This window comes from Lissotriton helveticus, chromosome 7 (assembly GCF_964261635.1).
Source record: "Lissotriton helveticus chromosome 7, aLisHel1.1, whole genome shotgun sequence".
Taxonomy (NCBI): domain Eukaryota; kingdom Metazoa; phylum Chordata; class Amphibia; order Caudata; family Salamandridae; genus Lissotriton; species Lissotriton helveticus.
This window is the reverse complement of record NC_136068.1, coordinates 1,423,355,262-1,423,427,350: the sequence shown is the minus strand read 5'-3', so window position 1 is coordinate 1,423,427,350 and position 72,089 is coordinate 1,423,355,262.

Genomic DNA, 72,089 nt, shown 5'->3' with positions numbered 1-72,089 from the left:
CCAATTTACATTTAATTAGGGTAGGTGCTGGACACTGAACATATTTAATTTACTATTCCAACTCCAATCTACATTTAATTAGGGTAGGTGCTGGACCCTGAACCTATTTAATTTACTATTCCAGCTCCAAACTACATTTAATTAGGGTAGGTGCTGGACACTGAACCTATTTATTTTACCATTCCAACACCAATCTACATTTAATTAGGGTAGGTGCTGGACACTGAACCTATTTAATTTACTATTCCAACTCCAACCTACATTTAATTAGGGTAGGTGCTGGACACTGAACCTATTTAATTTACTATTCCAACTCCAATCTACATTTAATTAGGTTAGGTGCTGGACACTGAACCTATTTAATTTACTATTCCAACTCCAATCTACATTTAATTAGTGTAGGTGCTGGACACTAAACCTATTTATTTACTATTCCTACTCCAATCTACATTTAATTAGGGTAGGTGCTGGACACTGAACCTATTTAATTAACTATTCCAACTCCAATCTACATTTAGATAGGGTAGGTGCTGGACACTTAACATATTTAATTTACTATACCAACTCCAATCTACATTTAATTAGAGTAGGTGCTGGACACTGAACCTATTTAATTTACTATTCCAACTCCAAACTACATTTAATTAGGGTAGGTGCTGGACACTGAACCTATTTATTTTACTATTCCAACTCCAATCTACATTTAATTAGGGTAGGTGCTGGACACTGAACCTATTTAATTTACTATTCCAACTCCAACCTACATTTAATTAGGGTAGGTGCTGGACACTGAACCTATTTAATTTACTATTCCAACTCCAATCTACATTTAGTTAGAGTAGGTGCTGGACACTGAACCTATTTAATTTACTATTCCAACTCCAATCTACATTTAGTTTGGGTAGGTGCTGGACACCGTACCTATTTAATTTACTATTCCAACTCCAATCTACATTTAATTAGGGTAGGTGCTGGACACTGAACCTATTTAATTTACTATTCCAACTCCAATATACATTTAATTAGGGTAGGTGCTGGACAATGAACCTATTTAATTAACTATTCCAACTCCAATCTACATTTAATTAGGGTAGGTGCTGGACACTGAACCTATTTAATTTACTATTCCAACTCCAATTTACATTTAATTAGAGTAGGTGCTGGGCACTGAACCTATTTAATTTACTATTCCAACTCCAATCTACATTTAATTAGGGTTGGTGCTGGACACTGTACCTATTTAATGTACTATTCCAACTCCAATCTACATTCAATTAGGATAGGTGCTGGACACTGAACCTATTTAATTTACTATTCAAACTCCAATCTACATTTAATTAGGGTAGGTGCTGGACACTGAACCTATTTAATTTACTATTCCAACTTCAATCTTCATTTAATTTGGGTAGGTCCTGGACACTGAACCTATTTAATTTACTATTCCTACTCCAATCTACATTTAATTAGGTATGGTGCTGGACACAGAACCGATTTAATTAACTATTCCAACTCCAATCTACATTTAATTATGGTAGGTGATGGACACTGAACCTATTTAATTTACTATTCCAACTCCAATCTACATTTAATTAGGGTAGGTGCTGGACACTGAACCTATTTAATTTACTATTCCAACTCCAATCTACATTTTATTAGGGTAGGTGCTGGACACTGAACCTATTTAATTAACTATTCCAAATCAAATTTATATTTAATTAGGGTAGGTGCTGGACACTGAACCTATTTAATTTACTATTCCAACACCAATCTACATTTAATTTGGGTAGGTGCTGGACACTGAACCTATATAATTTACTATTCCAACTCCAATCTACATTTAATTAGGGTAGGTGCTGGACACTGAACCTATTTAATTAACTATTCCAACTCCAATCTATATTTAATTAGGGTAGGTGCTGGACACTGAACCTATTTAATTTACTATTCCAACTCCAAACTACATTTAATTAGGGTAGGTGCTGGACACTGAACCTGTTTAATTTACTATTCCTACTCCAATCTACATTTAATTAGGGTAGGTGCTGGACACTGAACCTATTTAATTAACTATTCCAACTCCAATCTACATTTAATTAGGGTAGGTGCTGGACACTGAACATATTTAATTTACTATTCCAACTCCAATCTACATTTAATTAGGGTAGGTGCTGGACACTGAAACTATTTAATTTACTATTCCAACTCCAAACTACATTTAATTAGGGTAGGTGCTGGACACTGAACCCATTTAATTTACTATTCCAACTCCAATCTACATTTAATTAGGGTAGGTGCTGGACACTGAACCTATTCATTTTACTATTCCAACTCCAATCTATATTTAATTAGGGTAGGTGCTGGACACTGAACCTATTTAATTTACTATTTCAACTCCAATCTACATTTAATTAGGGTAGGTGCTGGACACTGAACGTATTTAATTTACTATTCCAACTCCAATCTACATTTAATTAGGGTAGGTGCTGGACACTGAACCTATTTAATTTACTATTCCAACTCCAATCTACATTTAATTTGGTTAGGTGCTGGACACTGAACCTATATAATTTACTATTCCAACTCCAATCTACATTTAATTAGGGTAGGTGCTGGACACTGTACCTATTTAATTAGCTATTCCAACTCCAACCTATATTTAATTAGGGTAGGTGCTGGACACTAAACCTATTTAATTTACTATTCCAACTCCAAACTACATTTAATTAGGGTAGGTGCTGGACACTGAACATATTTAATGTACTATTCCTACTCCAATCTACATTTAATTAGGGTAGGTGTTGGACACTGAACCTATGTAATCAACTATTCCAACTCCAATCTACATTTAATTAGGGTAGGTGCTGGACACTGAACATATTTAATTTACTATTCCAACTCCAATCTACATTTAATTAGGGTAGGTGCTGGACACTGAACCTATTTAATTTACTATTCCAGCTCCAAACTACATTTAATTAGGGTAGGTGCTGGACACTGAACCTATTTATTTTACTATTCCACCTCCAATCTACATTTAATTAGGGTAGGTGCTGGACACTGAACCTATTTAATTTACTATTCCAACTCCAATCTACATTTAATTAGGTTAGGTGCTGGACACTGAACCTATTTAATTTACTATTCCAACTCCAATCTACATTTAATTTGGGTAGGTGCTGGACACTGAACCTATATAATTTACTATTCCAACTCAAATCTACATTTAATTAGGGTAGGTGCTGGACACTGAACCTATTTAATTAACTATTCCAACTCCAAATTAGATTTAATTAGGGTAGGTGCTGGACACTGAACCTATTTAATTTACTATTCCAACTCCAAACTACATTTAATTAGTGTAGGTGCTGGACACTGAACCTATTTATTTACTATTCCTACTCAATCTACATTTAATTAGGGTAGGTGCTGGACACTGAACCTATTTAATTAACTATTCCAACTCCAATCTATATTTAGATAGGGTAGGTGCTGGACACTTAACATATTTAATTTACTATACCAACTCCAATCTACATTTAATTAGAGTTGGTGCTGGACACTGAACCTATTTAATTTACTATTCCAACTCCAAACTACATTTAATTAGGGTAGGTGCTGGACACTGAACCTATTTATTTTACTATTCCAACTCCAATCTACATTTAATTAGGGTAGGTGCTGGACACTGAACCTATTTAATTTTCTATTCTAACTCCAACCTACATTTAATTAGGGTAGGTGCTGGACACTGAACCTATTTAATTTACTATTCCAACTCCAATCTACATTTAATTAGGTTAGGTGCTGGACACTGAACCTATTTAATTAACTATTCCAACTCCAATCTACATTTAATTATGGTAGGTGCTGGACACTGAACCTATTTAATTTACTATTCCAACTCCAATCTACATTTAGTTAGAGTAGGTGCTGGACACTGAACCTATTTAATGTACTATTCCAACTCCAATCTACATTTAGTTTGGGTAGGTGCTGGACACCGTACCTATTTAATTTACTATTCCAACTCCAATCTACATTTAATTAGGGTAGGTGCTGGACACTGAACCTATTTAATTTACTATTCCAACTCCAATCTACATTTAATAAGGGTAGGTGCTGGACAATGAACCTATTTAATTAACTATTCCAACTCCAATCTACATTTAATTAGGGTAGGTGCTGGACAATGAACCTATTTAATTAACTATTCCAACTCCAATCTACATTTAATTAGAGTAGGTGCTGGGCACTGAACCTATTTAATTTACTATTCCAACTCCAATCTACATTTAATTAGGGTTGGTGCTGGACACTGTACCTATTTAATGTACTATTCCAACTCCAATCTACATTCAATTAGGATAGGTGCTGGACACTGAACCTATTTAATTTACTATTCCAACTCCAATCTATATTTAATTAGGGTAGGTGCTGGACACTGAACCTATTTAATTTACTATTCCAACTCCAATCTACATTTAATTAGGGTAGGTGCTGGACACTGAACCTATTTAATTTACTATTCCAACTCCAATCTACATTTAATTAGGGTAGGTGCTGGACACTGAACCTATTTAATTTACTATTCCAACTCCAATCTACATTTTATTAGGGTAGGTGCTGGACACTGAACCTATTTAATTAACTATTCCAAATCAAATTTATATTTAATTAGGGTAGCTGCTGGACACTGAACCTATTTAATTTACTATTCCTACCCCAATCTACATTTAATTTGGGTAGGTGCTGGACACTGAACCTATATAATTTACTATTCCAACTCCAATCTACATTTAGTTTGGGTAGGTGCTGGACACCGTACCTATTTAATTTACTATTCCAACTCCAATCTACATTTAATTAGGGTAGGTGCTGGACACTGAACCTATTTAATTTACTATTCCAACTCCAATATACATTTAATTAGGGTAGGTGCTGGACAATGAACCTATTTAATTAACTATTCCAACTCCAATCTACATTTAATTAGGGTAGGTGCTGGACACTGAACCTACTTAATTTACTATTCCAACTCCAATTTACATTTAATTAGAGTAGGTGCTGGGCACTGAACCTATTTAATTTACTATTCCAACTCCAATCTACATTTAATTAGGGTTGGTGCTGGACACTGTACCTATTTAATGTACTATTCCAACTCCAATCTACATTCAATTAGGATAGGTGCTGGACACTGAACCTATTTAATTTACTATTCCAACTCCAATCTACATTTAATTAGGGTAGGTGCTGGACACTGAACCTATTTAATTTACTATTCCAACTCCAATCTTCATTTAATTTGGGTAGGTCCTGGACACTGAACCTATTTAATTTACTATTCCTACTCCAATCTACATTTAATTAGGTATGGTGCTGGACACAGAACCGATTTAATTAACTATTCCAACTCCAATCTACATTTAATTATGGTAGGTGATGGACACTTAACCTATTTATTTACTATTCCAACTCCAATCTACATTTAATTAGGGTAGGTGCTGGACACTGAACCTATTTAATTTACTATTCCAACTCCAATCTACATTTTATTAGGGTAGGTGCTGGACACTGAACCTATTTAATTAACTATTCCAAATCAAATGTATATTTAATTAGGGTAGGTGCTGGACACTGAACCTATTTAATTTACTATTCCAACTCCAATCTACATTTAATTAGGGTAGGTGCTGGACACTGAACCTATTTAATTTACTATTCCAACTCCAACCTATATTTAATTAGGGTAGGTGCTGGACACTAAACCTATTTAATTTACTATTCCAACTCCAAACTACATTTAATTAGGGTAGGTGCTGGACACTGAACATATTTAATGTAATATTCCTACTCCAATCTATATTTAATTAGGGTAGGTGTTGGACACTGAACCTATGTAATCAACTATTCCAACTCCAATCTACATTTAATTAGGGTAGGTGCTGGACACTGAACATATTTAATTTACTATTCCAACTCCAATCTACATTTAATTAGGGTAGGTGCTGGACACTGAACCTATTTAGTTTACTATTCCAACTCCAATCTACATTTAATTAGGGTAGGTGCTGGACGCTGAACCTATTTATTTTACTATTCCAACTCCAATCTATATTTAATTAGGGTAGGTGCTGGACACTGAACCTATTTAATTTACTATTTCAACTCCAATCTACATTTAATTAGGGTAGGTGCTGGACACTGAACCTATTTAATTTACTATTCCAACTCCAATCTATATTTAATTAGGGTAGGTGCTGGACACTGAACGTATTTAATTTACTATTCCAACTCCAATCTACATTTAATTAGGGTAGGTGCTGGACACTGAACCTATTTAATTTACTATTCCAACTCCAATCTACATTTAATTTGGGTAGGTGCTGGACACTGAACCTATATAATTTACTATTCCAACTCCAATCTACATTTAATTAGGGTAGGTGCTGGACACTGAACCTATTTAATTAACTATTCCAACTCCAATCTATATTTAATTAGGGTAGGTGCTGGACACTAAACCTATTTAATTTACTATTCCAACTCCAAACTACATTTAATTAGGGTAGGTGCTGGAGACTGAACATATTTAATGTACTATTCCCACTCCAATCTACATTTAATTTGGGTAGGTGTTGGACACTGAACCTATGTAATCAACTATTCCAACTCCAATTTACATTTAATTAGGGTAGGTGCTGGACACTGAACATATTTAATTTACTATTCCAACTCCAATCTACATTTAATTAGGGTAGGTGCTGGACACTGAACCTATTTAATTTACTATTCCAGCTCCAAACTACATTTAATTAGGGTAGGTGCTGGACACTGAACCTATTTATTTTACCATTACAACACCAATCTACATTTAATTAGGGTAGGTGCTGGACACTGAACCTATTTAATTTACTATTCCAACTCCAACCTACATTTAATTAGGGTAGGTGCTGGACACTGAACCTATTTAATTTACTATTCCAACTCCAATCTACATTTAATTAGGTTAGGTGCTGGACACTGAACCTATTTAATTTACTATTCCAACTCCAATCTACATTTAATTAGTGTAGGTGCTGGACACTGAACCTATTTATTTACTATTCCTACTCCAATCTACATTTAATTAGGGTAGGTGCTGGACACTGAACCTATTTAATTAACTATTCCAACTCCAATCTACATTTAGATAGGGTAGGTGCTGGACACTTAACATATTTAATTTACTATACCAACTCCAATCTACATTTAATTAGAGTAGGTGCTGGACACTGAACCTATTTAATTTACTATTCCAACTCCAAACTACATTTAATTAGGGTAGGTGCTGGACACTGAACCTATTTATTTTACTATTCCAACTCCAATCTACATTTAATTAGGGTAGGTGCTGGACACTGAACCTATTTAATGTACTATTCCAACTCCAACCTACATTTAATTAGGGTAGGTGCTGGACACTGAACCTATTTAATTTACTATTCCAACTCCAATCTACATTTAGTTAGAGTAGGTGCTGGACACTGAACCTATTTAATTTACTATTCCAACTCCAATCTACATTTAGTTTGGGTAGGTGCTGGACCCCGTACCTATTTAATTTACTATTCCAACTCCAATCTACATTTAATTAGGGTAGGTGCTGGACACTGAACCTATTTAATTTACTATTCCAACTCCAATATACATTTAATTAGGGTAGGTGCTGGACAACGAACCTATTTAATTAACTATTCCAACTCCAATCTACATTTAATTAGGGTAGGTGCTGGACACTGAACCTATTTAATTTACTATTCCAACTCCAATTTACATTTAATTAGAGTAGGTGCTGGGCACTGAACCTATTTAATTTACTATTCCAACTTCAATCTACATTTAATTAGGGTTGGTGCTGGACACTGTACCTATTTAATGTACTATTCCAACTCCAATCTACATTCAATTAGGATAGGTGCTGGACACTGAACCTATTTAATTTACTATTCAAACTCCAATCTACATTTAATTAGGGTAGGTGCTGGACACTGAACCTATTTAATTTACTATTCCAACTCCAATCTTCATTTAATTTGGGTAGGTCCTGGACACTGAACCTATTTAATTTACTATTCCTACTCCAATCTACATTTAATTAGGTATGGTGCTGGACACAGAACCGATTTAATTAACTATTCCAACTCCAATCTACATTTAATTATGGTAGGTGATGGACACTGAACCTATTTAATTTACTATTCCAACTCCAATCTACATTTAATTAGGGTAGGTGCTGGACACTGAACCTATTTAATTTACTATTCCAACTCCAATCTACATTTTATTAGGGTAGGTGCTGGACACTGAACCTATTTAATTAACTATTCCAAATCAAATTTATATTTAATTAGGGTAGGTGCTGGACACTGAACCTATTTAATTTACTATTCCAACACCAATCTACATTTAATTTGGGTAGGTGCTGGACACTGAACCTATATAATTTACTATTCCAACTCCAATCTACATTTAATTAGGGTAGGTGCTGGACACTGAACCTATTTAATTAACTATTCCAACTCCAATCTATATTTAATTAGGGTAGGTGCTGGACACTGAACCTATTTAATTTACTATTCCAACTCCAAACTACATTTAATTAGGGTAGGTGCTGGACACTGAACCTGTTTAATTTACTATTCCTACTCCAATCTACATTTAATTAGGGTAGGTGCTGGACACTGAACCTATTTAATTAACTATTCCAACTCCAATCTACATTTAATTAGGGTAGGTGCTGGACACTGAACATATTTAATTTACTATTCCAACTCCAATCTACATTTAATTAGGGTAGGTGCTGGACACTGAAACTATTTAATTTACTATTCCAACTCCAAACTACATTTAATTAGGGTAGGTGCTGGACACTGAACCCATTTAATTTACTATTCCAACTCCAATCTACATTTAATTAGGGTAGGTGCTGGACACTGAACCTATTTATTTTACTATTCCAACTCCAATCTATATTTAATTAGGGTAGGTGCTGGACACTGAACCTATTTAATTTACTATTTCAACTCCAATCTACATTTAATTAGGGTAGGTGCTGGACACTGAACGTATTTAATTTACTATTCCAACTCCAATCTACATTTAATTAGGGTAGGTGCTGGACACTGAACCTATTTAATTTACTATTCCAACTCCAATCTACATTTAATTTGGTTAGGTGCTGGACACTGAACCTATATAATATACTATTCCAACTCCAATCTACATTTAATTAGGGTAGGTGCTGGACACTGTACCTATTTAATTAGCTATTCCAACTCCAACCTATATTTAATTAGGGTAGGTGCTGGACACTAAACCTATTTAATTTACTATTCCAACTCCAAACTACATTTAATTAGGGTAGGTGCTGGACACTGAACATATTTAATGTACTATTCCTACTCCAATCTACATTTAATTAGGGTAGGTGTTGGACACTGAACCTATGTAATCAACTATTCCAACTCCAATCTACATTTAATTAGGGTAGGTGCTGGACACTGAACATATTTAATTTACTATTCCAACTCCAATCTACATTTAATTAGGGTAGGTGCTGGACACTGAACCTATTTAATTTACTATTCCAGCTCCAAACTACATTTAATTAGGGTAGGTGCTGGACACTGAACCTATTTATTTTACTATTCCAACTCCAATCTACATTTAATTAGGGTAGGTGCTGGACACTGAACCTATTTAATTTACTATTCCAACTCCAATCTACATTTAATTAGGTTAGGTGCTGGACACTGAACCTATTTAATTTACTATTCCAACTCCAATCTACATTTAATTTGGGTAGGTGCTGGACACTGAACCTATATAATTTACTATTCCAACTCAAATCTACATTTAATTAGGGTAGGTGCTGGACACTGAACCTATTTAATTAACTATTCCAACTCCAAATTAGATTTAATTAGGGTAGGTGCTGGACACTGAACCTATTTAATTTACTATTCCAACTCCAAACTACATTTAATTAGTGTAGGTGCTGGACACTGAACCTATTTATTTACTATTCCTACTCAATCTACATTTAATTAGGGTAGGTGCTGGACACTGAACCTATTTAATTAACTATTCCAACTCCAATCTACATTTAGATAGGGTAGGTGCTGGACACTTAACATATTTAATTTACTATACCAACTCCAATCTACATTTAATTAGAGTAGGTGCTGGACACTGAACCTATTTAATTTACTATTCCAACTCCAAACTACATTTAATTAGGGTAGGTGCTGGACACTGAACCTATTTATTTTACTATTCCAACTCCAATCTACATTTAATTAGGGTAGGTGCTGGACACTGAACCTATTTAATTTTCTATTCCAACTCCAACCTACATTTAATTAGGGTAGGTGCTGGACACTGAACCTATTTAATTTACTATTCCAACTCCAATCTACATTTAATTAGGTTAGGTGCTGGACACTGAACCTATTTAATTAACTATTCCAACTCCAATCTACATTTAATTATGGTAGGTGCTGGACACTGAACCTATTTAATTTACTATTCCAACTCCAATCTACATTTAGTTAGAGTAGGTGCTGGACACTGAACCTATTTAATGTACTATTCCAACTCCAATCTACATTTAGTTTGGGTAGGTGCTGGACACCGTACCTATTTAATTTACTATTCCAACTCCAATCTACATTTAATTAGGGTAGGTGCTGGACACTGAACCTATTTAATTTACTATTCCAACTCCAATCTACATTTAATAAGAGTAGGTGCTGGACAATGAACCTATTTAATTAACTATTCCAACTCCATTCTACATTTAATTAGGGTAAATGCTGGACACTGAACCTATTTAATTTACTATTCCAACTCCAATCTACATTTAATTAGGGTTGGTGCTGGACACTGTACCTATTTAATGTACTATTCCAACTCCAATCTACATTCAATTAGGATAGGTGCTGGACACTGAACCTATTTAATTTACTATTCCAACTCCAATCTATATTTAATTAGGGTAGGTGCTGGACACTGAACCTATTTAATTTACTATTCCAACTCCAATCTACATTTAATTAGGGTAGGTGCTGGACACTGAACCTATTTAATTTACTATTCCAACTCCAATCTACATTTAATTTGGTTAGGTGCTGGACACTGAACCTATATAATTTACTATTCCAACTCCAATCTACATTTAATTAGGGTAGGTGCTGGACACTGTACCTATTTAATTAGCTATTCCAACTCCAACCTATATTTAATTAGGGTAGGTGCTGGACACTAAACCTATTTAATTTACTATTCCAACTCCAAACTACATTTAATTAGGGTAGGTGCTGGACACTGAACATATTTAATGTACTATTCCTACTCCAATCTACATTTAATTAGGGTAGGTGTTGGACACTGAACCTATGTAATCAACTATTCCAACTCCAATCTACATTTAATTAGGGTAGGTGCTGGACACTGAACATATTTAATTTACTATTCCAACTCCAATCTACATTTAATTAGGGTAGGTGCTGGACACTGAACCTATTTAATTTACTATTCCAGCTCCAAACTACATTTAATTAGGGTAGGTGCTGGACACTGAACCTATTTATTTTACTATTCCACCTCCAATCTACATTTAATTAGGGTAGGTGCTGGACACTGAACCTATTTAATTTACTATTCCAACTCCAATCTACATTTAATTAGGTTAGGTGCTGGACACTGAACCTATTTAATTTACTATTCCAACTCCAATCTACATTTAATTTGGGTAGGTGCTGGACACTGAACCTATATAATTTACTATTCCAACTCAAATCTACATTTAATTAGGGTAGGTGCTGGACACTGAACCTATTTAATTAACTATTCCAACTCCAAATTAGATTTAATTAGGGTAGGTGCTGGACACTGAACCTATTTAATTTACTATTCCAACTCCAAACTACATTTAATTAGTGTAGGTGCTGGACACTGAACCTATTTATTTACTATTCCTACTCAATCTACATTTAATTAGGGTAGGTGCTGGACACTGAACCTATTTAATTAACTATTCCAACTCCAATCTATATTTAGATAGGGTAGGTGCTGGACACTTAACATATTTAATTTACTATACCAACTCCAATCTACATTTAATTAGAGTTGGTGCTGGACACTGAACCTATTTAATTTACTATTCCAACTCCAAACTACATTTAATTAGGGTAGGTGCTGGACACTGAACCTATTTATTTTACTATTCCAACTCCAATCTACATTTAATTAGGGTAGGTGCTGGACACTGAACCTATTTAATTTTCTATTCTAACTCCAACCTACATTTAATTAGGGTAGGTGCTGGACACTGAACCTATTTAATTTACTATTCCAACTCCAATCTACATTTAATTAGGTTAGGTGCTGGACACTGAACCTATTTAATTAACTATTCCAACTCCAATCTACATTTAATTATGGTAGGTGCTGGACACTGAACCTATTTAATTTACTATTCCAACTCCAATCTACATTTAGTTAGAGTAGGTGCTGGACACTGAACCTATTTAATGTACTATTCCAACTCCAATCTACATTTAGTTTGGGTAGGTGCTGGACACCGTACCTATTTAATTTACTATTCCAACTCCAATCTACATTTAATTAGGGTAGGTGCTGGACACTGAACCTATTTAATTTACTATTCCAACTCCAATCTACATTTAATAAGGGTAGGTGCTGGACAATGAACCTATTTAATTAACTATTCCAACTCCAATCTACATTTAATTAGGGTAGGTGCTGGACAATGAACCTATTTAATTAACTATTCCAACTCCAATCTACATTTAATTAGAGTAGGTGCTGGGCACTGAACCTATTTAATTTACTATTCCAACTCCAATCTACATTTAATTAGGGTTGGTGCTGGACACTGTACCTATTTAATGTACTATTCCAACTCCAATCTACATTCAATTAGGATAGATGCTGGACACTGAACCTATTTAATTTACTATTCCAACTCCAATCTATATTTAATTAGGGTAGGTGCTGGACACTGAACCTATTTAATTTACTATTCCAACTCCAATCTACATTTAATTAGGGTAGGTGCTGGACACTGAACCTATTTAATTTACTATTCCAACTCCAATCTACATTTAATTAGGGTAGGTGCTGGACACTGAACCTATTTAATTTACTATTCCAACTCCAATCTACATTTTATTAGGGTAGGTGCTGGACACTGAACCTATTTATTTAACTATTCCAAATCAAATTTATATTTAATTAGGGTAGCTGCTGGACACTGAACCTATTTAATTTACTATTCCTACCCCAATCTACATTTAATTTGGGTAGGTGCTGGACACTGAACCTATATAATTTACTATTCCAACTCCAATCTACATTTAGTTTGGGTAGGTGCTGGACACCGTACCTATTTAATTTACTATTCCAACTCCAATCTACATTTAATTAGGGTAGGTGCTGGACACTGAACCTATTTAATTTACTATTCCAACTCCAATATACATTTAATTAGGGTAGGTGCTGGACAATGAACCTATTTAATTAACTATTCCAACTCCAATCTACATTTAATTAGGGTAGGTGCTGGACACTGAACCTACTTAATTTACTATTCCAACTCCAATTTACATTTAATTAGAGTAGGTGCTGGGCACTGAACCTATTTAATTTACTATTCCAACTCCAATCTACATTTAATTAGGGTTGGTGCTGGACACTGTACCTATTTAATGTACTATTCCAACTCCAATCTACATTCAATTAGGATAGGTGCTGGACACTGAACCTATTTAATTTACTATTCCAACTCCAATCTACATTTAATTAGGGTAGGTGCTGGACACTGAACCTATTTAATTTACTATTCCAACTCCAATCTTCATTTAATTTGGGTAGGTCCTGGACACTGAACCTATTTAATTTACTATTCCTACTCCAATCTACATTTAATTAGGTATGGTGCTGGACACAGAACCGATTTAATTAACTATTCCAACTCCAATCTACATTTAATTATGGTAGGTGATGGACACTGAACCTATTTATTTACTATTCCAACTCCAATCTACATTTAATTAGGGTAGGTGCTGGACACTGAACCTATTTAATTTACTATTCCAACTCCAATCTACATTTTATTAGGGTAGGTGCTGGACACTGAACCTATTTAATTAACTATTCCAAATCAAATGTATATTTAATTAGGGTAGGTGCTGGACACTGAACCTATTTAATTTACTATTCCAACTCCAATCTACATTTAATTAGGGTAGGTGCTGGACACTGAACCTATTTAATTTACTATTCCAACTCCAACCTATATTTAATTAGGGTAGGTGCTGGACACTAAACCTATTTAATTTACTATTCCAACTCCAAACTACATTTAATTAGGGTAGGTGCTGGACACTGAACATATTTAATGTAATATTCCTACTCCAATCTACATTTAATTAGGGTAGGTGTTGGACACTGAACCTATGTAATCAACTATTCCAACTCCAATCTACATTTAATTAGGGTAGGTGCTGGACACTGAACATATTTAATTTACTATTCCAACTCCAATCTACATTTAATTAGGGTAGGTGCTGGACACTGAACCTATTTAATTTACTATTCCAACTCCAATCTACATTTAATTAGGGTAGGTGCTAGACGCTGAACCTATTTATTTTACTATTCCAACTCCAATCTATATTTAATTAGGGTAGGTGCTGGACACTGAACCTATTTAATTTACTATTTCAACTCCAATCTACATTTAATTAGGGTAGGTGCTGGACACTGAACCTATTTAATTTACTATTCCAACTCCAATCTATATTTAATTAGGGTAGGTGCTGGACACTGAACGTATTTAATTTACTATTCCAACTCCAATCTACATTTAATTAGGGTAGGTGCTGGACACTGAACCTATTTAATTTACTATTCCAACTCCAATCTACATTTAATTTGGGTAGGTGCTGGACACTGAACCTATATAATTTACTATTCCAACTCCAATCTACATTTAATTAGGGTAGGTGCTGGACACTGAACCTATTTAATTAACTATTCCAACTCCAATCTATATTTAATTAGGGTAGGTGCTGGACACTAAACCTATTTAATTTACTATTCCAACTCCAAACTACATTTAATTAGGGTAGGTGCTGGAGACTGAACATATTTAATGTACTATTCCCACTCCAATCTACATTTAATTTGGGTAGGTGTTGGACACTGAACCTATGTAATCAACTATTCCAACTCCAATTTACATTTAATTAGGGTAGGTGCTGGACACTGAACATATTTAATTTACTATTCCAACTCCAATCTACATTTAATTAGGGTAGGTGCTGGACACTGAACCTATTTAATTTACTATTCCAGCTCCAAACTACATTTAATTAGGGTAGGTGCTGGACACTGAACCTATTTATTTTACCATTACAACACCAATCTACATTTAATTAGGGTAGGTGCTGGACACTGAACCTATTTAATTTACTATTCCAACTCCAACCTACATTTAATTAGGGTAGGTGCTGGACACTGAACCTATTTAATTTACTATTCCAACTCCAATCTACATTTAATTAGGTTAGGTGCTGGACACTGAACCTATTTAATTTACTATTCCAACTCCAATCTACATTTAATTAGTGTAGGTGCTGGACACTGAACCTATTTATTTACTATTCCTACTCCAATCTACATTTAATTAGGGTAGGTGCTGGACACTGAACCTATTTAATTAACTATTCCAACTCCAATCTACATTTAGATAGGGTAGGTGCTGGACACTTAACATATTTAATTTACTATACCAACTCCAATCTACATTTAATTAGAGTAGGTGCTGGACACTGAACCTATTTAATTTACTATTCCAACTCCAAACTACATTTAATTAGGGTAGGTGCTGGACACTGAACCTATTTATTTTACTATTCCAACTCCAATCTACATTTAATTAGGGTAGGTGCTGGACACTGAACCTATTTAATTTACTATTCCAACTCCAACCTACATTTAATTAGGGTAGGTGCTGGACACTGAACCTATTTAATTTACTATTCCAACTCCAATCTACATTTAGTTAGAGTAGGTGCTGGACACTGAACCTATTTAATTTACTATTCCAACTCCAATCTACATTTAGTTTGGGTAGGTGCTGGACCCCGTACCTATTTAATTTACTATTCCAACTCCAATCTACATTTAATTAGGGTAGGTGCTGGACACTGAACCTATTTAATTTACTATTCCAACTCCAATATACATTTAATTAGGGTAGGTGCTGGACACTGAACCTATTTAATTTACTATTCCAACTCCAATCTACATTTAATTAGGGTAGGTGCTAGACGCTGAACCTATTTATTTTACTATTCCAACTCCAATCTACATTTATTTAGGGTAGGTGCTGGACACTGAACCTATTTAATTTACTATTCCAACTCCAATCTACATTTAATTAGGGTAGGTGCTGGACACTGAACCTATTTAATTTACTATTCCAACTCCAATCTACATTTAATTAGGGTAGGTGCTAGACGCTGAACCTATTTATTTTACTATTCCAACTCCAATCTATATTTAATTAGGGTAGGTGCTGGACACTGAACCTATTTAATTTACTATTTCAACTCCAATCTACATTTAATTAGGGTAGGTGCTGGACACTGAACCTATTTAATTTACTATTCCAACTCCAATCTATATTTAATTAGGGTAGGTGCTGGACACTGAACGTATTTAATTTACTATTCCAACTCCAATCTACATTTAATTAGGGTAGGTGCTGGACACTGAACCTATTTAATTTACTATTCCAACTCCAATCTACATTTAATTTGGGTAGGTGCTGGACACTGAACCTATATAATTTACTATTCCAACTCCAATCTACATTTAATTAGGGTAGGTGCTGGACACTGAACCTATTTAATTAACTATTCCAACTCCAATCTATATTTAATTAGGGTAGGTGCTGGACACTAAACCTATTTAATTTACTATTCCAACCCCAAACTACATTTAATTAGGGTAGGTGCTGGAGACTGAACATATTTAATGTACTATTCCCACTCCAATCTACATTTAATTTGGGTAGGTGTTGGACACTGAACCTATGTAATCAACTATTCCAACTCCAATTTACATTTAATTAGGGTAGGTGCTGGACACTGAACATATTTAATTTACTATTCCAACTCCAATCTACATTTAATTAGGGTAGGTGCTGGACACTGAACCTATTTAATTTACTATTCCAGCTCCAAACTACATTTAATTAGGGTAGGTGCTGGACACTGAACCTATTTATTTTACCATTACAACACCAATCTACATTTAATTAGGGTAGGTGCTGGACACTGAACCTATTTAATTTACTATTCCAACTCCAACCTACATTTAATTAGGGTAGGTGCTGGACACTGAACCTATTTAATTTACTATTCCAACTCCAATCTACATTTAATTAGGTTAGGTGCTGGACACTGAACCTATTTAATTTACTATTCCAACTCCAATCTACATTTAATTAGTGTAGGTGCTGGACACTGAACCTATTTATTTACTATTCCTACTCCAATCTACATTTAATTAGGGTAGGTGCTGGACACTGAACCTATTTAATTAACTATTCCAACTCCAATCTACATTTAGATAGGGTAGGTGCTGGACACTTAACATATTTAATTTACTATACCAACTCCAATCTACATTTAATTAGAGTAGGTGCTGGACACTGAACCTATTTAATTTACTATTCCAACTCCAAACTACATTTAATTAGGGTAGGTGCTGGACACTGAACCTATTTATTTTACTATTCCAACTCCAATCTACATTTAATTAGGGTAGGTGCTGGACACTGAACCTATTTAATTTACTATTCCAACTCCAACCTACATTTAATTAGGGTAGGTGCTGGACACTGAACCTATTTAATTTACTATTCCAACTCCAATCTACATTTAGTTAGAGTAGGTGCTGGACACTGAACCTATTTAATTTACTATTCCAACTCCAATCTACATTTAGTTTGGGTAGGTGCTGGACCCCGTACCTATTTAATTTACTATTCCAACTCCAATCTACATTTAATTAGGGTAGGTGCTGGACACTGAACCTATTTAATTTACTATTCCAACTCCAATATACATTTAATTAGGGTAGGTGCTGGACAACGAACCTATTTAATTAACTATTCCAACTCCAATCTACATTTAATTAGGGTAGGTGCTGGACACTGAACCTATTTAATTTACTATTCCAACTCCAATTTACATTTAATTAGAGTAGGTGCTGGGCACTGAACCTATTTAATTTACTATTCCAACTCCAATCTACATTTAATTAGGGTTGGTGCTGGACACTGTACCTATTTAATGTACTATTCCAACTCCAATCTACATTCAATTAGGATAGGTGCTGGACACTGAACCTATTTAATTTACTATTCAAACTCTAATCTACATTTAATTAGGGTAGGTGCTGGACACTGAACCTATTTAATTTACTATTCCAACTCCAATCTTCATTTAATTTGGGTAGGTCCTGGACACTGAACCTATTTAATTTACTATTCCTACTCCAATCTACATTTAATTAGGTATGGTGCTGGACACAGAACCGATTTAATTAACTATTCCAACTCCAATCTACATTTAATTATGGTAGGTGATGGACACTGAACCTATTTAATTTACTATTCCAACTCCAATCTACATTTAATTAGGGTAGGTGCTGGACACTGAACCTATTTAATTTACTATTCCAACTCCAATCTACATTTTATTAGGGTAGGTGCTGGACACTGAACCTATTTAATTAACTATTCCAAATCAAATTTATATTTAATTAGGGTAGGTGCTGGACACTGAACCTATTTAATTTACTATTCCAACACCAATCTACATTTAATTTGGGTAGGTGCTGGACACTGAACCTATATAATTTACTATTCCAACTCCAATCTACATTTAATTAGGGTAGGTGCTGGACACTGAACCTATTTAATTAACTATTCCAACTCCAATCTATATTTAATTAGGGTAGGTGCTGGACACTGAACCTATTTAATTTACTATTCCAACTCCAAACTACATTTAATTAGGGTAGGTGCTGGACACTGAACCTGTTTAATTTACTATTCCTACTCCAATCTACATTTAATTAGGGTAGGTGCTGGACACTGAACCTATTTAATTAACTATTCCAACTCCAATCTACATTTAATTAGGGTAGGTGCTGGACACTGAACATATTTAATTTACTATTCCAACTCCAATCTACATTTAATTAGGGTAGGTGCTGGACACTGAAACTATTTAATTTACTATTCCAACTCCAAACTACATTTAATTAGGGTAGGTGCTGGACACTGAACCCATTTAATTTACTATTCCAACTCCAATCTACATTTAATTAGGGTAGGTGCTGGACACTGAACCTATTTATTTTACTATTCCAACTCCAATCTATATTTAATTAGGGTAGGTGCTGGACACTGAACCTATTTAATTTACTATTTCAACTCCAATCTACATTTAATTAGGGTAGGTGCTGGACACTGAACGTATTTAATTTACTATTCCAACTCCAATCTACATTTAATTAGGGTAGGTGCTGGACACTGAACCTATTTAATTTACTATTCCAACTCCAATCTACATTTAATTTGGTTAGGTGCTGGACACTGAACCTATATAATTTACTATTCCAACTCCAATCTACATTTAATTAGGGTAGGTGCTGGACACTGTACCTATTTAATTAGCTATTCCAACTCCAACCTATATTTAATTAGGGTAGGTGCTGGACACTAAACCTATTTAATTTACTATTCCAACTCCAAACTACATTTAATTAGGGTAGGTGCTGGACACTGAACATATTTAATGTACTATTCCTACTCCAATCTACATTTAATTAGGGTAGGTGTTGGACACTGAACCTATGTAATCAACTATTCCAACTCCAATCTACATTTAATTAGGGTAGGTGCTGGACACTGAACATATTTAATTTACTATTCCAACTCCAATCTACATTTAATTAGGGTAGGTGCTGGACACTGAACCTATTTAATTTACTATTCCAGCTCCAAACTACATTTAATTAGGGTAGGTGCTGGACACTGAACCTATTTATTTTACTATTCCAACTCCAATCTACATTTAATTAGGGTAGGTGCTGGACACTGAACCTATTTAATTTACTATTCCAACTCCAATCTACATTTAATTAGGTTAGGTGCTGGACACTGAACCTATTTAATTTACTATTCCAACTCCAATCTACATTTAATTTGGGTAGGTGCTGGACACTGAACCTATATAATTTACTATTCCAACTCAAATCTACATTTAATTAGGGTAGGTGCTGGACACTGAACCTATTTAATTTACTATTCCAACTCCAAACTACATTTAATTAGTGTAGGTGCTGGACACTGAACCTATTTATTTACTATTCCTACTCAATCTACATTTAATTAGGGTAGGTGCTGGACACTGAACCTATTTAATTAACTATTCCAACTCCAATCTACATTTAGATAGGGTAGGTGCTGGACACTTAACATATTTAATTTACTATACCAACTCCAATCTACATTTAATTAGAGTAGGTGCTGGACACTGAACCTATTTAATTTACTATTCCAACTCCAAACTACATTTAATTAGGGTAGGTGCTGGACACTGAACCTATTTATTTTACTATTCCAACTCCAATCTACATTTAATTAGGGTAGGTGCTGGACACTGAACCTATTTAATTTTCTATTCCAACTCCAACCTACATTTAATTAGGGTAGGTGCTGGACACTGAACCTATTTAATTTACTATTCCAACTCCAATCTACATTTAATTAGGTTAGGTGCTGGACACTGAACCTATTTAATTAACTATTCCAACTCCAATCTACATTTAATTATGGTAGGTGCTGGACACTGAACCTATTTAATTTACTATTCCAACTCCAATCTACATTTAGTTAGAGTAGGTGCTGGACACTGAACCTATTTAATGTACTATTCCAACTCCAATCTACATTTAGTTTGGGTAGGTGCTGGACACCGTACCTATTTAATTTACTATTCCAACTCCAATCTACATTTAATTAGGGTAGGTGCTGGACACTGAACCTATTTAATTTACTATTCCAACTCCAATCTACATTTAATAAGAGTAGGTGCTGGACAATGAACCTATTTAATTAACTATTCCAACTCCAATCTACATTTAATTAGGGTAGGTGCTGGACACTGAACCTATTTAATTTACTATTCCAACTCCAATCTACATTTAATTAGGGTTGGTGCTGGACACTGTACCTATTTAATGTACTATTCCAACTCCAATCTACATTCAATTAGGATAGGTGCTGGACACTGAACCTATTTAATTTACTATTCCAACTCCAATCTATATTTAATTAGGGTAGGTGCTGGACACTGAACCTATTTAATTTACTATTCCAACTCCAATCTACATTTAATTAGGGTAGGTGCTGGACACTGAACCTATTTAATTTACTATTCCAACTCCAATCTACATTTAATTAGGGTAGGTGCTGGACACTGAACCTATTTAATTTACTATTCCAACTCCAATCTACATTTTATTAGGGTAGGTGCTGGACACTGAACCTATTTAATTAACTATTCCAAATCAAATTTATATTTAATTAGGGTAGCTGCTGGACACTGAACCTATTTAATTTACTATTCCTACCCGAATCTACATTTAATTTGGGTAGGTGCTGGACACTGAACCTATATAATTTACTATTCCAACTCCAATCTACATTTAGTTTGGGTAGGTGCTGGACACCGTACCTATTTAATTTACTATTCCAACTCCAATCTACATTTAATTAGGGTAGGTGCTGGACACTGAACCTATTTAATTTACTATTCCAACTCCAATATACATTTAATTAGGGTAGGTGCTGGACAATGAACCTATTTAATTAACTATTCCAACTCCAATCTACATTTAATTAGGGTAGGTGCTGGACACTGAACCTATTTAATTTACTATTCCAACTCCAATTTACATTTAATTAGAGTAGGTGCTGGGCACTGAACCTATTTAATTTACTATTCCAACTCCAATCTACATTTAATTAGGGTTGGTGCTGGACACTGTACCTATTTAATGTACTATTCCAACTCCAATCTACATTCAATTAGGATAGGTGCTGGACACTGAACCTATTTAATTTACTATTCCAACTCCAATCTACATTTAATTACGGTAGGTGCTGGACACTGAACCTATTTAATTTACTATTCCAACTCCAATCTTCATTTAATTTGGGTAGGTCCTGGACACTGAACCTATTTAATTTACTATTCCTACTCCAATCTACATTTAATTAGGTATGGTGCTGGACACAGAACCGATTTAATTAACTATTCCAACTCCAATCTACATTTAATTATGGTAGGTGATGGACACTGAACCTATTTATTTACTATTCCAACTCCAATCTACATTTAATTAGGGTAGGTGCTGGACACTGAACCTATTTAATTTACTATTCCAACTCCAATCTACATTTTATTAGGGTAGGTGCTGGACACTGAACCTATTTAATTAACTATTCCAAATCAAATGTATATTTAATTAGGGTAGGTGCTGGACACTGAACCTATTTAATTTACTATTCCAACTCCAATCTACATTTAATTTGGGTAGGTGCTGGACACTGAACCTATTTAATTTACTATTCCAACTCCAAACTACATTTAATTAGGGTAGGTGCTGGACACTGAACCTATTTAATTTACTATTCCTACTCCAATCTACATTCAATTAGGGTAGGTGCTGGACACTGAACCTATTTAATTAACTATTCCAACTCGAATCTACATTTAATTAGGGTAGGTGCTGGACACTGAATATATTTAATTTACTATTCCAACTCCAATCTACATTTAATTAGGGTAGGTGCTGGACACTGAAACTATTTAATTTACTATTCCAACTCCAAACTACATTTAATTAGGGTAGGTGCTGGACACTGAACCCATTTAATTTACTATTCCAACTCCAATCTACATTTAATTAGGGTAGGTGCTGGACACTGAACCTATTTATTTTACTATTCCAACTCCAATCTATATTTAATTAGGGTAGGTGCTGGACACTGAACCTATTTAATTTACTATTAAAACTCCAATCTACATTTAATTAGGGTAGGTGCTGGACACTGAACCTATTTAATTTACTATTCCAACTCCAATCTATATTTAATTAGGGTAGGTGCTGGACACTGAACGTATTTAATTTACTATTCCAACTCCAATCTACATTTAATTAGGGTAGGTGCTGGACACTGAACCTATTTAATTTACTATTCCAACTCCAATCTACATTTAATTTGGTTAGGTGCAGGACACTGAACCTATATAATTTACTATTCCAACTCCAATCTACATTTAATTAGGGTAGGTGCTGGACACTGTACCTATTTAATTAACTATTCCAACTCCAACCTATATTTAATTAGGGTAGGTGCTGGACACTAAACCTATTTAATTTACTATTCCAACTCCAAACTACATTTAATTAGGGTAGGTGCTGGACACTGAACATATTTAATGTACTATTCCTACTCCAATCTACATTTAATTACGGTAGGTGTTGGACACTGAACCTATGTAATCAACTATTCCAACTCCAATCTACATTTAATTAGGGTAGGTGCTGGACACTGAACATATTTAATTTACTATTCCAACTCCAATCTACATTTAATTAGGGTAGGTGCTGGACACTGAACCTATTTAATTTACTATTCCAGCTCCAAACTACATTTAATTAGGGTAGGTGCTGGACACTGAACCTATTTATTTTACTATTCCAACTCCAATCTACATTTAATTAGGGTAGGTGCTGGACACTGAACCTATTTAATTTACTATTCCAAGTCCAATCTACATTTAATTAGGTTAGGTGCTGGACACTGAACCTATTTAATTTACTATTCCAACTCCAATCTACATTTAATTTGGGTAGGTGCTGGACACTGAACCTATATAATTTACTATTCCAACTCAAATCTACATTTAATTAGGGTAGGTGCTGGACACTGAACCTATTTAATTAACTATTCCAACTCCAAATTAGATTTAATTAGGGTAGGTGCTGGACACTGAACCTATTTAATTTACTATTCCAACTCCAAACTACATTTAATTAGTGTAGGTGCTGGACACTGAACCTATTTATTTACTATTCCTACTCCAATCTACATTTAATTAGGGTAGGTGCTGGACACTGAACCTATTTAATTAACTATTCCAACTCCAATCTACATTTAGATAGGGTAGGTGCTGGACACTTAACATATTTAATTTACTATACCAACTCCAATCTACATTTAATTAGAGTAGGTGCTGGACACTGAACCTATTTAATTTACTATTCCAACTCCAAACTACATTTAATTAGGGTAGGTGCTGGACACTGAACCTATTTATTTTACTATTCCAACTACAATCTACATTTAATTAGGGTAGGTGCTGGACACTGAACCTATTTAATTTTCTATTCCAACTCCAACCTACATTTAATTAGGGTAGGTGCTGGACACTGAACCTATTTAATTTACTATTCCAACTCCAATCTACATTTAATTAGGTGAGGTGCTGGACACTGAACCTATTTAATTAACTATTCCAACTCCAATCTACATTTAATTATGGTAGGTGCTGGACACTGAACCTATTTAATTTACTATTCCAACTCCAATCTACATTTAGTTAGAGTAGGTGCTGGACACTGAACCTATTTAATTTACTATTCCAACTCCAATCTACATTTAGTTTGGGTAGGTGCTGGACACCGTACCTATTTAATTTACTATTCCAACTCCAATCTACATTTAATTAGGGTAGGTGCTGGACACTGAACCTATTTAATTTACTATTCCAACTCCAATCTACATTTAATAAGGGTAGGTGCTGGACAATGAACCTATTTAATTAACTATTCCAACTCCAATCTACATTTAATTAGGGTAGGTGCTGGACACTGAACCTATTTAATTTACTATTCCAACTCCAATTTACATTTAATTAGAGTAGGTGCTGGGCACTGAACCTATTTAATTTACTATTCCAACTCCAATCTACATTTAATTAGGGTTGGTGCTGGACACTGTACCTATTTAATGTACTATTCCAACTCCAATCTACATTCAATTAGGATAGGTGCTGGACACTGAACCTATTTAATTTACTATTCCAACTCCAATCTATATTTAATTAGGGTAGGTGCTGGACACTGAACCTATTTAATTTACTATTCCAACTCCAATCTACATTTAATTAGGGTAGGTGCTGGACACTGAACCTATTTAATTTACTATTCCAACTCCAATCTACATTTAATTAGGGTAGGTGCTGGACACGGAACCTATTTAATTTACTATTCCAACTCCAATCTACATTTTATTAGGGTAGGTGCTGGACACTGAACCTATTTAATTAACTATTCCAAATCAAACTTATATTTAATTAGGGTAGGTGCTGGACACTGAACCTATTTAATTTACTATTCCTACCCCAATCTACATTTAATTTGGGTAGGTGCTGGACACTGAACCTATATAATTTACTATTCCAACTCCAATCTACATTTAATTAGGGTAGGTGCTGGACACTGAACCTATTTAATTAACTATTCCAACTCCAATCTATATTTAATTAGGGTAGGTGCTGGACACTGAACCTATTTAATTTACTATTCCAACTCCAAACTACATTTAATTAGGGTAGGTGCTGGACACTGAACCTATTTAATTTACTATTCCTACTCCAATCTACATTTAATTAGGGTAGGTGCTGGACACTGAACCTATTTAATTAACTATTCCAACTCCAATCTACATTTAATTAGGGTAGGTGCTGGACACTGAACATATTTAATTTACTATTCCAACTCCAATCTACATTTACTTAGGGTAGGTGCTGGACACTGAACCTATTTAATTTACTATTCCAACTCCAAACTACATTTAATTAGGGTAGGTGCTGGACACTGAACCTATTTATTTTACTATTCCAACTCCAATCTACATTTAATTAGGGTAGGTGCTGGACACTGAACCTATTTAATTTACTATTCCAACTCCAACCTACATTTAATTAGGGTAGGTGCTGGACACTGAACCTATTTAATTTAGTATTCCAACTCCAATCTATATTTAATTAGGTTAGGTGCTGGACACTGAACCTATTTAATTAACTATTCCAACTCCAATCTACATTTAATTAGGGTAGGTGCTGGACACTGAACCTATTTAATTTACTATTCCAACTCAAATTTATATTTAATTAGAGTAGGTGCTGGACACTGAACCTATTTAATTTACTATTCCAACTCCATTCTACATTTAATTAGGGTAGGTGCTGGACACTGAACCTATTTAATTTACTATTCCAACTCCAATCTACATTTAATTTGGGTAGGTGCTGGACACTGAACCTATTTAATTTACTATTCCTACTCCAATCTACATTTAATTAGGTATGGTGCTGGACACAGAACCAATTTAATTAACTATTCCAACTCCAATCTACATTTAATTATGGTAGGTGCTGGACACTGAACCTATTTAATTAACTATTCCAACTCCAAACTACATTTAATTAGGGTAGGTGCTGGACACTGAACCTATTTAATTTACTATTCCAACTCCAATCTACCTTTAATTAGGGTAGGTGCTGGACACTGAACCTATTTAATTTACTATTCCAACTCCAATCTACATTTTATCAGGGTAGGTGCTGGACACTGAACCTATTTAATTTACTATTCCAACTCCAAGCTACATTTAATTAGGGTAGGTGCTGGACACTGAACCTATTTAATTAACTATTCCAAATCAAATGTATATTTAATTAGGATAGGTGCTGGACACTGAACCTATTTAGTTTACTATTCTAACTCCAATCTACATTTAATTAGGGTAGGTGCTGGACACTGAACCTATTTAATTTGCTATTCCAACTCCAATCTACATTTAATTAGGGTAGGTGCTGGACACTGAACCTATTTAATTTACTATTCCAACTCCAATCAACATTTAATTTGGGTAGGTGCTTGGCACTGAACCTATTTAATTTACTATTCCAACTCCAATCTACATTTAATTAGGGTAGGTGCTGGACACTGAACCTATTTACTTTACTAATTCTACTCCAATCTACATTTAATTAGGGTAGGTGCTGGACACTGAACCTATTTAATTTACTATTCCAACTCTGATCTACATTTAATTAGGGTAGGTGCTGGACACTGAACCTATGTAATGTACTATTCCAAATCAAATATATATTTAATTAGGGTAGGTGCTGGACACTGAACCTATTTAATTTACTATTCCAACTCCAATCTACATTCTACATTCTACATCGAAATCTTTTTTATATGAAATGTATTTTTAAATTATTATTATTATTATTAATATATTTAATACACTCCCCACCCTTATCCCCTATAAACCCAACATCCCGCTCCTAAATTTTTTATAGATTTTCACATTTCAATTATCAAATATAAAATTTTAAATTTCATATTTCAATTTTTAAAATTTGTATGATATGAAATTTATTTTTAAATTATTATTTTTTTATTTATATATTTAATACACTCCCCACCCTTATCCCCTATAAACCCAACATCGGGCTCCTAAAAATTTTAAATAATGTCTAATTTCATATTTCATATTTCAAATATTTAATTTCGAAATCTAATTTCTATGAAGAATTTCTTCTAAATAATATGTTTAAAATTTATATTTTTAATACACTCCCCACCCCTATCCCCTAATTAAATGTAGTTTGGAGTTGGAATAGTAAATTAAATAGGTTCAGTGTCCAGCACCTACCCTAATTAAGGTAGGTGCTGGACACTGAACCTATTTAATTTACTATTCCAACTCCAAACTACATTTAATTAGGGTAGGTGCTGGACACTGAACCTATTTAATTAACCATTCCAAATCCAATCTGCATTTAATTAGGGTAGGTGCTGGATACTGGACCTATTTAATTTACTATTCCAACTCCAATCTACATTTAATTAGGGTAGGTGCTGGACACTGAACCTATTTAATTTACTATTCCAACTCCAATCTACATTTTATTAGGGTAGGTGCTGGACACTGAACCTATTTAATTTACTATTCCAACTCCAATTTACATTTTATTAGAGTAGGTGCTGGGCATTGAACCTATTTAATTTACTATTCCAACTCCAATCTACATTTAATTAGGGTTGGTGCTAGGAACTCTAACTATGTAGATTTTTGTTATAAATTCCCCACCCGTATCCCCTGTAAAAGCAATATTCCACTCATAAACATTTATTTGTAGTTCTAATTTCAATTTTCAAAATCCAAAATCTATAAATTTGATGTATAATCATATTTCTATAGTATTATTTGACTAAATATTAACATCTCTATATAAATATTGTAACCACTCCCCACCCTTATCCCATTTAACACAAAATCCCATTGTGAAATTTTAATATTTCTTTGTTAATTTCAAAATAGAAATTTGTAATTTGATCATTCAAAATCTAAAATTTTATATCAAAAATCTAAAACAATATTTTGTAATTTCCTAAAAAATGTTTTTATTTATAGATATTTTATTCACTCCCCACCATTATCCCCTATGAACCCAACATCCCGCTCCAACAATTTGTAAAATTTTTCTAATTTCTAAATTCATTTTTCAAAATATAAATTTTGCTTTCAGATTTCAATGAATCTGTTTTACAAATTAATATATTTTAATGTTATATTTTTAATACACTCCCCCCCTTATCCCCTATAAAACCAACATCCCACTCCTAAAATTTTTATAGATTTTCTAATTTCGAAAATCATATTTCAAATTTTAAATTTCATATTTCAAATTTTAAATTTCGAAATCTTTTTTATATGAAATGTATTTTTAAATTATTATTATTATTATTAATATATTTAATACACTCCCCACCCTTATCCCCTATAAACCCAACATCCCGCTCCTAAAATTTTTATAGATTTTCACATTTCAATTATCAAATATAAAATTTTAAATTTCATATTTCAATTTTTAAAATTTGTATGATATGAAATTTATTTTTAAATTATTATTTTTTTATTTATATATTTAATACACTCCCCACCCTTATCCCCTATAAACCCAACATCCCGCTCCTAAAAATTTTAAATAATGTCTAATTTCATATTTCATATTTCAAATATTTAATTTCGAAATCTAATTTCTATGAAAAATGTCTTCTAAATAATATGTTTAAAATTTATATTTTTAATACTCTCCCCACCCCTATCCCCTATAAATCCAACATCCCGCTCCTAAAATATATAATACATTATATAAATATGTTATATTATAAATAAACATTATAGGAAATGTATTTAACATTTATTATTAATAATATATTAAACCCATATATTTTTAAATGTCGATATTTTGACATTTCGACATTATATATGTCGATATTTCTATTATCGACATTACTTATCTCGATATTATTTACTATACATTCAAATCGATATTTTTCACAACGATATTTACTACATCGATATTTCTTACCTTCGATGTTGCAAACTCGATATTAGTGCAAATCGACATTATTAACTCGATATTTTGACTGTCTACCACCGGGTACACCTGTAGGTATATGGAGATCGAGCCTCAAATATGGAGCCGCTTCTTCACTCATTCTGCTCACATATGGAATGTGGAATCATGCCATATGATAAAGTAAATCCAGTCCATTTTGTGATTTGTGAGTCAACAAAGTGTATGAGGCCACCAAGCAGATGTCCATACGAATGACGCTCCTTCTATGAGCAGCACCTCTGTTGAACTGCCATTAACTTACACGCAGTGATTAGCCCTCCATGTAGCAACTGCCTCCATACATGATGCAAATTGTCATGCGATGAGGCTAGGCTATTGGAACAGTGTGAAGATAAGCAGAGTATCATCAGTGTATGATACAAGTGCGACCCCGTGCACCTACAACCATGCAGGAAAGTGGCAACAAATAAAGATCAAACTGTCTGGCGTCCAATAGCCAGCCATGAGGGTTTCCATCTAGGAGTGGAGTAATTCCTAAAGAAAATCTTGCTTGTACCACATGAACGCCCCTTGATTTAATTAAATAACTCATCCATCTAAGGGCTAAGGTTTTGACTCCACATGACTCCAGTCACAGGAGAATTAGCACATGAGAGATGGTGGCAAATGCTGCACTGAAAACCAACAGGATCCGTGCATCAGTCTGACCCACGGCTGCTCGTTGTCCCAGAGTTACACTAGGCAACAGCAAAGCAGTTTCAGTGGAGTGTGTAGTTTGGGAACAAGATTGCGACATGTGTAGCAGGGCCTTTTAAGTGCAATGGTTTCTGAGCTCTAGATTAATTCAGTTTTCATCAACTATCCCCCAGGTAAGGTAGTGTCAAAATGGGCCACAAACAAAGATGCAGCTCATGGTCCCTGTGAGGTATCATCTCAATGTACAGACCATGTCTTGTTGACATTCAAAGGGGACTGTTAATAATTAGAATGAGTTGAAGAACAGTAATGACCTCAATGGCATTATGCAGTGACCTACCTGCATCTGAACTACTGTGTGTGATGGTTCCTGCAGTGAGCCTGTAATGCCAATAGTTGCTAGCTTCATAATCACATGTGTCGCTAGAGCTCAAAAGTCTTCTAAGGTTACTCCTTTGACTGCTATACCCACTGTGGTTATGCTGCCCATGCCCTGGTGATCCTACAGATGAAAGTTGACAGTAACCTCTTCCACCTCATCAGACAATACATTGAATAATCCATTACAGGACCCCTCAGATGTAGGAGGGGGCTGAGTCAATCTCACATCACATTGTAAGACTTTCAGTAAGCCAAACATGTTTGCAGATGAGTATTCAGACATATCAATTTACGTGTCATACAACTTGCGTGCGATGTCTTGATCAGTTCGTTAGTTTGGGATTGTCATTGCCTGTTAGCCACCTTAACTGTGATACAATAGTTCTTAGGCCATTGGCATGTCAACTGTTTGCACCATTGCCAGTCCCTATTCTGAGTTCCTGTTGATTTTGGGTGTAGACGTCATAGCTGTCCTGGCATTGTCAGTGAACCATGGTGCTAACTCATTGAGTGCCTCTGTGAATCAGGTTTCTACTTGTCTGTCGGCTATGTCAATGTCCTGAACCAATATGCTTCCACATTCATGTAAACCCAGAGCAAATGTGCGTGTAATAAATCATCCCACTGCCTGTGGGTCACTGTTTAATTGGGTTTGCATGTTGTTACAACTTGACATGGGATGTGAAAAGGGATACTATGTTGGTAGGACCCTGTTAATGGCCACGAGCATTACCAATTCCATGGTAGTCATGTCAGTGAAGAATGCAACCAGGAAGTGGACTGCTTGGTGTGTGGGAGCAATGTCTAATTTGTGTCAGGTGGTGCACTATGAGCCCATCACAGACTATTGGTACCTCTGTTTTCCCAAAATATTCAAAGTGTATGTAGAGATACCCTAAGATGATGAATAATTTGTGATGGGTCGCTCAATTTAGCTCTATGAATACCTACGTCAAATGAACAAATGTGAGCTCCTGGGCCAGTGGTGTGGGAAATCAGGAAGCATGGTGTGTTGTTATCGTCAATGATGTTGAGTGTGGATACACATCCTTCACATTCGGACATGTCTGCCTCTCCCATTCGGCATGTGAAAGAAAGTCTGTAAGTCATTGCTAGACCATCCCTCCTTGTCACACATGACCCTAACTTGTGATCCCATAACCTCCAGGTACAGCATCAAGGATGTCAGGGGTGGAATAATCAACAAGCAACGTCTTGGCAATGAGCATCTCACTTGGGCTTTTGTCGCTTGAGTATGGTGTTGTCTACAGATTCATGGAAGGTAATGGTTTGAATATTCAGCTTGCGGAAGGACAGGTCTTGCACAGTTGTGTGACCGTAAACAAGTGTGTGATCTCATTGTTGCAGTGTCCACCATTTAAAGTCTCCTTGTCTACCTGGAAAATTTGCTGACATACATTTACAAACATAGCTGCCCTGCTCTGCAGTTCATTGGCTGTGTACCCAATGGCCTTATGGTGTGTATGACTTGCAGGATTTTGGGACCTGGTCCGGGCCGGGTGCAGACAGGTGTCAACGTGCTGGCCCTAGCTGTGCATAATGACAAGTCTAAGGTGTGCCCTGCATTGTGGATCAGTGTGGTGACAACTGTGGTCAGCCGAATGTCAGACATGTCATATGTCAACATGGACAATGTATGTTGAGCACTCATGGCATGTGAGTCGGAGTCCAAGACAGGAAGGAGCACATAGTACAGGTAGTGGATGGTGTTGCATCTGCTGAAGTTGATGTTGTTGGTGAAGCTAACAAGGCCTCAATGGTCCATGCATGTAAGGGATAGCTAACTGTGGTTTTGGCTCTGGTCATGACGGGAAAGGATGTATGACATTACAACGCATGCTTTTACATCGCATGCCTTTACAACGCAGTATTTACAACGAATACCTTTACAACGCATAATGCTTTTGGGCGCTGGATAGTGAATAGTTTAATTTACTATTCCAACTTCAGTTCCCGTGCATAGTAGGGAAGGTGTTGGATAGTACATTAAACCTATTCCCTATCCTAGAGCGCCCCCCAGCGCAATGCGTTGTAATGGTTTGCGTTGTAAAAGTTGCGTCATAAAGGCACTGCGTGGTAAAAGTTGCGTTGTAAAGGATGTTTACCGACTGGAAACAGCATGTGTTGTGCGTTGCTGCAGGCTTGCCGAATGCAGCAGCACAGAATTTCAAGTGTGTGTTGTGTGTTAACATGCATCCTACATAGCTAATGATAATGGAAGTGCATTAGGTGGATCAGTGTCAGTGGCAGACGGGAGAAGATCCACTCATGCAATTGAGCTGCACACCGAAATGATGTTGGAATGAGTCACAGCAGAGAGCCAATATCATTTGCAAACATGCACTAAAGCATTCTGCAGCAACACATGGCCAACCTGATAAACACCATGACATAAATGCCAGCACACTAATCCATGTATATCAACAACACATCCAGCACAACCAATGACTAATTCCGCTTTCCCTTTTATGTCACAGGGGACCAAGGATATGCACTTGGACCATGGATGATGAAACCAGTACGAACCCCACCACCCAAGGCCGGAGGCAGTACATTGCGGCACACAGACGCACACGGTCCATTGTGGAGCGGACATTTGGTGTATTAAAGTCAAGGTTTCGGTGTTTGGATATCACAGGTAGCAGCCTGCTGTACAGGCCAGAAATGGTAAATAAAATCATCCTGGCATGTTGTGTGTTGCACAACCTATGTGTCCGTACTAAAGCCCCGTGGATCCAAGTGCCAGAACCACTTGATGAAGATGAGGATAAAGAAGAGGCTGGTGCTGTACACCCCACACCTAATGCTGCAGGACTTGCACGGAGGAACAGTATCATTAGCAATTTCTTCGACTGAGTCAGTCACATTGTGACACTCACCCTCTGATGCATTTCAGAGATAAATGAACACACACGTGGTGTCAGTCAAATACAATCTCACAAAAACATACCATGTCTACGTGTCACTGTCTGCCATGGGCACTGTACTCATTAAACAGTTACGTGGCTCAACAAGTGGTAAGAGAAAACACTACTCCATGGACGTTGGCAATGTGTCCACAGTACAGAAATGCTCTGCAGTGTGAAAAATGTATGAAACCATACTCTTCATGGTGCTACGTAGGCTAGACTATGTCAAAAGGTTATGTCACATGATTTCAATACAAGCAAACTAGGGTGTTGTTTGTGATGATGATGAGATATATAATCTGCTGACATTGCCCCAATCAAGGTATATTGGAGTGTGAACATTGTGTGATTCTTCTAAATTAGGAGTGTGTGAAATGGTGTAAAGGATGCCAATAGTGCATGCAACTTCCCAATATACAATGGTGCATATCATCCAGACACTTGTCAAAAACATGTCTGTCTTCGTGGCAGAAAACTGTCCCTAAAGATGTGAAAATGGGCTTGCTAATATGCGTATTACAATTCCAATAGAAGCCTGAACAAGATGTGCAGGATATCTAACCTGGGCCCGTATATGAAATATATCCTGCATATTAGCAAGCACATTGTTGCTGTATGATTGTCAATTAATATCTGCACAGATGGCCATACTGTCAATGAGGTTCCTGAACATATGCCTCAAAGATGCATGTGTGTAATCGGGTAAGAGCTGCAAAGAGGGCATGTAATGTCTGGAAATATGGAAATGGGCATGAAATGTGGTACCATATGAAATTGGGGTGTCAAGTAGGGGTGCAAAGATGGAAATGGGGCGTGAAATGTGGCACCATATGAAATTGGGGCGTCAAGTTGGGGTGCCAAGATGGAAATGGGGAGTGAACTGTGGCACCATATGAAATTTGGGCGTCAAGTTGGGGTGCAAAGATGGAAATGGGGCATGAAATGTGGTACCATATGAAATTGGGGTGTCAAGTTGGGGTGCAAAGATGGAAATGGTGCGTGAAATGTGGCACCATATGAAATTGGGGCTTCAAGTTGGGGTGCAAAGATGGAAATGCGGCGTGAAATGTGGCACCATATGAAATTGGGGCGTCAAGTTTGGGTGCAAAGATGGAAATGGGGCGTGAAATGTGGCACCATATGAAATTGGGGTGTCAAGTTGGGGTGCAAAGATGGAAATGGGGCGTGAAATGTTGACCATGAAGAAAAATAGGGGACAAATTGGAGTAACGCAGAGCTGTGGCATCCAATGGGGTTACAACATTTATCTGTCTGTCAGGAGACATCAGCCAGGAATCCAGTACCACATACAGATCAATAAGGGAAACCATAACTATGCTGACCAGCTACTTGCCAAAACCAATGGACCACCACCACCACCGAGACACGCAAAACAGCAACATCTAAAAAAGGACACCATGCATGGGGAAGACACCTCCTACAGCTGGACAGACAAGTATATGAGGATACACACTGACACCTGGCTTATTCATAGCTACCACTGAGACACGTCTGCCATTGCATATGAACCACTACGTAACATCAACATCTGACAATACACATGCAGGTACACACACCTGGAAGTGTACAGAAAGTGATGGCCCTATGTCATGTGTCCCCCATGGGTGAGCACATGTAAGAAGAAGAAATCATCACTGATGGCCCAATTGTGAGCAATGCCAACATGACGTGACATGTGTGGTGGCTAAGTTTGCAAATAGTGCAGACGTGCTTGGCTACGGCGCTGCCGGGAGCTACCTTCCTACATGCCCATACATTCGTAGTATGCTGAGCTGCTGCCCATTTGGGGAGTGGTGGCACAACTACACACATGCTGCAGCCCTTAGCCCAATTCAATGGCAATTAAAGGCATGCTCATTGCACCTCCGAGCCACGGACTCATGAACCACGGGCTACACTCATAACAGATGTGAGGCGCAGGCCATGTGAGGCAACGGATGAGCTCCGCCCCCAGGGCTGTGGCAAGTAGTGCAGTTACCAGTACCAAGCCACTGGGAGGAGGACTAGGGACACAATGCACAGGGGATTGCAAAGTTTGCCATGGACATCTGATCCACAGGACTGGACCATTGCAGCAACTTGAACCCTCGGTGTGCCTGCGTGGTCCTGCACAATGACGCATAATCACGGGCGGATGACCCAGATGATCACACACTACATCCTGTGACAGAACACTACGCTCACAGATTTGTGAAAGAGAGATCTAGATGGACTACGACGTACTCAAAGAGTCCTGCAGCCAAACTTTTGCTTGGTGAAAGTGGGGACGCAGAAATAAGATAAACTTGTAGTGAGTCACGATGATTCACAGTGCATCTGGACATCCCTGAGGCCCTTCCCAGAACCCCACCCACCCCTGACCTCTCCTGAGCTTACACTGTCTGATCCTGGCCACTCTGGATCTAGTGGTCAGCGCAGGGAAACAATTGAAGGTCCGTCTTGATCCTGCATGCTGGGGTGGTGCGGTTGTGCCTCTGTTGGCCCTGCCGCATTACACAGTCTCTGCATAGCCCCACTGCGACCTGCTCTGCTCCCCTATGCTGTATGGACTAGCTATGACTGCGTCCATGTCCCTGCACTCATCAACTGCTGTGCCTTTGGCATAGGTGCACAAGTGTGACAGTGAGTACTCGATACCTGAAAAACACTGATAGGTTTGTCTACAGACGCTCAGTACCAGTGGCATACTGAAAAAATACAAGTAACGTTTAATGGACACTTTGCCAGCCAACCCTACTCACACTGCAGATGTGGAGCACAGTGTTTCGCACACAGACGGGAGCTCTTGCATGCTCATCATGACATAGTAGTGCCTGTAAGGCCACCACCCCTGTGATACAGAGGCAGGTGGATAGGACAAACTGCACAATTACATCATGCAGAGCTGTGCCTTAGCAAACAACATCTCACTCTCCAGCTGGACACTGTCCACCAACCCCAAAAATGTGGTCACGCCTGCAATGTAACTCTACAGTTGCCCTACACTTCAGCCTGCGCACCATGTTGAATGCTGCTGCCCTGGTGTGGCTGATACACCTGCAACGGGTGTCCATTACAAAGCCCCACCAAGTCCACTCCAGGTGGCATCATGTGGCTGAGACCCCAGCCCCATGTCACACGCCACTCGTGCTAGGGGGGGGGGGGCGGAGGTGCACTGATCTCCCCTCCGTCCTGCCTGTGCAAAGCAACTTCAATGCCAATGAAAACCACAATGGATCATGGCTCTGGCAAGCAAGAAACAGCTTCAGTACCATTTGAACAGCTGGGTGAGTCAATACGGCGAGTGTGCTCTTCCTCAATGTAAAAATTTGTTACGGTGGCTATAGACCTCACACATCTACGTGCAGATCATCACCAACTGGTATATTGCACCATTCACACAGAAGCTGACATTGCTGAAATTTCTATGCATGTTGCAGATGCAGATCTAAATATACAAAACATACTCAACCATGTCGAGTGCTGTAAGACAGAGTCGACGATCCCAAAGGGCAGACTCAACTACAATGTATGCATGGTGGGCTGGGAAGAAGGCCAGGAGGGTCAAGATCCGGATGTCTACACTGCGACTTGACCCAAATAGATGCTACCGGAAGGCACTCTCTCATAATGCGTCATAGTGGGACGGGGAAACAGGGTGCCCACCAGACCATTGGCCACAGGTTTCAAGCCACCTATGTCTAGATCAACATCCTCAAATACAGGGACAGGGATGGCATAATGCAGTTAAGTTCACAACTAAAAGATATCCAGGTTGTCAATCATTCTAAATTTTCTTCCTGGACTACACGTCACCGGTCACTAAACACAGATACACATTCATGACAGGCAAGGATCGTGTTAGGCAAGACAAGCTTCTGGACCCTATCCTGTTCACAGCATGTCTACGTGTAGTAGCAAAGGGAAATACTCACTTTGTTCAAAATTCCATGACAGGCTGAATATTGGATGGACTCATACGCCTTTGCAAACACCGAGACTGTGCCCACTTATCCGCAACAGCATTTGCACAATGCATCCTTCCACACAACCAATGCTGGTCAAACTTGGAGGCAATCTCACACTTTACAATCTGCATGACTGGCATTGAGCCAAGCGCAGATTTAATGTTGCAAGATACTCAAGTTCACAGCGGACATCACAGGATCTCAACTGGACCACCTGGCTCTACCATGAGCCAACAGGACAAGATAAGCCACATTCATTCCTCCAAAGAGCCACAGGCATCTCAATACTCTCACTAACTGCCCAATGTCACTCCACAAAGGTGCAGCTACATCGCCTAAAAAGCAGCACTTGTGCGCCACTTGGGTGACACACCCTTTGGAACTACATGGACCAGCAGTCATGGCATGCATTTCCTCAACTGTCTTGTGTCACAATCCATGTGAACTCCCACATACCTGTTTTTTGGCTGTGTCACAATCACTGACTCCATGACAAGCCAGCGGGCCCTCTCACTCCCAAGCTGTGCTCCCACACGTTTCACATATGTCGGTAGGTATCTTCAGGCTGGGATGTAGCACCGTGCGGCGCATGCCCATTTGCAACTGTCTGTCAGCTGTGAACTTCACAAGAACCAGTCAAGACACTTGCATATCCTTGGTCCATAATACGCTGCGTTGCACACACACCTCTGTCATTGTGTGAATGTTGCCTTTGGACAAGGTTTTGTGGATTGACTGTAGCACATTTGCCCGATTGTGATCACTTATGCGTTTGAAACTGTTTGCATTGCCATCTAACATCTGTAGAGGTTCAACTTACAAACTTTCAGTGCCATGGTAGGCAACACTGTGACCACATTTAATAGTTGCAACGTCTACATGCACATGTGCTCTCAAATTAAACACACTCTTCGCCTACTATGACCTCCCTCAAAAAAGTGGGACATGGAATGTCCGGGGCATACACACTCCATCATGTGGTTAGTAATTTTACTCCAATCTCAAACGACACCATAGATAGCCAGTGCAGCTACAGGAAAATCATTTGTCTAAAAGCAGAAATGCCACATCTACATCGTCGTTGTCTGTGACAGTGGGATGCCACCGGATACTCAGTGTATGCAGGAGTGGAACAAATATGGGTCAGACAGGGGGTACCCTTTCAATTCGTGGACGTCAAAATAGAGATCAAACACTGGTATGTAGCAGTGCATGGCATACTAGACATGAGGCCAGTAGAACTTGCCTCGCTGTATGCAAACAAATATGGGTCAGACAGGGGGCGTTCTCCTATCACATTTTGCTTATACTCGCTCAATGGCATGTCCCAATAGATTACCTTGCCTGATGGGCTATTGACATCGTGACATTGTTATAGCATTGCATTGGTGCAATGGTGGCACCACATGTTTACACATATCAACCTATTTTTCACCATCTCTGGATCTGTTTCATCATGTACACTGCTCGTATTTACATTGGTGTACCTTCTGGATGTATCAGTCTCCAGACCCTATTTGCCAAGTGTGTACCTTTACGACATTTGACAAAAGCACATATTTGTGATTTAAGTATTATTTATTTACAATATTTACAAATGTGGTGAGCATATAGGGCAGAGGGTGCCTGTTGGAGGGCCAGACAGAGAAAATTGATGTTATCAGGTCCAAGGGAAGAGGCATAGTTCAGTCCACAGGCTGGTTGAAGTGGCAAGGATTGGGAAGATATGGCAGTCCATGGGGGGGGTCCAAGGATGTTCCAGGGAACAGTGGAAGTAATTGCTAGAAGTGCATGTGTGGCCCGATACTGAGCACAGCAAGACACAAGGAACTGGGGCTTTGCCACAGAGGGATGCTACCGCTTCCTCCTCATCAGAAATGCACTGTCATCCTCATCTCCATCTTGTGTGTCATGTGCCTCACAGGTGTCAGTTGGTGTTGTGGTTGCAGCCCTGGGAGGCACTGACACACCTGGTGTTAGAGCTGAGGATGTGGAGGCCGCTGCACCATCCATCTGCACCAAACCCTGTGGCAGCAAGGAGGCAACAAGCAGGTGCAGGGCATTATAGATCCCAGAAACCTGGACAAATATGTTCGGCCCTGGCAGCCAAATCTTGGGCCTGCATCCGCTCCATGCTCTCCATGATCTGGCGGATGTTGTCCAGATCCTTGCTGACACTGCTGGAACCACCCTGAGCAGACAGTGACTGTTGTCTCAGGGTCAGGACTCCGGAAATGTCAGCCATGGACCGCTGGAGAGCATGGAAGGGGCTGTGGGTGTCTGTGAGTGTCTGCATGCAGTCCCTAATGGGACTGAGACACCCACGTAGGCCCCCAATTTGGTCTGCCATTTGCTGAAACCCCACCTGCACCCTTTCCCCCAACCGTTCCTGGAGCTCGATGATCCGCAGTTGGAAGGTGCGGGTGGTGGGATCTGGCTCCTGGGAACTAGCTGGGGCGGTAGGTGCCTGCTGCTCGGTGGTGTGAGCAGGGGGTGGGGTCTGCCGAGGGCTGCTGGGTTGCCCTGCACCGGAGGCTGGCGAGTTGAGGTGGTCGAGCAGGAGTTGCAGGAAGTCGATGTTGATGTTCGCATACGAGTCCAAGTCATCAGCGGGTTCTAGGCCAGGATGCTGTTCAGGAATTGCTGTCTCGCCCTCTGAAATGTGATATGGGAGAGAAATTACATGAGTGTTTGTCATCAACAATCATGCAGTAGTTCATTAAACTTTCAGACAGCAGGATAATGTTAGGCCCTACTGATTTGGAGGGGAGGACATTTATTTTTCCAAATGGTGACAAAATAGAAGATTTTGCCTCTGTGCAGTTGTTTTGAAACATGGTGGTCTCACAGTGCCCTACTTGCATGAGGACATAGCTAAATGGCTTTGCTTTAGTACAAGGAAACGGGCACTTGAGCTGAGATTCTGTTAACACCTTTCTTGATGATATGCCCTGTGATGTTAATTGACACTGGCAATCGGGCGGCCTTTGTGAGCCATCGTCGCATATGGTCATCCTTCCTTATGGTTGCTTGCATTACGTCATGGCGTCCAAAATGTTTTCTAAGGCCCACAGTGTCAGACATTAAGGGTCATAATTACGATAACTGGTGCATCCCTGCATGTCAGCAGGGATGCCACAGTTATTGTGCACAACGCCTCAGCCAGCATGAATGTGATGCATATACAATGCGGCGCAACATGGGCCAAAATAGAAAACGATGTGTGAGCCATCTCTGCCGTAAATGTATAGCATTGCTGGAGTGGGTTTGCAAGTGCAACGCAGCCAGCTGCAGCCGGCAGTGGGAGTACCTGCAGGGCTGTGACGTGGGCAGGGTGGGGGGTAGTGATGCATGGATTACGGAGTTGTACAGGTGAGTGAACATTTTAAAAAAGTAAACAAATTTTGTTGCGCGCACTGCCTCCCATTTGTGGATGCAGTGCACTAAAAAAATTGTCTCATTCATTTACATGTTTAGTTACCTGGGAACCTCCGTAATACATACATTACTACCCCCCACCCTGCCCCTCACCCTCCCCACGTCTCCGCGCTGCTGGTACTCCCACTGCTGGCCGCAGATGAACGCAGCCCTTGATCTTGGGGGCCCTTTTTTTTCCAATGCTGCATCAAGCCTTACGCCTGCTCCAAGCAAGCACAGGGATCTGACGCAGCATGGGACCAATAGTGAGTGACAGGAATCTAGTAGATTTAAATCAGCCACTTGTATGCGGCGTTCCTCCGCCGCAACATCACCTCCTGTGCATAAATGCCTCCTTCTGGGCCCAGGCTTTGGGACTTTACATATTTCAATGATGCATGACCTTGAGGATAGCCCGCTGCATTGGGCATCCTTTGCGCCACAGCTGCCTCACAAAAAGGGACGCAATTGCGGACTTTAAGAGGCGCTAGGGACTTGTAAATCTCCCCCATGATGTATGTTTTTTGGAGTTAGGATCTCCCCTAATGTGTGTTTCCTTATAACAACTGCATGATGCAGTTTCACGTAATACACAATGCATTAAATGTACAAGACATTGGAAAAATATAAACAGTAACGTAAATTTAAATGCTCTTAAACTTATTCCAATAACGTCCAGGCATACTTTTACACATCACCATAAAGACACACCACTGTAGCATGCAGTTTCACCATTGGGCACTTTGCGACCTATCAGCGTGAATTTTTTTGACGCATTTAAAAAAACTGGCCGCATTCACATATCATTTTTACTATGTAAACCTTTGCGGCCTGTTTGCGTTCATATTTTCGTCGCTATAGCTATATTTTTGCCACTAACACACAGGAAGTAATGTATTACTGCTTCCTGTCATAGGGGTGTGGTTTTGACTTTCACTTTCCCCTTTTCAGCACATTGCTTGTGTATGTGCTGAGAGGAGGAGGTGTATGGTGGTTGCTGGTGTTGGATTTGGAGATTGGTGCTGTGTGCTGTGTCCTGTCAGAAGTGTCTGTTTGGTCTATTTTTATTATTTTCCATTGTGTGTGTGTCTACTGTCCTCAGTTTTGTGGTGTTTTGTGTGGGGTTAGTGAGTTATTAATATAGAGTTAGTTAAGTGTGTTATTATTTATTAGTAGTAAGTGGGTTACGGGGGTCAGGGAGATGCCGGTTGTGGGAAGGTCAGGGAGGATGAGTGAGAGGGCATTGGGGGGGTTTCTGTGACTGGTAAAGTTTTACCTGCCATTGATGTTGGAGGCTGGGGGACAGATCCTGCAGGGGTACAGTGTGTCGGTTCGGAAGGTGCGCTGGGAGCAGGTGAGGGTCCAGATGGAGCGATACTTTGGAATTGCCCGGAATGTGCGCCAGTGGAAGCACTCCTGGCCAGAAATGCTTGCCCATGAGGCAGACATGCTCGATTACACCAAAGTGATGACTGGCCTACAGGGTACTAAACCCATTATTTTATTTCACAAAACATAGGTATGTAAGTGAGTGACATGTGTGACAAGTGTGTATGACATCTACATGCTGTCTCACAACTGTGATACTGTGACAATGTGTTACTGACAATGTCATCGGCCTAAAAGATTTGCGCATGATTCACATTACTTAGGATTGGAAGAACTACCTCTTCCAAACACATTGTGTGCAACAGTATAGTAGGTGTCTGAGTAGTCAATCCAAAGATCCCTATTTGTATAGCACCATAAAGTGCCAGTTTGAGTGAGTAGTCACGTTGTAATTGAGGTGTGAACACATATTTGCGCTGTGAAGAACACACATGGGACAGAGGTCTCCTGTGTGACACTTGCCAAAACATTACTATGTAATGGCGAGTGCCCACACGGCAGTAAAGGTGGCAAGGCAGAGAGTGTATTTGCATGTATAAGTACATCACGGGTGTAGTCAGTCGAAGAGATGTGGGCAAAGACTGTGTGCAGGATGCCGTGTGTGTGTCCAGTATGGGTAACTGTACAGATCGGAGCAGAGCCATTGTGTGTGTGACCTATGTGCAGGACAGAAAACAGTGTGACAAACACTCGACTCCATGAGCAGCAGGACTGTACCTACACGGCCCCTGTACATAGGTCATGTTCAGAAATGTCCTTGTCAGGTGAAAATGCACTACTGCAGTATTACTGCTCCAGAGTGTCATACATCCCAAAGGACTGCGTAACAGCCTCTTCCAAACTGCATAGTTGCCCTCATACGCAGTACAACTTAGACATGATGCCTGTGTGGACATGGTGCATTGAAATTGCGTGACAACTCTTATGTGCATGTCTTACAGCACTGATGTAATGTGTGTGCCACCACTGCATTCACAGACCGGCGTGCATGGCAGTCAAAGTGAACAGGGTCATGCGTACAAATTGTCATTCACCTACGCAGTGATGTTGTTTTTCCTGTGACTGGTATGTTGTTCCTCATGTTTATGTCACATTTCTGGATGCCTGGTAATGACACATATTTACATTTGTTTACTCACGGATGGTCGACAACCCATCACACAGGGTGACGTAGATCGATTCAGGGACCCAAACACCACTGGTGAGTATTGGTATTTGAAATTGCCATGATGTGGTGTCATGAATGTCATTACCAAATGGTACACGTGGTTGTTTGGCCATATGAGTGTGTACCGCATGTCACTCTGCCACAATGTGTAGATGTATTTGAATCCGATTTGTCAGCAAATAGATATTTGGATGTGGGCAGACGCATATCATTCTCAGTTGTGACGTTGCCCATCAAGGGACAATGATACAGCTTTGATTTCCTGTGCATGAGATACAGCACAGGTTCTAGCTAACGAGTCAAAGATCCTGCAGGCAATACACTCCTTGATTTTCACACTTGGGGGCATATTATCAAGAACAGGCGTAAGATTTATCCCCGCTTAATCTGCTGGAAACTACCACTGAAGGGGCGATAAAGGGCTTGATAATATGCCCTTGAGAATTACCATAGAAGCCCAGGTTAACACCAGAACCTGGGCTGCTATGGCAATTTACAAGGGCCTATTATCAAGCACATTATCGCCGCTTTACCGGGATTTTACTGGCCGATAAAGCGGGGACATTTTTATCGCCTGCTCTTCATAATATGGCCCCCCCTGACTAGCACTGCATGGTCAATAAGGCACACTAACATGCTGTGTGTATCGTCCAATGTACGTGCAGTGGCTGTAGCATTATGCACCAGGAAGCATTGCGGTTCACACCATGTAAGCCTGGACATGTTGGCACAGTGAAATCCAAAGATATGCTACATTGCTGCTTCACAGTGGTGGCAGTGTGTGGCTCAGAGTGAAAAGTAGAAACGTACAGTTGAAAACACATTAAATGGATGTGTATGTCAATCTGCAGTTGAGGATTAGTGCACTGCAGTGTTGTGCTCAGGCTGTGTCTGCGGAGACGAACCATGCTTGTCTCTGGATCATATGTACTGACTCCTCTGTCACAATTGGTGGCATCACACAACAAGCATCTGTGTGCATATTCACAAGCCACTTCTCGACACTTTATTTGCAGTTTTCGGCCAATAAAGGTGCGATATCTGCATTTCCGTATTACCAAGTCAGCGTTAAGTCAATTAACGTGGCTGAAAGCCTCATTAATGCCTTAACACTGCCTTGGTAACAGGGCCCCTTTCACAATGAACTCAGCATGAAAGGGGGCGTGCAGTGGGTGTTGGGGTAGGAGTTGCACCACAACACACCTTCACTCCGATGCTGCCACCTATCATCCAGCTTGGCGGTAATAGGTGGCAGTACCGAATTTAAGAGCAAGTCAGACCTGTTCTTGAGTGGCGAAACAATGAGAAAAGCTTCATTTCTCCTAGTTGTACCGTTTTCCATCTGTGCTGCCTTGTGCAGCACACATGGAAGAATCAAAATGACAAGGTTTCTTTATGTACAGTAAGGTGTCCCTTCCTGTACCCAATCAAACATCTTATGTAAGTTCAAACATGGAATTTAAGCTTTGTTTATGTGCAGAAAGGAACACCTTCCTGTACATACACAAACCTTCACTGCCAGCGCTAGCGTAAAGTTCTAAGACGTTTTGCCATTGCAGAGTAAAACGCTAGGCTGCACCATATCCTTGGTAATATGGTGCAGCCTACCGTTTCCAAAGTGGCAAAGAGAGGCGTTAAGCAAGGCGGTTGACAGCGCTCTTCGCCACTTTGATGCTAATATGCACCTCAGTGAGCATGCTTTCACTCTGCATCATCTGATCTAAAATAGATTTGGAGAAGCGTGGCTCTCAAACACTCTGTGAGTAGGACTTTGGCCTTGTCAATACCATAACTTCATGACCCCAGGGTACCATTGCTAAGTGTGATGCATTTGATCTGTTTGCGTTGTGCACGCACATTTGTTGCCATCTACTAGACTGTGTGATTATGGGTTACAAGACACCCATGAGTGGGATGAAAGGTTAAAAGATATATGACCCTCGCAGGGTCAAAAAGGCAGACATTGTATAGTGATGGTTGATTGATTTAATCCACTTTGAGCTAACAGCTGCGTTCAAAGCACAACCTTGTTTCATGTGTGATGCTTGTTGCATGCAAAATCTGGGGCCATATGATCAAGAAAGTGCGACACATTATCGCTGCTTTCATCGGCAGAAAACTGCCAATGAAACGGTGATGAAGGGCTTGATAATAGGGCCTTGTGATTTCCCATAGCAGCCCAGGTTCTGGTATTAACCTGTGGTTTTATGGGAATTCTCAAGGGCATATTATCAAGACCTTTATCACAGTTTCCTACCGATGAAAGCGGCAATAATGTGTCGCCCTTTCTGGATATTATAGCCCCCAGTTGGTAGTAGGGGTGTCCCAGTCTTGTTTCTGTGCATGTAGGCTGAGCTTACAATCGGTTGCCATTGACACCTGAACACCGCCACACTAGCACTCATGTAAAAGAGTGCCAGTCTTGTCACTGACTACATGAACTGTACCCATTTGCAGGTAGACACACATGTCTGCACATGTGCATTGTACAGAAGTAGCAGCAGTGTGTCACAGGATGAGATGAGGGTGGTGCTGGCCATGGAGGGGTAATGCCGCCCTACTAATGTGAATTGGACTAGTTGCACACACTCAGGATGCACAATGGTGACATGTTATGACAGTCTCATTTTTCTTTTGATTTGCCAGTACATCTCACCTGCCATGCACTGTCATGTCACTATCCATAGCCTGTAGTGTGCAAGAAATGGCTTAACATTTATGTGGACAGGTCACTTAGGCCCACATGCATCAAGCATTTTTGTAGTCGCAAACGGTGCGATTCCTTAAAATCGGCCGTTTGCGAATGCAAAAGTGCTTTTTGGGATGCATGAAGCAATTTTAGAATTCGTAACATTTTTGCGAGTTCTAAAATTGCGGGTGCTTTTAAGAAGTCGCAGATGTGCGATTTCTTAAAAGCAATGCATCATTACTTTTAGAAGTGCAAATTCGCAATTAGGGTGCCAAATTTACCGAGTGGTTGAACCACTCGGTAAATTTGGAAAAAGTGTTTAAAATGCTGAAAATGTATTTTTTTCAACATTCATGTTTCACACACACATGTCCTTAGGACATGTGTGTGTGAAACATGATGCAAAAAATACATTTCAGGGGTGCAGGGGGGGGTCCTTTGGACCCCCCCCTGCACCCATGAAATTTTCAAAGTGCCACTCGCAATTTGCTGATGCCTTCCCATTCACTCCTATGGGCCTTTTGGCCCATAGGAATCAATGGGAATTGCGAAAATTAACTTAAGAATTCGGTATTCATTTGGGATTCGGTAAAAATTGCGATTTTTACCGAATCACAAATGAATACCGAAAATAATGATGCATAGCATTTTGCACTTCTTAATTTGCGATTCCTTGTTTTTCGCAAATTAGGAAGTGCAAAATGTAACAATGATGCATGTGGGCCTTAGAGACTTTACAGAGTGCCACTTGTGTGTTGCCTTCCATGTTGTATAGGATTTGTGCAAATATTTTATAATTGGCCAATGACCTAGTGTGCTTGGGTGTGAATTAACATTTCCCATATTTTTCAGACAACATGACTCCTGAACAGGTGCATGCCTACCAGGTGGCAAAGGACAGGTGGCACCGTGTACGACGGGTCAAGAAGGGGTACTGGAACATGGCCCGGAAGCACCTGTCAGACAGGAAGGCAGGGAGGTGCCCCTCTATGCCACAGGCTGTTGGAGTGCAGGACAAACTCACCACCTCCACCGCTGATGCCAGGGTTGGACTGATTAGTTTTGTGGAGGCAATGTCTGCACCCGTCATCAGGCCAGTTCCAAAACCAACCGGCCAGGGGACAGTTCCCACAACAAGCAGCCAGGTGCCAGTTCCAGTACCAAGCAGCCAGGTGCCGGTGCCAGTTGTAACTAGCCAGGGGAAAGGACAACACCCAACCAGCCAGGATCTTGTCACACCCACCACTCTGCCTCAAATGACCGAGGCACTGATGTTGCTGTGGAAGGAACAGCAGAGGAACAATAACTTGCTTTTGGATGTCAAGAACTAGTTGCTATCCCTAAACTGGCAGATCCATGAGATCCGGGAGAAACTTGCACTGCCATGAACATTCCATTGTTATCCCCCACGCCCCTCTTCTGCCTTCCCTCAATGTTCCTTTTTATTAGATGTGTAATTAGTGTTTGTTGTAATTAGATATAGATTAGTTTTAGAATAGGTATAGTTAGTATTGTAGTGTAAAATATTTATAGGATAGGTTAAGATAGTGTTGGGGCAAAGTTTCTTTTATATTTGGGTGGGGGGGTTGATGTCCTTTTCTAGTATGTGTAGCAGTGGATAGTTAGTATTACATGTGTAGTTGAGTTTAATATGTTTTTAGGTATTTTAGATATAGTGTTAGCTGTAGGGATTAGTGTAGTTTTATTGTAAGTTAAATTTGTAAGAATAAATACTGTTGAATTTATTACTGCTTGCAATGATGTTGGGTAGGAGGCAGAGTGTGGATCTTGATACATTGTATGCTACTCATGCCATCTGTGGAGTAATCCCTGCATGTGTGACTATGGATGAGACCTGTTACTCTGCTGCATGTATAGTGTTCAGTAAACCTTAGCTGTGAGATCTGTTGACTTGCAAGATTGACAGATTACATAGGATTTGGCATGGCCTAGTCTGTTGACATCTAATTTTTGAAGCACAACATATGAAATGTGATGCGCAGAGTTGCATAGCACAATGTTGCACATTAAAAATTGTACATAGGAACATGGCATTGTGAGTGTCAGAGCCAGGAGAAGTGGATGAGTTTGCTGTGCGATAGTCAATGAATGGTATATTTTCTGCAAATCCATGCATGTGTCCCAGGTGAGTGTTTGTGGACGTTGCAGGACAGTGGAATGAGATGGTCAGTGGAATGAGGTTAAACAGACTACTAAGGTAAGACAAGCCTTTGTACGTGACTGTCTGCAATTTGTTGTTGATAAGCCCACAAATGAGGCTAGGCTCACCGCATACACTGGATCTTGGATGCAATTCTATGGGGGATTTCATCACGCCTCTTGCCAACACTTTAGTTGAATTTTTGTACTGCAAGGCAGGAATGATTTTGTCACCGATCTGGGTAATGTGGCCACACATCTCATGGAACGGCCCGGACGCACATTGCATGAGATTGCTGGTGTTGTCTTAATCTTCTATTTTGATATTCACCATACACATTTGATTTGTGTGCACACAGAGACATGCAACTGTGATGGCACATTGTGGATCCACTGTGTATGTTGATGTTCATGTGCAGAATTAGGCATGGTGCCTCGGACATTGGCACACAGGTGACATTGGGTACAAGTGCTTGAGTAGTCTGCAGGCAAGTGTGTACGTTTCAGGCTGGCAATGGTTGCACAAGCTTGGACACTACTCAGACACATGTGGGCAATGCTGCAGGTGTGCAGACATTGGTGAAGGCATGCCTGATTGTGCGCAGGGACATTGACATTTCCTGAGCATACACAATGTGGCATCCGAGTGACATGTGTAGTTGTGCAGTCAATTTGTATGTGCATGGTGATGTTGCAAGGGGTCCATTTTGTAAATGTTCTACATGTAACGTTGTTGTGCCACTGTGTGTTTTGCAGATGCACTCTGACCCTGCTTGCAGGCAGGTTGCTCCCCCCGCCACCACACGGCTGCCTCGGGCCTGCTCCCTGCCACACGCCTGTGTTGCTGCCGTTTTCCGCTCCTTCACGCCGCTGCTTCCCTGCTCCCCATTGGATACCCCGCTCCCGCCTCCCAGCTGCTACTCCCTCCCTATCCCCCTCTTATGGAGGCTGCACAGCGGGTGGGCAGCTGGTGTGCCGAAGGCAAAACAAAGGCAAGCCTGTCTGCGCCTGGACCGCGCCTAGTGCCAGAACCCCTACACCACACAAATGCCACAAAAGCAGACTCCGCTACAATGCCAGCACCCTCCACATACTCAACCCCGTCAAGAACAACACGCATTCCAAGCCGCCAAAAACTGGACTCATAGACCTTTCTCCTGCCACACCTGCAGCTTCACCTGCAACAGTACCATAAAACCTCCTAGGACTGGACCCAACAACCTCCGCTGCATACTCCTCAACACCTGCACAACACGCAAACACACCGTATATCTCTGGGATCTGCTCGCCACCTCCACCCTAGACGTGGCCCTTCTGACCGAGACATGGTGGACCAACTCCCCTGTGCCCGACATCGCCATAGCCATCCCGGATGCCTAAATGTAAATGTAAATGTGTTTGTATTTATATAGCGCACTTCTACCCAGAGGTCTCCTAGCACTATATTCATACCGCTGTGGAACCCATCCTGGCTTTCCTGTGAAATGTCCACTCCTGGGCACCCCCAAGGTGAAGCCAGGCATCCAAGCGCTGCTGGGGCCGTTGTGGAGATTAAGCAAGCTATTGCCCAGAGTCACAGAGTGGGACCCATGATTAGACTAGGCACAGAGGCGAGAATGATCAGGTTCAGGGAAATTCAGTCCAAGAGCCGCCGAGGCGGGAATTGAACCCTGGTCCCGGCCCAGACCTCTGCATCAGGGTCTGCCGCTCTAACCATTGAGCCACGCTCGCCTACAAGATCACCTTCCACTTCCACCTCGGAAACAACAACGACATCAACTCCACCACCCTGATCGACAACCTGGACAATCTCGGCCTCAGACAACTCGTCACCCAACCCACCCACAATGCTGGTCACACGCTGAACCATGTCTTCTCCACAGGCACCCACATCACCTTCAACCACACCACTGAATTCCACTGGACTGACCACCACTGCATCCATTTCCCCTTCAAGGAATTAACCACGCACCACCGCACCCAACAGCTACCTCGCCACTGCTGGAGCTAAGTCACTGAAGAGCAGCTGATCACCACACTCACCCAAAACCCACACACCGACTACACCAACCCAGAAACTGCAGCCTGCCACCTCAGACAGTTGATCGACGACTGCGCCAACACCCTTGCCCCACTGCAGGAAACCTCCAACAACCACACCAGCAAGAGTGCCACCTGGTTCACCGACGCGCTCCAGAGCTCCAAACGTGCATGCCGGAAATTGGAGAAGATATGGCACCACGAGCGCACTCCGGACAACCACGCAGCCCACAAGGACGCCATCTGCAAATATTACCACCTCATCAGATTAGACAAGTGATCCTCCTTCAAAGAGCGGCTGGATGACAACGCACACAAGAGCAAGGAGCTCTTCAGCATCGTAAAGGAACTCTCCAACCCCAGCACCAACACCAACAACATACCTCCCTCACAAGAACTGTGCAACTCATTAGCCATCTTCTTCCAACGCAAGATCGCTGACATCCATGACAGCTTCAACATGAGACACACCCCAAATATGCCATATTCCACCTCTCCTGTGAACACCACCAGCGCCAACCGCCTGACCTCCTGGTCCAACATCAACAACGACAAGATCCACAAGGTCTTGACCTCCATCCACTCAGGCTCTCCGTCAGACCCGTGCCCACACCATGTATTATACGAAGCAGACGGTGCCACCAGACCCCAACTACGGAACAGCAACATTTCCGGTATGCTGGAAACACCCCAAAATTGACGCCCTCCTCAAGATGCCTAAAGGCAGACCCCAAGGACCTCAAGAACTCCCAGCCCATCTCCCTGCTCCCGTTCCCAGTGAAGCTCACCGAGAACAACATCAACATGCAACTGGTCCCCCACATGGGAGACAACAACATCCTGGACCCATCCCAGTACAGGTTCCAACGAGACCACAGTACCGAGACAGCCTTCATCGCCGCCACAGACGACAGCAGGCTCCAACTGGACCACGGCAAAACATCAGCCCTCATCGTCCTGGACCTGTCAGCCGCCTTTGACACGGTCTGCCAACACACTCTAAACACACGCCTGCTATGAGAAAGATTCCAAGAGAAGGCCCTTGACAAGACCACGTCCTTCCTCTCCAGCAGGACCCAGAGCGTCCAATTCCTGCCCTTCCAATCCAAGGACACCGACATCCTCTGTGGCATCCCCCAGGGCTCATCCCTCAGCCCGACGCTGTTCAACGTCTACATGGCCCCACTCGCACAAGTTACCCGCCAACACAACCTTAACATCATCTCCTACTCTGACGACACCCAGCTCATCCTCTCCCTCACCAAGGACCCGCACACCGCCAAAACCTACCTCCACGAGAGAATGAAGGCCGCCGCCGACTGGATGAGGAACAGCCATCTGTAGCTGAACTCGGACAAGACAGAGGTACTAATCCTCAGAGCCACCCCCTCAGCTTGGGACTACTCCTGGTGTCTGACCACACTGGGAACAGCACCGACACCCACCAACCATGCACGCAACCTAGGATTCATCCTCAACTCCTCCCTCTCTATCTCTACACAGGTCAACACCGTCTCCTCCTCATGCTACAACACCCTCCACATGCTCTGCAAGATCTACAAGTGGATCCCGAGCTAGTAGAATGGTGACACAGGCCCTCGTCAGCAGCAGACTGGACTACGGCAACGCCCTCTACGCAGGAATCCCAGCCAAACACCTACGGCATCTACAACGCATCCAAAACGCCTCCGCCCAACTTATCGTCCACGTCCCCCGCCACTGCCACATCACCCCCCACCTGAGAGACCTACACTGGCTAACCGTAGACAAGAGGATCACCTTGCGGCTCCTCACCCACCCACACAAAGCACTCCACATTGGCGTACCTGCCTACCTGAACAGCCGAACCAGATTCTACACCCTCACCCACCAGCTCCGCTCCGCCAGCCTCCCCCTCGCCACTGTCCCCCGCATTCAACTGACAACCTGCGGCAGCAGATCTTTATCCTACCTCGCCGCCATGACCTGGAACACCCTCCCTACCCTCCTATGGCAGACCCAAGACGTACTTGCCTTCAGGAGACTCCTCAAGGCCTGGCTCTTTGGCAGTAGCGGCACTCCCTCCCCTCAGCACCTTGAGACCCTCAAGGGTAAGTAGCGCGCTTTACAAGTACTCTGATTGATTGATTGATTGATTGTGGTGCTCTGGCATTGTGATTTGACTATGTTTGCCTAGTTTTTCGGTGCACATTTGGGGTTCTGTCTGGGTTGCATGATATGACATGTGTTCACCAACATTGTAGTAGCTTTTTCATGAGGGAGATGCTGCTTCTACGACACAACAGTGCTTGCTGATATGCACTATTGTATTCAAATAGCAAAAGAGGCTTCTGGTGTGCACCTGGCCTACTATTTACATTAAATTAATCATATTGGCATGCCCCTCCTCAGTGCTTTGTGAGCTGCTACTAATGCATTGATTGCACTGGCGTCAATCCTGTCACTGTGGCCCTATGGGGCATATTCTCAACAAAGTGGGAAAGAGAGGCGGCAGCCATCTTGGCTTGACGCCTCTCTTCGCCACTTTGGAAACGCTAGCCTGCAGTATATTACCAAGGATATGGTGCAGCCTAGCGTTTCCCCCTGCCATGGTGGTAGTTTTTGCTACTTATCGCCGGCACAGGCAGCAGGGAGGTTTGTTTATGTTCAGGAAGGAGTTCCTTCATGCACATAAACAAAGAGTAAATGCTATTTTGTAAATTACATGTTTGATGCTTTAACAGATTTGCTATTTTTTAAAGTTGTTTGTTTATGTACAGGAAGGGACACCTTCCAGGACATGAACAGGCCGTGGCATTTTGGTTTTCCATGTGTGCTGCATGAGGCAGCACACATGGTAGAAACAAAAACGAGGAGATATGAAGCATTTCTCCTCGTTTCACCACCTTCAGGACAGGACTTGCCACCTGTTGTCACCAAGCTTGATAATAGTTGGCAGCGTCAAAGTGAATGGGTGTTGCAGTGGAACGCACACCACAACACCCACTGCACAGCCCCTTTCAGGATGAGTTTATTGTGAAAGTGGCCCTATTACAAAGGCAGCGTTAAAACAATTTACATGGCTTTGAGCACAGTTAATTGCCTTATCGCTGCTTTAAAAATAGGGCAATGCACATATTTCCACGTTATCGGCAGAAAAGTGCAAATGACGCAGCAATGAGGGGCTTGATAATATGCCCGTGTGTTGTGTGAGTTGCTGTTTGCGATTGGTGATATATCCCTATGCCAACATGCACAGGGGTATCCAGAACTAAGGTTGGTTCCAAGTTTCTTCTTTGTCTTGCTCTTTGTATCGTGCCACCGCTTCTTGCACTCGTCCACTGTCCTCCTTCTCTCCCCCACAGCATTGACTTTGGTCATGATGTCCTGCCATATCTCCTTCTTCCTTGCCATGGTGACGGTGGAACTCACAAAGAGTTACTGCTGGTGTTGTGTCACCTCTTCAACCAGTACCTGGTTCTCCATTGGACTGAACTTGGGGTTCCTCTTCCTCTTGGCCTTTCCTTGGGTCTCTGCCTGGCCTTCCTGGGTGTTGTTTCTGCGCTCTGCACTTGTCCCTGCTTGCTCACCATCATCTACAGTGTTAGGCATTTTGCTTGGTAATTTTTTTGGCTTAGCGGGCGTTTTTCGGGTAGCTAACATGTTTTATGTAAGCCTGGGGCCTATTGGTTTGCGATATTTATCGCTGATTGGCCCAACATCCTTTTTTTCACGCTAGCGTGCGTCACGTTAGCGACGTCACACTAAATGTATCGCCTACTTTTATTGCATTGGATGGGAAATATCGCCAGCTAGCGACATATTGATAATACGTCGCTGCAGCGGCGATAAATAAAAAAAATTGAGCTAAATGAGTTTAGCGATAATTTTCGCCACTTGTTGGTAATATCCCCCAAAGTTTCTATGTATGACTTGTCTTTCAATATAATGATGGAAAATATATGCTAGAACAATATGAGGTTTTTAGCATTCTGTATTCAGATACTCTCATAATTAGTTATCAAATAGAATGTGATTAACAAAACAATCTGCATAAAACCATAAAGTATTTCTAAATAACAGACTTAATAAGACATGTAACCTGTATTACAGATCATGCAGAGCATGCAGAGCAGAGAACCACAAGTCAAATGTACAAAGATATTTTGCAAGTATAAAGTCTGAATTTCACAAAATTCCCGGTTTGTAACTGCAAAATATCTTTGTACCCTGTACAAAAGCAATTTTTCTAGTCTTAAAATGTATATCTGATTCCCAAACTGGCTTTTATGATCCTTTCTGAATTGCAAATATTCATGAGGAAGGAGATTTTGCAACCTCTGTAATTGTATATTATGTGATAAAGCAGGTCATTTACATTGCAAAATATAGCCCTGGTTGCTAACCAGTTGGTGTTGTTAATAGAGATGAATTTACGAAATTTTCAAGTTTGCGGTAAAAAGAGTGCACTAGCCAAAAATATTGAAGTAAAGTGGCACAAGTACATCTGCTGAATTTGTGACTGAGCAATTTGCCACTAGTTACCAGATAATTTTGCACTGACAATTTTCAGTTGATACAAATGTTGTTCTTGAATTGACTAGTTAATGCAAACAATAATAAGTGCAGTGTATGTAGTCTGCCGAATCTCTTTATGAAAGTGCAAATATGATAGTAAAAAATATTTAGACCATATCACCAGAATATAGTGCATGAACAAACTCTTTGTTTAATACATAAATATTGGACCTCATTGAAAGGAAATGTGGGTTCCTAGAAGGAAAGGTTTGAGTGTAAGTGTCCTTGGCCAGACTGGGCATTTGCTTTCAGTAGAATTATCAGTCAAATGTATTTTTTTGTTTTCTTGATCATCTAGATTTATGTGGCTGATTCTTCAGGGAACTATAATATCCTTATAGTAAGCAACTTCCAGAGTATCCTGTCAACTCAGTTTAATTATAATAGGAAAGAAAACAATTTCCCTGAAAAATAATCATCTTGGTATGGAGTTGTTCATTAACATTGACCTTCGGCTGTTTTTGTTTTCAATGAGCTGTAAAAATCTTAATGAATAAATAACCTTAAAGCTGAGTAGAATAGGCCTTTCCGGATTTGAAACTTGCTTTAATAACAGATTACTTTTACAAATTGAATGTGCATATTATTGATGCTCACCACATAAAAATCAAGACTTATGAATACTTTGAGTACCTGATATGAAAGTTCTTTAACTCTCCTTTCATATTTTTTAAAGCCTTTGATAGCCTCCACACTTCGTTTTTGTTCATTTTCAACTTAATTTTCCAATTAACAAATCTGAAATGAATATTGAAATGGAGGGGGAATGATCCAAGTTTTTATCATGTTTACTAGAGACATAATCCAATTGCAGAAATACTCACTCTGGCCTCTAGTTTCTGGAGCTGCTTCTTGCCACCCTTCAATGCCAGCTGTTCAGCCTCCTCCAGACGGTGCTGGAGGTCCTTCACTGTCTGATCTAAGTTCTTCTTCATCCTCTTCAGGGGGGCACTTGTGTCCTGCTCCTTCTTCAGCTACTCGGCCATCATAGCAGCCAATTGAATCAGGCAAGAAATTAGAACAAAGAGATCCAACTACTTGCATTAAGACTTACGTCAGTGATGACTTTCTTAGTCTTCTCTTCTGCATTGCGTGCATCCTGAATGGCCTCTTCCACTTCTCTTTGAAGCTGGGCGATATCAGTTTCCAGTTTCTTCTTTGTGTGAATCAAGCTTGTGTTCTATTTAAAAAGTGGTAAAATTGTATTTTCTATAACTATCTAACTTCATTAAAAGGTACAAAATGCTAGTGTATCTAAAGTTAAAAAACTCTGATGATTGTAGGAGTTAATTAAGTAGCACAATATGTCAGCATGGGTAAAAGATTTGTAAGATTGTCAGTTTGTACTACACATTTTAAAATACAATTATACAGAATTATTGTGCTGTCTCATTAATTCATACATTGCTCTCCCTAGACACAATGGCTTCTAAGATGGTCACGATTGAGCTCATGAGTGTGTTCTCTAGCAGTCTGCCTACTGTAGCAACCAGGTCAAGAAAAAGTTTCTTGCCTATCTGACTTGTCTTTGTATCCATAAATACCTAATAATTGAAATGTTACAGAAAGTGCCTGACATATTTATTAATAAGTGGGTGCATTGAACGTTTGGGATGCACCTACCTATTCAATATTCAGATCTCCCTTTCAGTGAAAATGTTACATAATCATGTACATGCACTTAAGACTACAATAGGCTCTAAACCAGCTGAAATGGTATTCCAATATAATTGGTAAGGGCAGCCTAATAGTTAGATATTTATTTGATAATAAAATAAATATTATCCTTGTGATAGCTCCATTTCCAGTAAATTCGCTCTAATCATGTAAGGGAATGGGATGGTTTCACAATTTACAGTATGTCTGTCCTTCTATCCGTGAGAACAATTTATACAATTGTCAACATTAAATGTCAGTTTCATTCAAGGGTACCTCAAAATGCTAAAAATAATTATGGTATGATTTGATTGTCGATGCAAAATCTGTTGATGTCTCCTCTGTGTGGTCTGAAACACAGCAGCTGGCATGAGCAGCTGGCAGAGGTGAAGCCTACCATCAAAAATAAAAAGTGGCCCACACAAACAAGGGCTGCCTCAGTATTAGAAAAACAAGTTGGACATGATTTGGTTAAGAGTAGAAGTCGTACCCCTGCCCAAACTTAAAGTCCTATGGTTCCACTTAGTTAGATGTACTGCATTTATTATATATATAGTCCTGGAAACTCGAACCACTTCCTGATTCCGCCGACGGCGGATTAGGCGAGGAAAGAGACACAGACGTCCGAGGTTTGTGGGCAAAAATATGGTTTATTTCGAGTGACCCAATATATATATATATATATATATATATATATTTATATTTATATATAAATATTTATTCCCCCAAAAAAGCTATATATGTCCTTATCATTTATAATGCACTCCAGGACATTCTAAGTGTCTGCAAGGGAATATACCGTCTTGTTTTCTGTAGCATGTTTCTCCTTCTCAACTTTGGCCAATATTAGTTCAAGGTTATCAATATCTTTCTTTAATTCAGAGCACTCATCCTCTAGCTTTCTCTTCTCTGCTGTTAGTTCAGCATTGGACTCTTCTTCGTCCTCTAGGCGTTCATTCAATTATTTTATTTTGGCTTCAAGTTGTATTTTTGTTTGATGAACTGGTCACACCGTTCTTCAGCATCTGTAAGATTCTGAGATTTCTGCAGAGAAAATTGATGCAGGTTTCTCAGTTATTATTTACAGGTTATCTAATTGGCATTTACAAAATTTGGCATGAATTTCAAGATTTAGTTCATAAAAATATTTTTTATATGTGCAAAGACTTTTACAATTTTTGTATTGACAAAGAACTGGATGTTTATAAATATAAATAAAATAATGAAGATCTAAATACAGTGCAATATTGATATGTGGTTAAAACTTAATACTGGAAAATCTCACTGGAACGTCGCATAAATATTTTGGGCCTATAATGTACAACAAAAAAACTTTTTTTTGCATAACCTCTACATATCATATGTAGTAACAGGATCTACATATATGTTAATGAATGATATCCACATAACCTCTGTGTTTCTTTCTCTTGATATTTTTGCTATTTGTCTCTCAGCTTTGCTTTACATCCCTTGTGACCCTTGCAATGGTAATGAGTAGGTTGCTGGGAATACATTATGCAGGTTGTTGATATGAAACATTACTTTCAGGCAACATCATGCTGCTCAGTATTAAGGGGTTTGCTGTGAATGCACTGGTCAACATGCAACCCCCATGTTACTCATCAGTGATATGAATAAAAAGATTTAAACCATAAAGAGTGGAGACAAGAAAAGTATTCTTGCCATACAAGCAAGGCACCTTACGAGACATTTTTGGTATCTCCAAGTTGATTCCTCATTAACTGTAACTAGTCTTATGCCAATACCTATTAGTTTCTTGATCATTGCCTACGAAGTTTCTTACTTTCTGTGAAACTGAGCAAACATTATTCTCAGCTGCCTGCTGTATTAAAATATGTTGTAGCTTATTTGAATCCAGCAGGATAATAACTTTAAAGGTTCTGATACACATGGCTGAGTGTGAAAGCATGTAACATCTAATACACCATAAGCACAAACCTCAGTGTTGTTTTGCAAACACATGTAGTATTTGTTAGAAGTCGTCATTAGCTCATGCTTTTGCCAATGTAAGAACATAAAAAACTGGATATACTTGAGCTCCTGACTCCAGTCTCATATTCATCAAGTCAAGAATGTCTCTCACTCTTTGAGTTGTAAGTATTATCACTAATTCCCCATGTATTGTTCCTTTTGTTTACACTCAATCTCAGGTTCAGCTGCTTGTTCCTGCTGCCAATTATAGGATTTGGTAGATGTGTGGTGGTGAGTCTGCAGCTCACCACTGCCAGTTCAAGTCAGAAAGAGGTATTTTGGGGGGTATCAGTACTGAAAGGTCATCCCATAGGAGTGTCCATACCTTCCCCTTGTGAAGAGTGGTAATCACTTGGGAAATAGTCAGCAGAATGGTGGCAAGAGTCCGAACTGCGTCAATAGGGCCCTGGCGCATTTCATATGAATTATTCTGGTCAATCCCATTGCTGATTCTTCAAACCTTTCTGCCCTTGAAGTGAGTCTTATGGGTGCTTTGCCAGGGTAGCCAAGGGAAGATTGGTGGCATTTTATCCAAAACTGAGCCTTCTCTTTCTCATATCAAAGTTAAAAGTTCACACTGACCTAAAGACAATAAAAGTTTCATTCCTGTGATGTCACCCCGAACCAGTCACACTGCTAAATATCTTTCTGCGCAGAAAAATGATTCTGGTGCAAATATATTGTGTTCCTGAAATTAGATCATTTAACATTTAAAGTTGTGATGATATTTTTACAGTCCACAAGAACAAAATCGATGTGCAGTGTTTATATAGATGTGTATCAACATAGTTTTATAATTCAGATTAACTATACGTACTGATTGAACTTGCGGATGAAGGTCGTTTTTTTCCTGAATTATTGAAGAAATTTTTTCTTCCAGGTCTTTTCTTTTTGCAGCTGATTTAGCTAGAGCTTCTTTAGTTTTTTTCATAGTCTTCCTTCATATTGGCCATCTCCTTCTCCGATTCTGTGCTCCTTAACAGAGGTTTAATTTAGAAGTACAGCTTCATCCAAGGCCAGTGTTTGACATTCATGAACAATCTAACGTTATACTGTATTGTAATGTTATGTTATACCAATTTCTGTAGCGCGCTTATACCCTTAGGTGTCTAGGCGCTTATGGTCCGATGCTGTAAGATGGAAGCTAATTTTTTAAAAGCCAAGTTTTAAGGTGTTTCCTAAATTCAAACAGGGATGAAGTCTTCCTGAGAAAAAGCGGAAGAGAGTTCCATGTCCTGATAGTACTATGTCTGATACTCCTCCCCCCCAGTTCAACTTTTTGACTCTGGAGGTGGGCATTAGGAAAGCATTGCCGACTGTAATGGTCTGCTAGGAGTGTACCAGCTACAAATTTCCCAAAGAAATTGTGGGCCTTCTCTATAAAGTGCCTTGCATGCGATACAAAGTGCCTTGAATTTCATGCGCTGGGTGACTGGTAGCCAATGTAACACTTGAATCCCAGCCCTAATAGACTGGTGTTTGGGAACGTCTAACACTAATCTGATGGCAGCAGTTTGTACCGATTATACTCATCTGAGTTGATTGGACTGCACGTTAATATATAAGGCACTGCAATAGTCCAACTTTGATAAAACCAGGGAAGTTAAAACTGTTTTTCTGGTCTTTTTAGGGATGGACAATAGGAATTGAATGCATTGTTTTGATGATAAAAAATGCAGAAGACACTACCTTGAAATCTGAGATTTAAAATTAAGCTTTTCATCTATCATGACCCCCAAATCTTTAGCTTTTGCTACCTGTGTAGGACGGGGGCCCAGAGTACTTGGCAACCAAACTGGTGACCATAGAGGAAAAAGCTCTCCAAATAGCACCACCTCGGTTTTACTTGGTTTAACTTCAAGCAATGCCTACTCATCCAATTGCTTAAGGAGACGATACAGTCATAAAGTTTGATGGAGTAGTTTACATCATTTTGTATTGTTGAAATAACCAATTGGGTTTTGTCAGCATACAAGGTTGGGATTAGATCGAAACTTCTGATCAAAGGTGCTAGTTCAGACACATAAATATTAAAAAGCGTACGGCTCAATGAAGAGCCCTGTGGTACCCCACAAGGTAGGATAAAAGGTGCAGATTTAAAATCGCCTAATTGCAGTGTCTGAGTTCTATCTGCTAAAAACGATGTTAGAAGTGAAAGGGCCTTTCCTCCTAAACCTTTGGTCTTTAGATGTTCTATCAATAAAGTGTGGTTCACGGTATCAAATGCCACGGACAGGACAAGGAGGATCAGACCCACTGACCCTCCACCATCTAATGCGGTGCATATTTCCTCTGTGGTCTTCATCAGAGCTGTCTCAGTGCTGTGACATGACCTAAATCCAAACTGACTGTGGTCTAATATGTGGTTTTCTAAGATGTAAGTAGAAAGTTCCACATTTACGATTTTTTTCAAAACTTTTCACAGAAAGCGGAAGCCTCGTAACAGGTCGATAATTGGCCGCATCCTGTATATCTAGATTGTTTTTTTTCAATAACGGCAAAATAAAGGCCTGTTTCCAAAGTGTTGGAAATATTCCTTGTAAGAGCATCTGATTGTAGATGCCAGATAGCTGAGGACTAATATTATGGCTAATATTATGTAGAATCCACTGGGGTAGGGATCATCCGGAGAGCCAGATTTGGTCCTTAAAGGAAGGGTGGCAATTTGCTCTGGGGAGGTATGGCTAAAATTTAAGAGAGGCGTTACGATCTTAACTTCCTGTTCTATGACATTAGTGCTAGGTTATACAAGGCAAATTGATCATAAATTTGATCAACCTTTGATTTAAACGCCTGCGCTAGTGTGTTACAGAAATCTTGAGTGCAGTTTGCAGCGTCATCTTTTTTAACGGTTGTCAGGTTGTTTATGATCTATTGTGAACAGAGCTTTCCTGCAAGATAAAGGCTTTATCATTAACTCAAAATCAAACTCAAAATTATCTTTATTCGGTTTCCATAATTTTTAGAAAAACCATAAAAGTACAAATAAATCAATATGTTGCATAAGTTGGAATCAGCAAAAGTCATACAACAATCCATTTATATACTTATTAATTAGTTAAATTAAAAAAAAATATGTAAACTTCATGATTCCAAATTAAATATACATATATATCAGCATCTAACCAAGATTGGGGTGGTGATTTATACAAAATTTCAAAACACAAGCTATAGATTTAGTGTGTGCCTCATTATCCAAAAATTGGAGCGCTAAAAAGGCTGGGCGGCAAGCTCGCAGCCCCATATATCTCAGTATGGGGACAATCCAACGTCTAGGTGGAATTTCATAGAATCTGCAAAACAGAAATAAATGGATTGAGGATTGTGGAGAAATAGTGTTGCATGGCCATGGTGGTAGGTTCCGTGACCAGTCATTCTGTTGCCGAAAGGAAATTGACCGAAAAAGATATCGAATCTAAAACAAGTTAACAGAAATTTTTCATATTGGTTCAAGTTAGATGTTAGATACGATTGAATGGAAAAAGTAGTTTGAATGGCCAATGCATGCTGAACTGAGCTTTTCCCTATCTCAGTTGTTAGTCGTAACTGGCCTAGATGCAAGAGACTTAGGGGCCGATTATGATGGCGGATGGACCTGAGTCCGTCCGCCACCATAGAGTAGGAGGGACCATCCGCAGGGGCAGCGGCGGTCCCTCCGTGCAGATTAGGATGTGACCGCCAGGGTGGCGGTCACATCCTCTATCTTTAACATTGCGGCGGGTGCAGCTTCAAGCTGCACCCGCCGCAATGTTAAAAATGCATGCACAGCATTTGCGTGCACAAAGCGGCAGGCACCGCGCGGTGCCTGCCGCTTTGTTCACGCAAATGCAAGGGGGTAACATAGGTACCCCCCATTTGCTTCCCCCACCCCTCCTTCACCCAGGGGGCCCGCAACGGGCCACCGAAGTGAAGGTCCGTATGCTTTTCCACGACGGAAGAGCTGCCGTGGAAAAGCATGTTTTTACCTACATCCTAATATGCCTGGTGGTGTCTGATAGACACCGCCAGCCATGTTAGAGCTTTTCCGCCGCGGTCGGAAGGCGAGCGCGGCGGAAAAGCTCAGGACAGATTGCATGACCCACCAGCTATCCTAATTTGGCGGTGGGTCTATCAAGCATCCGCGGCGGTTTTCTTGCATCCTCCGGGCCGGCGGAAATCTGCAATCGTAATAGGCCCCTAAGTTTTTTCAGCTCTTTCTTGGGAATCTCGGAGCTAGTTAATGGATGGTAAAAATATCTCTGGAGACCTAAATCGTTAAAAAAGGACTTCACATAGGCTAGCCATTTAATCTTATGCATATTGTCGAGCGTCATGCACTCCTGTAAAAAGCGTTGTGTTAAATCGCACTGGACCGTAGTCCAAATGCTGCGCCATAACATAATCGGTTGAATTTTTAAAACATCCGATATGTAATCCAGCCCCAATTCTATGTGGCAGCCATATGTTAAAGTACTTTGGGGGACCTCTAATAAATATCGCAAGAAAGAGTTCTCGACCCTCTGTAGTGCTTCCATATTCAGATGTCCCCATAACCCCGAACCGTAACTAGCAACACTGACACATTTAGCCTGAAAGATCTTTAACATTTCTTGCGAGGATCTCTTCCCCAACTTCTGAGCAAATACCACCAATGCAGTGGTGGCCCTCAGAAATAAGAGTTTCCTTACATTTATGGCTATTGTCCATTTGGACTTGTTATCTATCAGAATCCCTAAGTAGGAATATGTTGCCGTGCACTCTAATACGATGTGATTAACAGAGATAGCTTTGATTTTTTTTGGTCTGGGGCCAGCGTGCATGGCATAGGTCTTTTTTATATTTACTTTAAGGTTCAGGGAGTTCATAAAAGTACAGTACTTATTTAGCGACCGCTGAAGCTGGAGGGGGGTTCTTGCCAGGATCACTGCGTCGTCGGCATATAGTAGCGCTGGTATAGGCTGACGACAAATTGTTGGCAGGTCCTGGCTCCCTTCCACCATCGCCACTTCAAGCCCATTTGTATATAATGTGAATAGGAAGGGGGCCAGAACACAGCCTTGACTGACCCCCCTCTCTATCCGAAAGTACTCAGTAAGTTCTCCCCCTGTTCCGTACCTGACTCTAGCCGATGCCCCGGAATAGAGTTCCCGTAGAAAATTTCTCAACACAGGGTCCACCCCCATAGCTAGGATAATTGCCCACAGCTTAGTATGACTGACGCAGTCAAAGGCTGCAGTCAGGTCAACATAAACCATGTGCAAGTACCCTCCTTTTGCTTGAACATATTTCCCAATTAAGAGTGAAAGGTTCAAGGCCTGGTCCACTGTGCCTAACCCCTCACAAAACCCATATTGTAGATCGGAGATTACATTGTGATCTGTTGCCCAATCCTGGAGTTGATCTAGAAAGATACGTCCAACGACCTTTCCTAAAGAATCCAGAAGGGATATAGGCCAATAGCAATTTGGGCTATGACGGTTGCCCTTTTTAAAGATTGGCACCAAGATTGACGTGGACCAGGAATCAACTAAGCCGGCCTCATTGGCTGCTTCCAACCCACTCATAAGCACTGGGGACCATAGATCTAATTTATATTTAAAAAGATCCACGGAAACCCCATCCGGCCCTGGTGCTTTCCCTGATTTAGATGTTTTTAAGGCACTTACGGGCACATGCATCAAGCGTTAGCGAATTCGCAAATGATGCGAATCGCTATTTCAGAGCAATAGCGCTCGCAATTGGCAGTGTAGGTATGCATCATCCTAATCATAGCGAAAATCGCTAATTATTCGCTAAAATAGAGAAAAAGTTAAAAATATTCTGAGAATACAAGTGCGAATCCTTATATGCGATTCGCATTTACCGAATCGCAAATAAGGAATTGCAATTGATATGCATGAAAAATCGCTATTAGCGATTTTCACTAAAAAACACATTTTTGCACATGCAAATTAAGAAGGGACACAACCAGGTGGTAAAAAAAAATTCTAACCTGAAACACCTGCTAACCAACTGAAAATGTATAAGACACACCCACACAAGGCCCCAGAGTTCAAAATGGCTGGTCTGTACCTGATGGCGAGGAGGATGCGGCTGCTAGGTGCTCGACAGAGAAGGAGGCGAATCAATGAACGCATATTCAGAGTGCGCATAACTTTGCTTGGCCAGCAGGAAGACGAAATATACGATAAGTATAGGCTGAATGGACAAATGATACTTGATCTAATTAATGAATTGGACCCCATTCTTCAACGACAGACACATAGGACCCAAGCTATCCCAACGCACGTACAAATATTATGTTGCCTACACCTACTGGCATCAGGCAGTTTCCAGGGAGTAATTGCAGTAGCCGGAGGTGTCTCACAAAGTGCATTATCAAGAATATTGAAAGCGTTCCTTGATGCAATGATGTCCCGGATCCATGCACATATAAGTTTTCCAACCTCAGCCCATGACCTAGCTAAGACTAAGCAGGAATTTTATCAGATAGCTGGCTTTCCACAAGTAATTGGATGTATAGATTGCACCCATGTTGCAATATGTCCCCCAGCCACACAGGAATATTTGTATAGAAATAGGAAATGCTACCATTCACTTAACATTCAGGTTGTATGTAATGCCAAAACCATAATAACAGACATTGTAGCGCAATTTCCTGGCAGTGCACATGATGCATTCATCTTCAGGCAAAGTGGCATGCAGACCCGACTTGCAAGGGGAGACTTTGGAGAGGGACATTTGCTAGGTAAATATGTGCCACACAGCATTGCAAACTTGTCACAAATGCATATCTGAAACTCATAGTTCACATATTTTCTTTTCTCACATGTAGGCGACAGCGCATACGCCTTGCGCAATTACCTCATGACACCATATCTCAATCCTGCAACAGCCGGCCAAAGAAGATACAATGCAGCGCATATCTCAACGAGGAATGCGATAGAGAGAACATTTGGTCTACTAAAGAGCAGATTCAGACGCCTACACAAGACAGGAGGTGCCATGAAATACAACCCAGAGCAATGCTGCAAAATAGTGGCAGCATGTTGCATGCTGCACAACATAGCGACAAAGGGAGGCCTGGAAATTGACCTTTCTGACAGTGACTCTGAGGATGAAAACCAGCCAATCCTGCACCAACGTGCCCAACAAGGATCTGACGCAGCAGAAGGACGCAGACGCAGAATGGAGATCACACAAAATTACTTTTAAGGTGAGTAATGATGACACGAAGACAGTATGGTTTGCAAAGTAATTTTTAATAATAACAATATGTGACCTGTAAACAGAGGCGCACTTGAAAAGTGACTTTGGGCATACTTTTTTTGCCTACAACATTTACTAATTATAAACAAATTAAGATACTTGTCAGTCAGTGATGAGGTCACAATGTGAGAATGGTTCATTCACCATCTCTACAGGATTTGTGCATGGCAGCCTAGCGTTTCTTGCCCCTAACACCGAGATGCCTCTCGGCAGCAGCATCTTCTTGCCCTAGGCTGGGTCTGGATGGGATGGCACAGCGTTTGGACCGTCTAGCCTCATTGACAATTGGCATTGGTGTATTGATCATGCCTGAGGCACCCTCACTGATTACATTTGGTCCAGGGATGTTTTCACCACTTGTAGATGCAGTCTCCATCTCTACTGCGTAAGTGACGTGCTGTAATCCTGTGGCAACATCACTATTATCAATGGTCATTTCGGTATGCATTGTAGAAATTCTACGTGACAACATAGCTGTTGCTGTGGCCAGTGTGTTATTGGACGCCACTTGCATTTTCAGTTGCTGCATGAGCTCTTGATGCTGTGCATTGTGTGCTATTTGACCCTCATGCATGACTCTTGTCATTTCCTGGAGACTAGTGGCAAACACGGCTAGGTTAACTGACATTTTGGCAATTTCGGCCTTGATCAATCTAGTGTTTTTTGCCTGCAGGCGATGTGACCGCAGCATCTGTCCCTCCAAGCCACCCCAGACATCATTCAACTGTTCCACCTGCTGTGCCCTTCGTGCTCTGCGTCGTCTCCTTGTCAACCTTGAATTGCCTCTCCGGTTGCAGGATGATCTACATGTGGCGGTAGTACTTCGTGGGTTTCTGACATGAGGTGCCACATCAGCCTCATCATCTGTGGGATATGGTACCAAACTTTGGACAGGTGTCCTACGTGATTGTGGGACACGTGATTGGATGCTTTTCGAAGCTGGTGTGTTATCAGGTTCAGAGGCGCTGCTGAGCTGTATTTCCTGGACATCATTGTCCCCGGCCTCACCATGTTCTGCATCTGTGAGGTAAAACAGTGCACAACAGCATTAATGTATGCTTTTTAGTTATGTGACTGTTGTAACATGAATAAACGTTTATAATTTGGCACAGTTACTACTCTTTTGAATTTGGTTAAATTAAAATGTGTGTCTGTCACTGGAACTGCTTGACCAAACTACATCTCCCATGATGCGCTTGCTATACTATTGAAAGTGATGTTCATGTTTCACTACTTGTGTGTGCGCTATGCAGAGCTACCATTCACACTGCAGTGATAGGGACAATGTACACATGCATTCCTCTTACCTTCGGACGTGTGTGCTGCTCCAGAGGTATCCAGATGCGTCACACCGACAACAGCTTCTTTTGGGATTGTGCTCTCAATCAAATCCTCCATGGGAGTGTTTCCGGTGTGTGGGAGTGTCCCTCCTCCAGTTAGTAGAGCTTCCTTCAAGCGATCTGCGATGCACGCCTTGGCCCTACTGTGCAAATCGTACCACCTTTTTTTAAGTTCGTCGGTGGTACGATGAGTGACCCCAATAGCGTTCACTCTGCTTTGTATCATGAGCCATATTCTCCTTTTCTCCTGCTCAGGCACCTTGAGAGAAGCCTTCCCAAACAGCTTCTCATTGCTGTGTACAACTCCCTCAATCAGGGTTTCAATTTCGGTTTCTGAAAACTTTAGTTTTCTTTTTCTGCCACTTTGGGAGCCCTCAACAGTTTCTGCAGGCTCCATTTTGTGTGCCTTCTAGGTTTTATGCATGCAATACACTCCTCTCCTGCTCCCAGTACCAGATCCCTCCTCTCTCAATGATCCTGGAGTGAAAATGAGGCTCTCAGAGCACACTTCCTGTTTCAGAATGAGGCTTGGAGGGCACAGTTCCTGGTTCTGACATCATCAATATGCATCAACGCGCGACCTCGCAATTTGCGAGCGCAATTTGCGATTTCGCTAATAGCGATTTCTCCATATCAGCAATTTTTAACGATTCCTTATAAAATAGCAATTTTATTGATGCATCCCGTTTTGCGATTCCTTATTTGCGATTCCTTAAAAATCGCTAATAAGGAATCGCTAAACGGTTTGTTGATGCGTGTCACCGTTAATACCTCTTTATGGGTAAAACTTAGCTGTATGCGGAAAAATGACTGAGTTGGATGAGGCTCCCTCTCTGTGCCCTCAACTTGCTCCAGAGTTGCATCTCCTATCTGACTTAACATTTTTGAAAAATGTTGAACCCAAGTATTCGCATCTACCGCTACGTCTAATTTCGGGGAATCGCTAGCTTCAGAGAGAAGGGGAGATTTAACTATTCTCCAAAATGTGGCACTATCCTTTACGGAACAACTATCATGTAGTTGCTTCCATAGGCAAATCTTGCACTAAAAAGGAAACCTCGTTTAAAACATCAATTAGGTCTCTAACTCCCGCAAATCCCCCTCCAGCCCCTCCCCAATTCCCTCCCCCAGAACAGGCCCTACAACGTTAGAACTCATCCAAACTACCACTCAACAGCTCCCTCTGTGCCCTCAAGGAGCTACACCCACCCAGACTTACGGAGGGTAAGCCCTCAGCTTCAGGAAATCGGGCACCAATAGGTCTCCAACCTGCGTCCAACCCCGTAATGTCGCACCAGCCCCTTACTGGGCCTCCCATCTGTGAGGCCTTTTTCACCTATATTCCACAGCCCCCGCAGTTACCCTGATCCACGTTATTCCAATCCTGACCAGCTTGTTCCTCATCTAGCTCCCTCCCCGGGCCCCTCCCCCAATCCAAAGCCCTCGCAGTGTCCAGCCAGTGTCTAAAGCACCCATCTATGATCTCGTCTGCCGTCCCAGCTGTCATGTGGCAGTTTCGTACTGCCAGCATCCGATCGACCATTGTCCTCTTCCAGGGACCCCCGTCCATGTCCATTCTCGCCGGAGAAGTGCCCCCCTTCCCTTGGGAAATAGCCGTAACAGCCTGCAGGGCAGCCAACCTTTCCTTCTCCGTTTGCGTCTCTGTTGGCTTCTGAACCACTGGTTGCCGTCACCGATTACGTCTCAGTCTGTGAGGGTGAGGTCCCTCCACTCCTTCACCCACGCCGCTCCCTGCTTCTCCAATTCCCACTTTATACATCTGCAGCCAGTCCCAAACCTCCCCGGGCTGTCATGGAAGGACATCTTGCCATCCACTACAATCTTCAAGTGCGCCGGAAACATCAGATAGTATTGAATACCCTCATCCTGAAGTGCCCTCTTGACTGCCACAAACGACATTCAAGCGTATAGTCCGGGAACAAGGTAACCTTGCTATTGTCCACTATGTATGGGCCCGCCATACGTGCCTTTTTCAGTAGAAGGTCCCTATCTTTGTAGTGAAGAAGCTTGGCCCCCACCGACCTCGGAGGTCTCCCAGGGGCCAAGGGCCTGGCCGGCACTCTGTGGGCCCTCTCCAGGGTGAAGAAGGGCGACAGTCCCTGCGGCGCAACAGTCTCTTTCAACCATTCTTCCAAGTAGTTCACCATGAGGGTCCCCTCCACCCCTTTGGACAGCCCTACCACCCGGTTGTTGTTCCTTCGGTTTCCTCTTCAGCATCCCCTGTCCGCTTCTCTAGTGTCTGCAGCCTATTTTAAAAATGTGCCATCTGAGTTACTAATGGAGCAAGGATTCGCATATGAAGCGACTTGCTTGTATTCAATTACCTCGAAATAACGTTAACGAATTAACCAACATGTTTGTCTTACTAATTTGTCCCTTTTTCTTCATTACTGGGTATCCGAGTGAAGCTTGCTTATGTGTTTACTAATCCTAATACGCTTGCAAATAAAATGGCTGCTGCTACGCGGGAATTTCTACTGCACAAACGTCTGTCATACCCACTTGACATGATGTACTCGCAGCTTTGGAAGGAATCTGATGCTTCTCCGCACTAGAGCTAAAATAGCTGCTCTGTGTTCTAACATGCGAGAAGCTTGCACTGCTGCTTTTGTTAAGCTGTTCGTTCTGCTTAATCCTAATGCTATAGTTTATTATAAAGTAATGGGTATAGTGTAGGAATTCATGGAATACAGTGTATTCATTTATTCTGTGTTTTAAAAGTGTTTATTTTCCATTTCATGTTGCACTTTGAAACTTGGCCTTTCGTATAACGCTGTACACCATCTTGATTGAAACTGCGAATGCGCGAGATTCGCAAGTCTCCAGAGCAGTGACCTTTGGACTTTAGCCAAGGAGCTCACTGACTGAGAAGATGCTCCTGGGAATCTCACCTAATAAACTCTGGAAAAATACATTGTATTTGTGAATAGAACATCCATTGTTTTATGAGTTGAAGACTTCGTGAGAACCTGAATTTGATGGGTGTGAACATAAATTTGAATAGGAGACGGCAAAATTCGAAATATTAGGTGGTGTGATGACCTGTCCTCTTTCTTTGTCCAATTGAAATTGGAACTCCTTACACTTGCAACATTTGGGGGTGGTACAATGACCTGGAAAATAGTATAACTAGCCTAGGTTTAGCTAGAGAAATTGTCCGACTTGTCCGAATAGCTAACCTGTCACTGACTTAACGCACTCAATAGGTGACTAAGAGCAGAGGGCTGCGGAGCACTCTGTCAGACAGACTCACTGACCCAATCGGGGTTCGGGGAAGGTGAAGTGCTGGCAAAGCACTTTGCTGGTACATGTTATAACCCAGTCAGGGTTTTGGCTGATTCCTTGCATAGAGGGAGTAGCGCAGGCGTTGCAACTGAACTGCGGGTGCTGGTCTTAATCCTTGGTGGTCCTGTCCTGCTCCAAATCTGGTCTACCCTGTCCTGTTTCCATATTGCACCTGCTGCCCTACTGGCAACTGCATTCCTTTGGGGTTCTTCTGTCCTTTCAACTGACCCGTGCCCATGGTTGGTCTTCACACCATTCTAGGTAAATATAAACCTTTGTGGGTAATTGTCATTATAATTTGCATCCTTTTCTTTCCCTTCCCACAATCGGTAAAAGCTTTGATTATATATGTTCCTTTTCTTACCCTTCCCTTTAGTAAATGAAAATTGCATTTTATTTTTATTAGCGTGTTCCATTTTCTTACCCTCCCGTTTAGCTGAATGTCAAACATCTAATAATTGGATAAATAGCGTCCTGTTTCTCTTCCCTCCCTTAACATTGATTAGGTTTGATTATTCGATTTATTAGTGTGTTCCTTTTTCTTACCTTCCCTATAGTCATATGCTAAATTAGGTTCGTAATTGCATATTATGTTCCCTTTTTCCCTACCTCTTTGACAACTGCTTAAACTGTATCCTAGTGTGTTCCATTCCCCCCCCTTTAGTTAAATTGAAAAGTCTGTTTCTCAAAATAGCAGGTTCCTTGTTTTTCTTTCCCTTTAATTCAAACTTGCTAAATGGTTGGCATAATACTTCTTTTGCATAGCTATACACTGTTTTGATGTTGGTTATTGATAGTTTAATTGCTTTTAATGTGTGGCTTATGACTTTTGATGATGATTAGAGAAAGAGTTTAAAACTTCCCCACGTCTGTGGTTATTATATGAGTGTAAATGTTATGGTATTCTTGACTGTTTGCCTATTATTCTAAACTCCCTGATCTATTGTGGTCATAGGTACCAGTGACAAGGATTGGTAAGTCAATGGTATAGGAATTAGTAGTATTAAAATAGACTGGTAGTAGAGTGTAGGTTACACGATTGAGTAAATATTGGTAAATTGAATCATGGGCCCAGGTGAGTATTGATAAAATTGTAGTCGGGTGACCTGCGCGCTTTATCAGTAACCAAGATTGTTCGTACCTGTTATATGTTTGTCTGGAATCCCCGGGGGCAGAATAGCGGGTGGTAAATAGAAGCCACATTGCGGTGAGGTCGCTTACCCGCAGGAAGTTAGTGCATGGTTTGGCAGAACCGGAAGACTATTTAGGGTTTTTCTGTGTGAATGTATGATTAAATGATAGCAAAGAGTTCGCTGGCAAAACTTTTGCTGTGATATCACCTAGTGAGGCTCACACGGAAGGAACAGCAGGTTCGTCTGAGCTTGATTGATAGCAAAGGGGTTCACTGGTGAAACTTTGGTCTTAGTATATATCCCAGAGTGGATAAAGTCTGAAGGAGTAGCAGGTTCTCTAATGCTTTTATGAA